Consider the following 71676-nt stretch of genomic DNA (forward strand, 5'->3'; position numbering starts at 1 on the left):
TGAGGCAAGAAGGGGCCCTGCCCTTGGTCAGTGAATTTTCTTAAAGCTCCAGACAGCAAACATTTCAGGCTTGCAGGGTGCGTGGTCCGGTCTCCATTAGAACCATTCTGCTCATATAGCTCCAAAGCTGCCATAGACAATATCCGAGTAAATGCTGCCGTACAACTCTATTTACAAAACCAGGCAGCTGCCCGCTGACCTCCAATACCATGCACACGCACACATACACCCTGAGGAACACGTGGGCACCTCTTGCCACTCAGGATTATTACGCTCAGCACTGGCATGGTATAATCCTAAACATCTGCTCTCGTGATTAACACTGTTCGGGCCCCAGGGATACACGTCTCCACATCGGACGCTGTAGGTTTGCAAAATAGCAGACCGCGGAGTCAGAAGGTGGGGAAGGTTTGTGGGATCTGCTGCTGACGTCAGGCGAGACCATGGAGAGCGTTCAGGCAGCAGGAGCCCTTAGGTAAGAAAGAAGATGAATTAATTAGCTCTGCAAATCTTTGCTCTTAGATAGCAGGAATAGATTCTTGAAGAGCAAAGCGTCATTTGCAAGTAATGTCAAGTGCCCATTTTCTAGCAGTCCTGCTGTTCCAATGAACGATTCTGGAAGCACTCACCATCACCAAGTTATCAATGGGAGCGCGTGCCGCAGCCGATGCCGGCAGCCAAGGAACGTTTTACTTCATTAAAGAGTTCTTCGCAATCGTGCGGTCTATGCGGTCTATGCGTATGATGTAAAAGGCTGGGTCAGGACATGAACAAAAACATTGGGCACTTCACGCTGGAGTTGTGAACTGTTGTATTTCTTTAATGAAAATATTTAATGGTACGTAAATAGCATTTTAAACCATTGAAGTTTCAGCTTTGTTTAAATAATTCTGATTGAAATTTTTAAAAAATATATATTTTATTGATTTTTTACAGAGAGGAAGAGAGAGGGATAGAGAGTTAGAAACATCGATGAGAGAGAAACATCGATCAGCTGCCTCTTGCACACCCCCTACTGGGGATGTGCCCGCAACCAAGGTACAATGCCCTTGACCGGAATCGAACCTGGGACCCTTGAGTCCACAGGCCGACGCTCTATCCACTGAGCCAAACTGGTTTCAGCTTGATTGAAATTTTTGATAGTCATTCTCATGTGAATGATACCTTTTGATTTTAATAGGCCATTTTGAATGTTTTTTCGAAAACATACATACAAAAGGTAATTTTTAAGTGTTTTACTAGCACTTGAACGTAAATGTCATTGAAAATATACTCAAATGTTGGACTTTGAGTAAAATTGCATTTTATTTTTTTTATCTCTTGCCCGAGCTGTTAATCGAGTAGCCACTCTCTACCTATGACAGTTGCCCACTGGGAATGTGGCCAGTTTGAGTGAGATGGACTGTAAGCGTGAAATACAGTGAATTCCAGAGACCTCGTATGACAGAAGGACCACAAACGAGGCCATCAGTCATTTGTTATATTCACTAGCTGTTGACATAGCATTTTGGACATCTTGGATTCAATAAAATACATGATTAAAATGAATTTCACCTGCTTATTTTCACTTCTTACCACGTGGCTCCTAGAAAATTATAGATGTAACTCACATCCGTGGCTCCCTTTGACAGGCTGCCTTCACTCCGTCCTGGGAATACACATTTATGAAATAGAACACACCGCATGTGAAAATCCTGTTTATAATAACAAAATTGGTGATTTTTATGGAGCAAAGGTGTGACTACTTAAGTATTATACACATCTATGTCTGTGTGGTTTTTTAACACTGGTTTGTTCTGAATGCCTCATGATTCTGATGTTATCACTTTACTGTTATTGTTGTATTTGAGGGATAACGTACCTATGGTAAAATGTCCTCGTTTTAAGAATGCAGTTGGATGAGTTTGGGTCAGGAATACAGTACACCCATTCTACCAACACCCCAACCTGGACCCATGACAACCCCATCACCCAGGCAGGTCCCTCGTGTTCCTTTGTCGTTGAACCCGCCTCCCGTACACGGAAGCCTGTGTTATCCACTCTTGGCATCTGCCTTCTTTTGCAGGTCTTTATTTCCCGGCTCCAAATGGCTCCCCTTTGAGAAACCTTCCCTGGCGTCGTCCATCGGAATTTTCGGCCCCTTCCCCGGAGAGCCCAGGGCACCTTCCTCTCACTTCTGTCACTGCATGCCTCCTGTTTGGCGGGGGTCATTCGTCATTGCATCTGTTCCTCCCTCCAGGGAGAGCTCTCTGGTGGGGGCGGGGGGGGGGGGGGATGGAAGAAGTGATGCGCTGAGGCCTGCATTTGAGTCCTGGTTCCACCACGAAGCAGTTCCATGACGTTGCCCTGATGAATTATTGTCTCTGAGTCTCAGTGTTCTTGTCTGTATAATGGGAACAATGATAGACCACTTTGCATCTTTTTCTGTGAGAATTAATTATGTCTACAGTAGAAAGACACGGAGTAAACCTTAGTCTTCCCGCACACACCCATTCCACATACCTTTGTTTGGGAGGCCCGGGACCCCCAAAAGGGGAGTTGACTACTGTCACCTGACCCCTGCGTCCAGGCCCGGCAGAGCAGACAGGCAGCTAGAACGGTGAGTGAGACCGACAGCAACGGACTGCAGGCTCGGGGCTCCCAAGTTCCCCATCCCATAGGGTGACTGGGCGGATGGGCTCCCAGTAACATGACTGAGGGTATGGGAGAGATCGCTCCTCCAGGCAGCATCCAGGCTTGGGTCAGCTGCCAGGGCGGGCCCTGAGTGGTGGCAGGACAGTCCCAGAGCAGCTGGGATCCAGGCGGGCGCTGCCAGGAGCAGGCGGAGGATGCTGGCGCGCTGCCCAACGCCGCTTCCCAAATCCCATCTTCTCCCCATTCCCACAGTGTGGCTGCCGCACTGCCAACAAGCCTGGCAGCCCCTGGCACCTCCCTTTCCAGAGCAGCCTGGGAGCCTGGGCCTTTGCCAAGCTCGAGGTGCCCTGCCTGAGCCCCGAGAGTGAAACCCCTGTCCATCTCGCCTCCAAGCTCTGTGCTCCGACACTTGGATGCCGGTTGTCCTGGAACAAAGTCCCCGGCCCCCACCCAGGCCCAGGCCCAGGCCCAGGCCCAGGCCCAGGCCTCTCCCGGCGGAGAAGGCCGAGCCCGGATCTTGAACTCACTGCTCCACTGCTGGCTCAGTCTTCGGCCTGGGCTTGTCTTTTTCCTCTCCGAGCGCCCATGTTCTTATCTCTAAAATGGAAAGCGTAAGCTCTGTCTGGCCTGCCGCCCACACCCCTGTGGCCATACAGTGAGACCATGCCCGGGAGGGCACTTTCCGCCTGGGCCCGCCTGCTGTGTGACCTCCACCGAGGGCTGCCCCTCTCTGTGCTGCAGTGTGTGTGGCAGCACTAGGGCAGAAGCTGACAGAGGGCTGCCTCCCCCCGGAAAGGGGAGAGCGTCTCCTAGCTGGAGCTGCCTGGGGTGCATGTCAGGTTTCCCTCCCAGAAAGCCAAGGCTCGCTTCTCTCCTTCTCCCCCTCCCCCATATGGCCATCCATCCTCAGAGAGGTCCAGAGCGAGTTCTTGTGTCCTGGACAAAGCCCAGAGGGCTGGTGTCCTGGGAGATAAGTCCGCAACCAGGTGCCAGCTCGGCTACCGGCCGCCAGCCTTAGCGGGCCCTCTGGTCCCTCCCACGCTAATTACTGCCACCCCTGGCAGCGCCGCCTGGCAGCTCAGTACCCCACGCCTAGCCCAGCCGGTCTCTCCTTTTCCTATCAATCCTTCCATGTCCCTCCATGTCTGTCCTTCCCCTCCCCTCCCCCCAGCATCACATCCAATAGGGATTCACCCTGAGAGTGCAAAAGTCCTGGCCCTGGACTAGGCCTGGACACCCAAGTACATGAGACACAGCCCTGCTCCAGGGAGCCTGCGGCTAGACCTGAGCCCAGCGCTCAGAGGCCCGCTGCTGCCTCTGCAGGTGTCTGGTGACGGCGCTGTTGAGTGCGCCCCGGGCTCCGGGAACAGGGCCGAGGGGCTGACAAGCACTACCTCCTGCAAACCCCACAGCACTGTGAGGTGGGGGCCATGGCAGGAATGAAATGGGCCCATTTTAGAGAGATGACCACTGAGGCTCAGAAAGGCTATGTATAGAGCCAGAGGTTAGACCCAGTCCACCCCGCTCTCAGTCCCTTGCCCTTCACCTCCTCCATGGAGCACGGCCGCAGCTGAGTGCGAGGGGCCGTAGACGGATGTCTGGGAGGATCTGAGGTCTCTAAAGGGAGGCGACTTTACAACAAGGGTGGGCCTGGCAGAGGAGTACGACGATACCAGGCAGTCGAGGAAGGAAAGGGAACAGCATGGGCAAAGGTGCAGAGGCATGGAAGTGCACGACAGGTTTAGGAACACCAAGCTCTTAGGTATGACCAGACCCACAGAATTCATGGGGCCACACAGGTAACCCCCCTTCTAACCAATAAGAGGCAGAGGCCCCAGAAGGGCTCCAACCCCTCCCCCCACCCAGTCAGGCAGCCGGACCTGAGCATGGCGCTCCAGCCCCACATTTCCATGCTGGACTTCTGCTCCCATGTCAAACTACCCTTTTGTTTTGTTTATATTTCCTCCCTCTATCTCCCCCTCCCTCCCCGCAGTCCTCTCCCAGGGCCCTGCCACCACAGGGCTCCTCCTCTCTGTCCCCGCCTTCTCCAGATGCCCAGCTCCAGCGTGATCTGTACCCACTGTAGAGGCACCTTCACCTGCCAGCCGTGAGGTCATGGGAGTCATTTTGCTGTTCCGTGCAGAGCGCTTGCTCAGGCCACAGACTGCTCCCCAACAGGTAGGATGCAGGCCTCAGAGCGGCAGCGCGACTCAGCCGGCTTCCAGGCTGCGTGAGGGCGGGCGTGCAGGGGGGTGTGCAGGGGGGCGTGCACAGGTGGCCATGCACAGGCGGGCGTGCAGGGGGGTGTGCAGGGGGGCGTGCACAGGTGGGCCATGCACAGGCGGGCGTGCAGGGGGGTGCACAGGCGGGCGTGCACAGGTGGGCCGTGCACAGGTGGGCCGTGCACAGGCGGGCGTGCACAGGTGGCCATGCACAGGCGGGCGTGCAGGGGGGTGCACAGGCGGGCGTGCACAGGTGGGCCGTGCACAGGCGGGCGTGCACAGGCGTGCGTGCACAGGTGGCCGTGCACAGGTGGGCCGTGCACAGGCGGGCGTGCACAGGCGGGCCGTGCACAGGCGGGCGTGCACAGCACCAGCAGGCGGGGCCCCAGCACTGGGAGCAGCCAGCTCAGTGCGAACATGAAGAGTCGGGGCCTTCTGATCGCTTCCCTAGACCCTGGTCCTGCGGTCACTCACATCCCACCGGTAAGCATGCAGAACATCACAGCCAGAGAACGCCACTGACGGGGGTTCTGTGGGTACGGACTAGATCTGCCAATCTGGGCTTTTACTGGGTGTCCCCCCAAAAATGTATACACACCTAACCGCTGATCGCTCAATGGCTGTTTCTTTCTTTTCAGAATTAACCCACTGGAATTCATCATTATCCAAAGTCTATATACATTTTTGGGGACGCCCGATATTTGTCAATTCATGTCAGCATGCCTTATTTGACTATATCCTCTGAATGTGAATTCTCCTTTAAAAGGGTATAACATCTCATGAGGTTCCCTCACTAATTACTGAGCCAAATACAATCTTTGACTCATGTTCATTTTATTTCAGGATGAGAGTCATGCTGGGCCCTTTTCAACATACATTAACCTTTAATACTCCCGAGATGACGACCAGTTTCTCATCTGAAAACTAGGTTGGGGGTGCAGTGAAGGGTCGGGCACCCCCGGTGGCAGGAGTGTACACGCCAGATGTCAGGCTGGCCTGGCTACGTGTTCCTGCTCCTGGCTACGTGTTCCTGCTCCTGGCTACGTGTTCCCTTTCCACGGGGTGTGGCCAGGGGGTGGGGCTTCTAGTGTCACGTCCTACCTTGTTGCTAACAGAGCTGGGGAGGAGAGAGGGGTCTCCTCTCTCCACATTCTGAGCAGAGAGGGGTCTTCCCCTCCCCGGTCACACCCAGCCCATGGGTCTCCCAGCAGAGGGCTCTAGAAAGCAAGGCGCTCTGGATCTTTTGCTGATTCCTGTCCTTCAAGCAGCATTAACTGAGCACTTACTATGTGCCAAGTGCTCTGAGAGGACAGCCCACCAGGGCTCCCTCTTCTGGTCTCTCTCGCCTTCCCGAGGCCTCAGCCCTGCGGTTACTCACGTCCCAGCTGGCCCAGGCTTCAGGTGGAGCCTACGGAACCAGAGAAGCCCTGTGCTCCCACCCCTGCCCCACCCAGCAAGCTTGGCCCTAAACCCCCCAATGGGAGCAGGATTCTCCAGACCCCAGGGCAGCTGACCAGACTTATGGTCACTCCCTGTCCTGCCGCGGGGCCCCCTTCCCCAGGGAGGAAGCGGCCCCTGTCTGCACCTGAGCTCCCGAGTCTCTAGAGTCCCCCTCCTCCCCCCGCTTCTGCCCCGCCATGTAATTCAGCACTGAGAGCACAGGGCAGAGCGTCAGTCAGAGTGAAGCTGGGGCCCTGGCCCTCCCGCTAATCACGTGCTGAGTGTCCTGGTGCCGCGGCCTCGCCTGTCTGTTCGCCCACATGGACGACGGGGTCCACAGCAGCCCCACCTCCTGCGGCTGTGAGCACTGAGCAGGACCAGGCTCAGAAGTCTTCCCACCGAGCCCCACACACGCTCAGCTCCGAATAAATGCTGCTGGCATTCCCGTGGTTATTAATTATTAATCTCTCCCATGCAAGGCTAAGTGGGGTCAGGGTTGTTAATGCCATCCAATAAGCTGGCAAATTGAGGTCCAGATGATAAGGAGATTCAAAATGTAAGTTCAAGTACAAAGCCCAGAAACAAGAAGCGGGAGCCCCCAGCCCTGATTTAAATTCCCCTCCTCCGTGCCCTGGGAAGGAAGAAGGACAGGACCGTGTAGTGAGCGGACAGGACAGAAAGATGAGAATGGCCGCGAGGCCTGGCCCCCACATCCAGGAGCCTGTGCCCCGTGTGCTGGGGCCGCCCTGGTGTCGTTCGGGGGCCGTGTAGGGGGCACTCTGCTCCTGGCACTGCAGCGTGGAGCCCCAGACACCCCTCCACCTGGGGCTCCCACTCAGGATGCTCCACCCATCCCGCCCCCACCCCCTCTGGACCACACCACCCTGCAGGGGGCAGCAGACAGTCTCCTGGGAAGCAGGTGACCCTGCAGGCCCCAGGGAGGCTCACTGCAGAGCTTTTGGGGGCTCCCACTGCGAGCCCACAGATGGAGGGATGGACGAGCAGGCCAGCGGGAGAGCTCTTCCCAGGAGACCACAGCCCCACCTCCCCCACCACACACTCTCTCTCTCCTTTCAGTCATAGTGGACATGGCAGTGACTCCGGTGAAGAACTTCCGGAGGAGGGGTGTGGAGGAGGGGGTCCGTGTCCATGGGGGGTGGGGCTTAGATGGGATCACATCCTATTATGGGCCGGACATTGCACCGGTAACAATAGGTGACCCTGTCGTGGTGCATACGCCTTACCTGACAGCAGTCCAAACGCTTTGCATGCGCTATTTCGTTTAGTCCTCACAACCACGACTAAAGGGGAGTGCTGTTATTATCCCCATTGTACAGATGAGGAAACTGAGGCACAGAGCTGTTAAATAACTTGCCCGAGCTAAGCAAGACCTCATTGAATTGTTCTCACAACAACTCGATGGTAAAAAGGGATCATTTTTATCACCGTTTTACGGAGAAACTTGCATGAGACCATGCAGTGAAGGAGTAGGGGACTATGAACTAGAATGCCTGGGTTTTAGCCACGCCCTACTCCAAGTTTGGACTCTTGATCACCACGCCCCATGGCCATCAACCCTGAGATGTAGGTGCATCGTCACCGACCCCATTTTCCAGAGGAAGGAACCGGCTCCAGGGGCAAAGGGACTGGTCCAGGGCGCAGGGCTAGTAACACGTTAATCCGGACTCGGGCCCAGCCTACCAGTCTCCTGATGTCCAGGGTACCCCACACTCCTGCCCAGGTGTCACCTCCTCCCCACCCAAGCGGGCACTGCCCAGTGAGGGGCTAGACACCCCTCCACCTCCAGGCCTCCTCCACGGGGTCCCCAGCCGGAGTAGCTCTGTGTGGAGAGGACGCGTCCTCAGGCACAGGGGCTACCAGCAGACGGCCTGGCACCCCAGTGCGGATTTCCAACCCCTGAAGGCCTGCACCGGGAGGAGGCAAGGGGGGGCTGCACCTGTGGCTTCCTGGGCGGGAGGGGGCCTGTTCAGGGAGGGTCCGAGTGGGCCAGGTCTCAGAGAAACGTCCATGTTCTCTACCCAGGGCCCAAGAGGGTCCCCTGGACTCCTTGACCTTTTTGTTGTTGTTAATTCTCACCCCAGGATATTTTTTCGTTGATTTTTAGAGAGAGTGGAAGGGATGGGGAGAGACACAGAGAGAGACACATCGATGTGAGAGAGACACATCGATTGGTTGTCTCCTACATGGGCCCCAACGGGAGGCCGGGGATCGAGCCTACAACAAAGGTACGTGCCCTTGATGGAGAACTGAACCTGGGGCTCCTCAGTCCTGGGGCCGATGCTCTAACCTGAGTAAAACCGGCCAGGGCTGGACTCCTTGTTCTGTGGGAGGCCCTCCCCCAAGCCCCCCACCCCCCAGTAAGACCTGCCCTCCGTCCCTGAGAGTCTCCGCCTGAGGATAAGCAGGAGCTTGCGGCGGCCCTGGCTCCCAGTCTCTCGTGTCCCAACTCCCCGCCTCCCGCCTGGGGGGTCTGGGTGGCACGCTCTCCCACTCTGGCCCTCTTTCTGTGGGGGAAGCAGAGCGTCGCACCCTTCAGGCCCCACACACATCCAGCCATGAGAGCACCCGCCTCATTGGAGGCAGCCGGATCCAGGACCCTCAGGACCCACCCCAGGGCCCCTCACGTGGCCTTGCCCTGGACTGGAGACTGTGAAAGGCCCCTGCGGAGAGGGCGCACAGAGCACGCAGGACCAGCAGGAGAGGGGGAGGGAGAGCAGAGGAGGTAGAGAGGGTCAGAGACCCAGCGATGGGGAGAGATCACTGACCTGACAGGGGGACAGAGGACATGGAGGAGAGAGAGACAGATGGAGGCTTATGAAGATGGAAGGAGAGAAAGAGAGAGAGAGAGAGAGAGAGAGAGAGAGAGAGAGAGAGAGAGAGATTGATTGATTCACGGAGACAGAACACAGGGAGAGGCAGAGATGCACCTACAAATCCAAATATAGACCTTGAGGAAGACAAGCAGCAAGAAAACGGGGAAACAGATACAGAAAGAGAGGCGGAGGGAAGGGAAGGGGGAGGGGAGAGACCGGGAAAGCTATGGGAGATTCCAAAAGGAAAACAGAGAGGAGAGACGGAAGAGAAGGGAAAGACAGAAGCCAGAGGACCGGCTGGAAGACAGAGAAGAGAGAGCCTGCGGAGAGAAGGTGTGGCCAGCAGGGAGCAGCCGCGGTGGGCACCCCAGCCCGCCGCCCCCACCCATCACATATGGCTCTTGATTTCTGAAGGCACGAGAACAGTAACCATTAATCTCTATAAATAATTTTATCCTCCGAGCCTCCTAAATGGGTTCTCTGTGTCTGCGAAAGCTTTTAAAAACCGTTGGCTTGGTAAACAGGCAGGCGGCAAACAAAGGCCTCTTCCTCACAGCGGGCGGGGAGGCCGGCAGACCAATTAGGCCGAGGGGGTAATTAAAAGGGAGCGTGTGCTGACCAGCCCCTGCCTGCCTGCCTCCCTCCCGGGGCCTGGAGCCAGCTCACACTGCCAATCCAGCTCAACGGTGCCGGTCCCCAGCTCTTCACCCCGCTCCCTACATGTCCTCTCTTCCCGGCTCAGTGCTTGCAGCCACACCCTGGGGCTGGGAGGGACACCCTGTGGGCACTTGAGACAGTGCCCAGCCCTGAGTCGGGCACCCCCACACGGAGGGCACCTTATTCTTCACAGAAGCCAGAGGGAAGCACAGGTATTCCTAAGGGTTCGGGAAGTCCTTCTTTGTCTCTAGCCTGAGTCCCTCATGCTTTTCCGGGCCCTCCGGCCTTTAGAACCGAGGTTTTCTCCATCACAGCTGTCTGGAAACAGACTGGGTGGCCTCTCAGATAGGGAGCGTCTATCCCTGACTCTAAACCCCAACGTGTTGTGCTGGCCACAGGCCCGCCTTCCAAAGTTTTCAGGGCTTCTCCGGACCAGCCCTGGAGAGTGACGTCCCACTGTTTTGTTTTGTTTTAATCCTCACCTGAGGATATATTTTTTATTGATTTTTAGACAGAGAGGAAGGGGGAGAGAGAGAGAGAGAGAGAGAGAGAGAGAGAGAGAGAGAGAGAGAGAGGGAGAGAGAGAGGGAAACATTGATGTGAGAGAGAAACATTGACGGGTTGCTTCACATACTCGACGACTGGGAATCGAACCAGCAACCTTTTGGTATACGGATGACGCTCCAACCAACGGAGCCACCCAGCCAGGGCTTGACATCCACTTTGTCAATCTCCTTCCTGAGTCTCACACTGGGAACTGGACTTGCCCAGAAGAGAACCATCTCGCCCCCTCTTTTGGCTGCTGTTCTGGTACTAACAGAGCCCGGAGAGCATTGGCTGCTGGGATATCCAGGCCTCCCCACGGAGCCTCACTGCTGCCTGGTGTCTGCTGTCTGACCATTGGCTAAAGCCCCCAAGTTATCGTCGCTCCTGCTGGGCCCGGTCTTGGCTCGAGGGACCCCCAAAGCAGGGGTCTCCCATGTCCTTGTTAAGCTTCCAGTCAGATTCTGGTCTTCACTCCAATCAACGGAGATCCTCTGAGATGCTGATTCTATCACCCACAATCCCTTTGGCCTCTGTGCCACCTCTGGGAGCTGAGCACACTCCGCTCCCCATGTCTCCCTTCACTCTTCAGCGTTGACCCATGTGTGGGGTGGTCTGGCTCCCTGCCCGGCCCACTGCCATCCAGCCCCCGTTCATGCTGCATGTAGTCACCTCGCCATGCCAAAGAGCCCCCCTGAAGACCCTGGCTTCAGGGGACATGGCCCCCACGTGGCCGAGAGTGGGCCAATGGTGCGGAGGCACCAGCAGCCAGCCCGCCCTGACCCCCAAGAACCGCAGTTGCTATGAACTTAGAGCCCACACTGGCTCCAGATAGCAAAGAGGGGCCGCCCCCCAGCTCCAGCTGTGACTGAGCAAGGGTCTGCCCCTCCCCCATGCCCAGAGGCCTTGGCAAGAACAACTGAGGGACAGGAGGTAACGAATGACGGATCAGCTTCGTGGTGTTGGTGTTTACCAGTTCTCGGCACGAGGCCACGGGTGGTCCAGGGACGTGGTGGTTTCCCAAACGCCACCTGCATCCACGCAGAGCAGAAGAGCCGAGCAGCCAGCCATCCTTTCCCTACGCCCTGTGCCCCAGGCTGGCAGGGCCTTCTGCAGGGGCACAGGGGTTTTCCTCGTTGCTCCCCACTTCCCTTCCTCATCGGCCTCTCTTTCCCGCCCAGGACCTTTCCTTAGACCAGCGATGGGCAACCTTTTGAGCTTGGTGTGTCAAACTTCGCCAAAAAACTGAGCACACCTCGGGTAGTGTGTCACTTTGAGGAAAAAACATTATTTCGCAAATGTTTCATCCTCAGGAGCAGCAAATGTTTCATCCTCGGCATGCGGCCGCCTCAGCGGCCGCGTGTCATCAGAAATGGCTACTCGTGTCAGTGCTGACACGCATGTCATAGGTTCGCCATCACTGCCTTAGACAGTGCTCACGCCACAGGCTTCACTCAGCCAGAGTCAAAGGTCTACTGTGCAGCTCAGTGGTTGAGCGTCGACCTATGAACTAGGAAGTCAAGGTTTGATTCCCGGCCAGGGCACATGTCTGGGTTGCTAGCTGGATCCCCAGTAGGGGGTGTGGATGAGGCAGCCAATCAATAATTCTCTCTCATCATTGATGTTTCTAACACCCTCTCTCTCTCTTTCTCTCTGAAATCTCTCTCTCTCTCTCTCTCTCTCTCTCTCTCTCTCTCTCTATATATATATATATATATATATATATATATATATATATATTTATTTATTTATTTATTTTTTCTTCTTAAGGCAGGCAGGAACAGTCTGTGCAAAGGTCCTGGGGCAGGAGTATGCTTGAAGTGTTTGAGGAGCAGCAGAGAGACCAGGGTGGTGGAAGGAAGCAAGCTGCAGGCAAGGACTTTGGAGAGGCGATGGGGCCTGGTGAGCACACGGGGGTTTAATCCCAAACAAGATGGTCAAGTTACGAACAATAACTTTTCAGGAATTAATGTCACGTGAAAACACTTGGCGCAGGGTCTGACATATAACAGCGGCTCAGTAAACCGAAATCCCTTACCTCCTGGGCAGAGACCACGTCTCCTCAGTGAGCCTGAGAGCTCCCTGGGGCTGGGCTGTGTCTCCTCCTCAGACTCGGGGGTCCCCCATGGCAGAGCATCTTCAGACTGGGGGCCCCCTCCGTGCTCAGACGCTGCAGCCAGAGCCCGCTCTCCCCACACAGCCTCCAGCATCCTGGCTGCCCTGTTTGTGTTTGCTAAGCACTTCCTCGCAGCCCCCGCCGTGCTGTTAGTTTTCCTTGCTCCTTTATTAATTGGTTTTTCTGTCCTTGGGATTATTTGATTTCCACTTAATTGCTCGATGACAGCAAGTTTGAGTTTTGTTCTTTTCTTTCCCAGCAGAGGGGCAGATGCTGGAGACGGGCCAGGCTGGCTGCGCAAGGCTGTCTGGTCTCCTCTGGGGCGGGCTTTCCTCTCCTGCCTGGCCTTTGAGGGTCCCTTCCCACCTGTCACCCCACAGCGGGCTGAGGGAGGAGGTTGCCGCAGACCTAGGCCACCGGCCAGGTGTGAGGGGAGGGGCAGGCCCACGCTCTGTGTTTGCAGCGGGGCCTGGAGCTGCGGATCTAGTTCAGCCCCTGGTCTGTGCAGCGTGTCTCCTGAGTGGCTGGGCCAGGCCTTGAACACACGCGATCCCTCACACTCAGCAGCCTGTTAACATCCCAGCTGAGGCCGCAGTGGCTCCCGGGGAACTTGCCTGGGGCCACAGAGCCAGTTGAGGGCAGGACAGGGAGCTACATCTGTCAGAGGCAAAAGGCAGACCCTCCCCGCTTTCCCGTGGGTGAGCCCTGCCTCTAGGACTCTCAGACCATCTCCCCACCTTCACCCGGGTCCCCAGGACTGACGTGCAAACACACTGAATGGGGAGAAGATACAAATTCTGAAGACCCATCAGGCCCGGGCGGCCCAGGCCCCAGGACCTTTGCACATTCTGAATGGTCTTTCAGTGGGAAAGACTATTTGACCATCTTTTCGGCAGCGAAACTGACTCCCTCTCTGGGGGGAGAAAATGTCTCCTCCCAGCCCAGCCTCCAAGGTAGCCCCACCTTCAGAACAGACCTATTGGGCCATGTTTCCTGAGCATCCCCCCTTCTACCCCAGTTTCCCATTCGGGGACCTACCTCCTTCCCTTGCTAACACCTAATCTGAAACTCTTGGGGCGGAGTTTCCCCTCCCCACACCTGCAAAGCCTTTTAAATCTGAGACTTGAAATGCTCAGACGCCAGAGCTAATAACCCACCGCCCGCACCCGCATCGCCCGCAGAAGCCGCGTCTCACTTGGACTCTCCATCCGCACGCAGCCCCATTACCCTCCCCTCTCTCTTCTCTTTTAAACACGGGCTCATTTAAACCCTCTTTGCACAGACGAGAGCCTTTCAACTTTGGCACCAGAACTTCGGTTTCTGTTTTTGATCCTCAAAATAGATTTTTCCCAGCCAGAGCCTGCCCCCTCCTCTCCCCTGCCTCCCCTCCCTGCCCTGACCCTCTGGGCTGAGCTCGAGCTTTTACAATGATTGCTCAGAGGAGAGGTGACCCGCCCACGGTCACGCGGCACAGGCGGGATGGAAATCCAGGTGCCCCGAGACCCCCATTCGGACTTCTCCCTCCTCACTCTGCAGCAGACGGTCATTGTCATCATGGAAGCCCTGCACGTGAAGAGGAAAACAGGAGGTCACCAGGCCAACAAGCGTCACCCGAGAGAAGCAGAAGGCAAACCGCTCCAACGCAGACGGGCGGGCGCAGTTAGGAGGCAGGCCCTGCGCGGGGCCGTGCGGTACCTTTTGTCCTGATGTGTGTATGCACGTGTCTGTTTGTCTGTCCCACATGAGCCCGGTGCGGGCAGCGATTCTGTCCGTGCTGCTCTACCCGGCGTTCCTAGCAGTGCCTGGCACGCGTGTGCATCAGCAGTGAGTGAGGTCTTCAGCTTCCTGGAGGCAGGAGCCAGCACCACCTGGGCCACAGTCTGGTTGGTGTTTGGAAGCGGCCAGAAGGTGTCACATCCAGACACCTGTAAACCGCCCCCCCCCCCCCCCAACTGTGCACGCGTGTGTGAGCGAGGGCAGCGGAGCCCGGCCAGGCCAAGGAGGCACTTTCCACTGGGGGGTCCCAACCATTATGATAATTACAGCCACACTGTCTCCCTATCACAGCATAGGCTTCCTTCTATCAAGAGGTGCTAGACCAGTGGTCGGCAAACTCATTAGTCAACAGAGCCAAATATCAACAGTACAACGATGGAAATTTCTTTTGAGATCCAAATTTTTTAAACTAAAACTTCTTCTAACGCCACTTCTTCAAAATAGACTCGCCCAGGCCGTGGTATTTTGTGGAAGAGCCACACTCAAGGGGCCAAAGAGCCGCATGTGGCTTGCGAGCCGCAGTTTGCCAACCACTGGTCTAGACTAACACTGAGGTGGAGGGGTGAAAGTGTGTGTGTGTGTGTGCGTGTGTGTGTGTGTGTGTGCGTGTGTGTGTGTGTGTGTGTGTGTGTGAGAGAGAGAGAGAGAGAGAGAGAGAGAGAGAGAGAGAGAGAGAGAAAGATTTTAGAAAAAGATATTCAGAGTCAACAGACAGCCAGACGGACAGAAAATGAGAGGGGTGAGAGGCAGGGCCAGAGCTGCCGGGAATATCTTGCAGCCGCTTGAACACGAACCTCGTGCTGTTGGAATTTCTGATGCTCGTATCACAGCGCCTGTGGTTTGGGTGCATGTGTCTGTCTTTTCCTCCTGCTCTCTGAGGGCAGCGGCGTCCGTTCACGTTGGCCTCCCGTGTGCCGCCCTGCCGCCTGGCGTGTGGTAGGTGCCCAGTACATCTTTGGTGAACTGACTTGGGCCCGGGGAGGTGTGTTGGGAGCTCCCGGGGAGCACTGGGGAGCTCGTCCCAGCTCTGGCCCTCCCCTGCAGGGCAGCAGTGGAAACCTTTCTTGCCCGCTCTAGACCTCACTTCGGCGTTCAGGAAATGAAGGGCTGCACTAGATCACCTCTCAGAGTGCCTCCACCTCTAACATTCTGTGGATTTATAGGGTTTTATTCCCAATGCCTCTGTCTACTTCCTGAGCAGGGGCAGCTACTTCTCTTATGAAAAGGGGAAACAAACGGGGACCCCCCCCCCCCAGAAGAGACACGGTGTGCCTGGCCTTATTGCCCGCTCTCCAGGCCTCATGTGGGGTCACCGTTCGTTTGCATAGCTCCGCCCAGACCCAGGACTACCCCAGGCCTCTTCTGCAGCTCGTCCCTCCTCAATCCCATTGTCACACCACTGCCAGAGCCATCACAGAAAAGCTCAGCTCTGATTACTCCTCCTACAGCTCCCTCAATGGCTCCCCATTGCCGGCAGGATTAGGCTCAGTCTCTCACACAGCGTATTCAAGGCCCTTCACAATATGGCACCAACCTCCCTTCCCGGCTTCAGCTCTCTTTCTGTCCTCTATTCTCCAGGCCCCGTGCAGTCCTACCTCCACGCTTTGCTCATGCTAGCGCCCCACCTTTAAATGACCTCCCTGTCCCAGTAATGACTACTCATCCTCCAGTGACCCGGTCACAGACCACCTCCCCTCTCCATTGGACCTTCCCTGCCTGACTGACGGTTGGAACACTTGACCAGCCCCGCCCACTGCCCCTTGTCTGTGTTTGTTGTGGGCATCATGCAGGGGCGTGTCAGGGGCCATCGCTGACTGATCTTTGCAGCCTTCATACGCCAGCCAGTGGCCTACACACGTGAGGTGCTCTATACATTGGTAGATGGGACACCAAAAACCCAGCCTGGAGGTGCGTGCTCCCTCCAGGCACTGCTCTAGCTCTGTGGGAGTAACTGACCTCATCCCACAACAGCCCCGTGAGGCAGGGAATATTACTATCCTTATTGACAGGTGAGGATGCCGAGGCTCAGAGACCTGCCCAAGCCACACAGCTGGTAGCAAAGCTGGGCTTAGAGCCCGGATGGTCCGCAATAGACCACGCGTTCTTAGCTGCTGCATCTACTACAGCCCTTCGCACGCCCCTGGCCTGACCAAGCTCAGCTCCTGTGCCCTCCCAACCCTGTCTCTCCTCGGTCAGGAGGCACAGGGGACCCCACTCCCCACCCAAAGGTGGGCAGGACAGAGGGGGGAGTTTGGATGGTTAATCCGGGCACAAGGCTTGCACAAGGCAGATCCTCCACATGTATTTGTTAGGAAAATGAAAGGATGACTGGGTGAGAGCCAAGGCGAATGGGGGATTGAGTCCAAGTGCAAGGGGATTAAGGAGGTGCGATGGGGTGCAGTGAGAGTCAGGTACCCTCTGTCTACCCCCTCAATCAAGTGCCAGTTGCACCAGCCACGCAGCTGGCCACAGTACAAGAAGACACCTCCCCAAAGCACCCAAAGGCAACGTGCCAGCAAGAACAACTGCCTTCTCCCTTCTATTCAGTTCCTCACAGGGGCGATGGGACCCCGAGTCGATAAGAGGGGGTTCCAGGAAAGAACAATTAAAGGCCTCCAAGGCTGTGCTTACCTGACAGCCAACATCTGGATGGAAAGTGAAAACTCACCCTTGTCAGTGGTTTTGGGTTTTTTCCTCCACACAAAACTCTGGGTCTTTAGAAACATCTGGGTGAGGAACTGGCTGATTCAGCTTTTTGTCCAGAAGTTCAGCTTCACCTATGTCCAGCCTGACTATGGTGCTGGAGAGACAGGGTCAAACTGAGGAGGCCAGGAGATGGGGAGGAACCTCTGTCCCTTGGCTCGCCCTAGTCTTCACCTCCATTCACAGATCTGCCCTCTCCGTTGAGAGGGTTGGTTCTCCCCAAGCCCCTCCCACAGCCCCCGAATTGCGTGAAGCTAAGAGACATGGACGTTTACACATATTCCGCTGGGAAGCGGTCGGCCCAGCACAGAATTAGCCCGTGTCTTCCCGCTCCTGGAATATGCAGGCAGCAACTTTGATCGAATCTGGCAACCAGATTTATGAATCAGTCGATATTTATTGCAGGGAACGATCCATCTTTATGTCCGGTCTGTGCACACAGAACCCAGAGGCCTTTAGTGCTAAACGTTGGCGAGGTCTCAGCGAGCACATCTGAGGAAGGGAGCCAGGAAGAGGGGTCTGACACCCATCCAAACTGAGATGAGATAAAACGGGAAAAGGTGTAACTGGGAGGGGGTGGGGTGGAGGGGCGGTAGCGACCATATCCACCCCATGTTTGTCCCTGTCTGCCCTTCTCATGCCTGTCTCCATCTCCCATGCCCTATGCCCGTGGTCGGCAAACTGCGGCTCGCGAGCCACATGCAGCTCTTTGGCTCGAGTATGGCTCTTCCACAAAATACCACGGCCTGGGAGAGTCTATTTTGAAGACGTGGCGTTAGAAGAAGTTTAAGTTTAAAAAATTTGGGTCTCAAAAGAAATTTCAATCGTTGTCCTGTTGATATTTGGCTCTGTTGACTAATGAGTTTGCCGACCATAGGGCCTATGCCATCTGACTAGCAAAAGTCAGCTACTTGTTATATTCTTTGAAGTCAAACATGATGAAAAATTTTGCTTGACCAATCAGAGAGCCGAGGTTATAACTCTGCTGATGACTGGCCAGGGAATAGGCGACTCAGAATTCTCTAATTTGCATACCTGCACTGATTGGCTAAACCACTGCCCCCTGTGGTAGAAAGCAAATTCCCAGTTAAGGCAGGGAATCCAGGTCACCATTCATCCAATGGCAGTGGCTCCTGTTGAGGACTAGGAAGAACCGTCTGTTACTGTTCCGGGCTTCATAACCTCATTGGAAGAACAGGCGTGAAGGGCAGAATGTAAGATGGGTGGGAAGGAAGAAAGCAGAATGGTCTCCCAAACATCACCTTCTACTGCCCCCTTCTCAGCCCTAGTTCTACCTCCTGCCCCAACCGCTTCCTTATTCCTCTGGTTCTGTCCCCCAAGGTGAGCACCCTTTGGGCACTGTGCCCACCCTCACAACTCCCTCGCCCGCTTTGAGGCTTCTTCCAGGAAATACAAGGCACTATGGGGCCTTGAGGAGGAAGAAAGGAAACGTTTGAAGCTTAGTAGTGCCTCACACATTATAGAGCAGAGTCTCTGCCAGCAGAGAAATGGGAGCTACTCTGGTCCTTCCTCGTTTCTCCAGCCTTCACAACACTGAGGACCATGGAGGCTGTGCTAGCAGTGATGGAGGAGGGGAGGAGCAATCGGTGGGTTGGGGAGACGAGAGCTGGTGCCATGTCCATCCACCTGAAGGTCTGGGCTGATGCTGGGCAGGGGAACTGCTTTCTTGCCTTACAGAGACACGACTTTCAGGCCGCAAGGGTTGGAAGGAGGCGGGCAAAGGAGGCAACTCGGAAACGAACTCCTATATTCAAAGTGCCCAGCAGTGAAAGTGGTTCAGGCAGCGACCAAGCACAGTTCAAGCTCTCAAGCACGGCTTCGATGACCATCTGTTGTAGAGTTTAAACATGTCTGGACACTGTCATGCACTGGACGGCGATTTTGGCATAATCATTGACTGCCGCTAACTCTTTATGGTGCTGTGACTCATTCATTTAACAAATGTTTATCGGTTGCCGGCTAGACCCAGCTCTGTGGCTAATGGGCTGTGCGGCGACCGCTTTTCCTCTCTGAAGCCAGCTTCCCACCCCTCGAATGAGGGTGTTAGGCCCGTGGACCTCTGAGGGCTCCTCCAGCTGTGACAGGCTGCCTCGCTCTACATGGGACCAGAAGATACTACAAAGGCCCACCCTCCTCCCCCTCACCTCCCTCCTGCTTCATCCCACATGACCCATAACTTAGCAGAGTTGTGGGGACAGAATGGACTCCTCTTGGCCTGGGATGCCATGTGAAACAAATGGCCCTGTTACCATGGGAGGCTGGGACCTGGGTGGGGGAGGCAGACGCGTGCACGGGTGATTTACTCCTGCAATAGCCCAGCCCGGGGTCTGCATGAATGTTAAACAGGGTGGCTCCAGGCAATCCCTCAGCCAGGCAGATCAGAAACTACTTAAGACGAAAGACCCAGAACAGGTGTACATCTCTTCCCAGGGATGCCTGGAACGTCCTCAGCTCCCCACTCCCACGGCACAACCTCGGGCAGGTCAGCCGCCTCTCTGGCCCCTGGGATTTGACTCAATCCTCCCTCAGGCAAAGCTGGAGGAGCACCCGGTCCATCCTGAAGGAGTGGGTACAGGCATTCTAGGGGACTTGCTGGGCCCTGAGGGAGGCTGACTTCTTGGGCTCATTAGAAAAAGAGTTCTCACCCTAGCCAGTTTTGGTCAGTGGATAGAGCATCAGCCCACGGACTGAAGGGTCTTGGGTTCGATTCTGGTCAAGGGCATGTACCTAGGTTGCAGGCTTGATCCCTGGCCCAGATCTGGGTGAGTGTGAAGGCAACCAATGGAGGCAACCAATTGATGTTTCTCTCTCTGTCTCTCCCCCTCCCTTCCATTCAGGTGAGGATTAAAATAGAGATAAAAGATTTCTCTGGCAATCAGTACCTTGCCACCAGTGGACTGCCCCAGGAGGCTGGGAGCATTCAAACTGCACTGGGAAGATCCCCTGTCGGAGATTCTCGGGATGACTTCCCCATCAGCTAGAAGATTGAGCCTGGTGACTCCTAAAGGTGGCTCCTCCTACTCTGAGGCCCCGTGACAGCAGAAGCGGCAGAATGTGGTGGCTCTGAGCTCAAGCTTTGGCACCGGCCAGACCTGTGCAGGTTCCAGCCCTGCATCTCTCTTGCGGTGTGACCTTGAGCAAGTTAACCTTCCCTGAAAGTCTATTTTTTCACCTGTGAAATGTGAGGTATAATACCATGCCGTAGGATTGAGGGGGGCCAGGGGGAGAGAATTAAAGTAAAACATTATTCAAGGGCCTGCTATATTCAGGGCGCCTTTGGAAAGCCCCAGAGCCCACGGCGGCTGATTCATCACATCCATCCACATTAAGCCGCAGAACAAGGCGCATGTGATTTAGGCCCTACCCGGGGCCAAGTTCAAGTTCCCTGACTGTCAGGAGATACACATCTCCAAGAAGTAGGGTTTTATCCAGTCTAATGAGGATGAATTTGAAGCTATGGCGGCTGAAAAGTGGCCCAACGTGGATGGCTATGCAGTCAAATACATCCCTAATCGTGGCCCCCAGACAAACGATGCACAAGCACTCCTAAAGGCTTCGTCACTGTCCCGGCCTTACTCACACCCACCAAAAAGTCCTACTTCCTGCCTGGTGTCAAGTATCTATAAAGAACTACAACACAATAATGAAAACACAAACAAGCCCATGAAGAGAGGGCAGAGGATTTGAACAGACGTTTTGCAATGAGGTAGGTGTGCTGAATGTATGCCTAGCCTATGAGCCAGCGGTACCACTTCTAGGTGTTTACCCAAAAGAAAAGAAAACACATCTATAAAAAAAGACTTGTACAAGAATAGTCACAGCAGCTTTATTCACAGTTGCCCCTAGCTGGAAACAACCCCAAATAAACCGTTCATGAACAGAAGAATGGATAAACAAATTATAACCACTACTTGGTGTTACAGGGGGGAAAAAGTACTGACATATGCAACAAAATAGATGAAGCTCAAAAACAGGATGAGGATGAGTACATACTATCTGATTCCATTTATGTGAAATTCTAGAACGGCTTTTTTACAAATGAAAATGGATTGCTTCTGCAAAGATGAGCAGTGATTGACTGGGAAGGGGTCCGAACAGACTTCCTGAGTGATAGAGACGTTCCATATCTTGATAGGGATTTGGTTTACACAGGTGTAAGCATTTGTCAAATCTCCTTGAAGAATACACTTATAATGTGTGCCTTTCACCATTTCACTGACATAAATTTAACACACACAGAGAGAGAACCACAAGCAAATATTGAATTCTACTTAATGATATGTGTGCTAAAGTGTTTGGGGTGGAGTATGCTGACGGTCTGCATCTTACTTTGAAATATCCCCAAAATAAGATGTATTAAACACTTGCCTATATATATATAGGCAAGTGTTTAATGAAGGAGATACAGCAACGTGTTGACAATTGTAGAGTCGAAATGCTGAATACAAGATTCTGAGTACTCACAGTCCTTTCCAATTCTCTATATGTTCAGAATTTCATCTGGTGTCTGGTATCTGTATCTGGGCTGGTCACAAATGGAAAAAACTCAGAATAGCCTTGAGGGGAGGGCGGGAAGAAGCCATCAGGATTTTCAAGGGAGATTAAGGGGTCATTAGGGTTCTATAGCCCTTGATGTAAAGAAAGCCAGTCTGGGCCCAACTAGTGTGGCTCAGTGGTTGAGCATCAACCTATAAACCAGGACATCAGGGTTGGATTCCTGGTTGGGCCACATGCCTGGGTCACGGGCTCGATCCCCTGCAGGGGCATGCAGGGAGCAGCCAATCAATGATTCTCTCTCTCTCTCTCTCTCTCTCTCTATATATATATATATATATATATATATATATATATATATATATACATGAAATCAATAAAGATTTTAAAAAAAGGCCAGTTTGTATGTGTCCCAGATGTTCTCTTGTCATTAGTTGCCCCCAGACAGCCAGATCACCCCCATCCAATAGGACATCTGGAGGACAGGACGGTTACATTCCATTTTCCATCTCCCAGTGGAGAGTGTCTTCCCGTCAGACCAGAGGATCCCCAGAGCAGGGACGAGGTCTACCCGTCAGACTGGAGGCTTCCTTTCAGCAGCACCTGGGTCTTGCCCAGCACACCAGGATTCTCCTTCAGCTAGAAGTTATGTCTGTTCAGTCGGCGTGGACACTATCTCAGGATAGAGACCGACACCAGCGGGCCAGAGGCCTCTCGGGATGTGTCCGCCCTGACAGGCTTGTCAGAGGCTGCCAATCGTTGCTCGGCGTTTCCCCCACGACTCCCACTTGAGCTGGCAAGCTGAGCACGCGGCAGAGAGTGAGGGAGTCGTGATTGACAGTCTCCAAATAGGAACACTCTAACTTCTCATCCCAGAAGCTGACACTCAACGTATATGGGCTTCACATTTAGCCAAGGAAAAGCAACATTCATTCACTGTGGTGATGGACACTTTACACACCCTAAAGTGAAGAAATTCTAACTTGAGGTTCCCCCAGCAACTGTAGCTGGGCAACATCACCCCCAGGCATTGGCAGGAGGTCACCTTACTCAACAGCTCATTGGGCACAGCTGCCTCGCACACCTGGGCCCACGGGAACTGAGGGTGGGGTATTCCCAGAGATCCAAAGAATGAGAGATGGTGCCGAAGCCCCAGGAATAAGGAGAAGAAAGGGAAAGAGCCAAAGTGTGTTCTCTGCTTCCCTTCTTCAGAGGACCCCATCAGACAAGCAGTATGTCTCCCCCACATCACATTTTCTCTCTCTCTCCCTCCCTCCCCTTCCTTCCCTTCTTCCCTCTCATCAATATATAGATGGACAGCTTTAACTATGATTCATGTTCACAAGGGTAAGTTCCCTAGCAACTGGTGACATATTTCCAAGGTGTTGCATGATTGGACACTAGAGTAGACACCTGGCTGAGAAATGGAACAAACTTGGTTATTATATGTATTTATCTTTCATCCTTCGAGCCAATTTCCCCAGAGCCCTTCCCCTCACCTATGACCCCTATAAGTTTGACTGACTTCCATATTTTCTTTGGAATTCAGTTTCTACTGTGATAACACAGCTTCTTTTCCTTATTCTGGGTGAGATGAAGAGAGGGCCATCAAGCCATCATGAGAACTAATCTGCCATTCAGAGTTTCTTAAAGTGTCATCTTGGGTATCAGAAGGCATGATAAAAAATTGAAATTATTTACAAATCATTTGATAAGAGTTTAATATTCAGAATATATAATAATTCCTACATTCAACAACAAAAAGATGAACAACCAATTTCAAATACGGAAAAAGGACATAAGTTGACATTTGTTACAAATAAATAAATGACCAATAAGCACATAGGAAGATGGCCAACATTATTAGTTATTAGGGAAATGCATATCAAACCCTCAATGAGGTATTGCTTTATGTCTACCAGGATGGTGATGATGATGGTGATGATGATGATGATGATAATATAACAAGTGCTACTGAGGATTTGGAGAAATTGAAATCCTTGCACATTGCTGGTGGGAATGAAAAATAGTACAGACTTTGTGGAAAATAGTATGCTAGCTAAGGAACCAAAAACTAAACATAGGATTGCCATATAGTCATGTAACCAAGAAATTCTACTCTAGGTATATTATCCAAAAGAATTGAAAACAAGGATTCAAACACATACTTGTATGCCAATGTTAATTACAGTAACATTCACAATAGCCAAAATGTGAAAACAGCCCAAAATGTCCGTCAATAGATGAATAGATAAGCAAAATGTGGTGTATATGTACAATGGGATATTATTCAGCCATAAAAAGAAATGAAGTTCTGACACATGCTACAACATGTATGAACTTTGAAAACATTGTGCTAAGTGAAACAAGCCAGACACAAAAGGACAAATATTATATAATTCCACTCAAATGAAATATCCAGAAAGGCAAAATCAAAGAGATAGAACATTGATGAGAAGTGAACAAGGGTTAGAGAAAGGAGAGAATGGTGAGTTATTGCTTAATGGTTATAGAGTTTCTGTTTGGGGTAATGAAAAAATTTTGGAAACAAAATTATAAGTGTAATTTAATAAATGTAATTTGCAAATATAAATTGTAAGTTATGTTTACAATATTGTAGATGTAATTAAAGTAGTTAAAATGGCAAATTCTTTTTTTTTACTACAATCACTATATTTTGCCACATGCACGAAAAACATTGAAGGCAGGTGCTGGTACTAGTGCTTCTGTGGGTGGGAAGGTTAAACCTTGGAACAGTGGTAAGTTGGAGAAACTGAGCCAAGACGTCTCCTTTAATCTGCATTCACTAATTCTGGAACAGTGGCCGTCTTTGGTTCCGGAAAGAAGCATATGCAAGTCTTCTTAAGAGGAAAGCACCTCTCATTTAGGCCCTTGAATCCTCACAGATTATGTGCAGCCAAACATGAACTCATCATTAAAGGTTAAAAGCATACAGGGTAATAAACCATTAGGAGTGAAAGTCAGCAAAAGCAACCAACGACAAACTTATTCTCTCAGATACTGGAATTATTTACTAGAGTGTGTAAGCTCCATGAAGGCAGAGATTTTTATATGTTTTGTTTACTGCTGAATCCCCAGCTCCTATAACAGCAACTGGAACAACAACAAAGCACTAAGTAAATATTTGATAAATAATCAAATTATTACATTTTTAAAATAAATAAACATGTATAAATGTTTAAAGAAACTTAAAAATCACAAAAATGAGCAAGCAATATTAGATCATAAAATTATCAAAAAATGTTTTTTAAAAAGAATCAAGTAGAACTAGAAATGAAGTGGATACAGAAAATTAAACACTGTTAAAGAGAGAATTTAGTAGATTGAAAGATCAATCTGAGGAAATTATTTAGAGAGAAGATATTAGAAAATAATAAGAGATGAAGAGATATGGAAGACCAAATCAAAAGATCTTACATGCATTTAATCAGAGACCCAGATGGAGAGAATATAGAGAATCAAATTAAAGAAATATATGAATAACAATGACTAAAATGTTTCTATAAGTGATAAAAAATTGCATCCAAATATACAGGAAGCAAAATAGATAGCATGCTGGACTTTTTATTTACATTTACATACACCAACTTACAGGACACCAAAACCAAGTAGATCTTAAGAGAGACTGAGAGAAAAGGCAGATTATATACAGGAGAGGTAGAGTTAGACTGACAGACAGTAGACTTTTCATAAATAAAAACAGAAACCAGAACAGAGTGCTAAGAAAAATAATCATCAATCTAGAAATGTGTACCCTGCAAAACTGTCTTTCAAGAACAAGAACAAAATATTTGCAGAAAATCAAAATATGAAAGAACGTAACTACATGAACTTAACTTCTCAAAGATCTACTTCAGGAAAAAGGAAAATGTTTACAAAAGGAAAATGATTACAGATGAGCATTAACTCTGTGAGGGAGCTCATAATTAATAGTTTATTCAAATTTGTCCATTATATTATGATGAAGTCCCCTTCAAAAATCTCATAATTCCTGACCTAAGACATGACCTAGCACATGTTTAATAATAAATCTAAGTGTGTATCCTGACCCTGTATACTAACCACTTTTGCATTGGCCTTTTATTGATATATATGTGTTTTGCTTCCAAATCTTCCCTTTTGAAGATGAACAAAATTTTAACCTTTTAAAACACTTTAAAAATAATTAATAAATCTTATGTTCATTATAATTTATGATATTATATACATACTATGACCATCCACATTAGACTCACCTTGGCCACTTTTTGAATACACTGCTATATTCCTGACAAAACAGGATCTCTGGGAATGGCATCTGCCTTTTAAGCAAGCTCCTTCAATGACTCTCCCAGGCTAAATGCTAACACGCACAGCCATAGGGTGAAAAAGGAGAGGGCACCATTAAGAGTGGAGAAGAGACATTGAGAAATGACATTCGTTCTTGAGAGAAGGCTTGGCGTTCACATATGTCACCACAGGAAATATTGAAGAATTGGTGGGGAATCTCACTTCCAAGTGAGCTCAGATGTTCTTAGTGTCATTCCTTCCCATCCCATCTCAATCCCCCTCCCCAGGACACACACACACACACACACACACACACACACACACACACACACTATATTATTCTATATAATAAAAGGCTAATATTCAAATTGTCCCCTCAGGAGTTCGACCTGGGAGTTCAACTGCTTGCTATGATGTGCGCTGACCACCAGGGGGTCGGTGCGGAACAAAGGAAGGCCCTGGCCGGCAGCCAGCAGCCAGGGGAAGGAAGGCCCCAGCCGGCAGCTGGAGGTCCCGATTGGCCCTGATCGCCAGCCAGGCCTAGGGATCCTACCTGTGCACGAATTTCGTGCACTGGGTCTCTAGTTCTGTAATATTAAGAGAAGATGAGCATTAAAGGAAGGCAAATAATTACCCAAATGAATGACAAGCATAGCCACCTGGGGGGAGGTGTGCAGATTATGTAGATCCTTGGTTTTTACTCTAAGCAACATGGAAAGCATTGGAAGGTTTTAAAGAGGCAAGATATGACCTAGCTCACATTTTTAAAGAACGCTTTTGGAGATAAGGAAGTAAGTGTATAAATCAATAGTTAGGAGGCTATCGAAACCATGAGGTGAGAGGTGATGGTGGCCTGACTCAGGATGTGGCCGTGGAGGTATAAGAAGGAGGCAGATTCTGAACACATTTTGTAAATGATGTCAATAGGATTTACAGAGAAAATGGAATTAGTATGGGGAAAAAGAAGCAAAGTGAAGAATGACACCCAGGATTGTAGCCTGAGCAAAGGACTGATGGCGTTGACATTTACAGAGATGGGGAGACCCTGGGAGGGGCAGGAAGGGAGAATATCAAAAGTCTGTTTGGGGACATGGTAAGTTTTATTTGCCTATTAGATGTCTAAGAAGAGGTGCTGAGCAGGCAACCGGATCCATGAGTCTGGAGTGAGATGTGTGTCAGATGAGGAAGCGTAGACACCTGCCCACGGCCACACAGCTAAAAGGTGGCAGAACCCAGGCCTCAGCCCAGGAGTGAATGACACCAAAACCTGGGTTCTTAACCTCTAGGCTATATGGCTTCCCCAGTAACCCAAGGTGAACCGGGCTCGATTCTTTAAGGGGAAAGGACAGAATGGAACTTTTTAGGCCACTGGCCATGGCCATGGTGACTATCATTCTCCCTGTGTCTGTGATACCACTGGGTCTGCACACCCTCTCAGCGTGTGCTTGCCTTCCAAATACATCATTTCCCAGGAATTGGGCACCTCCCGTTTCTCCATGCACATGAATCGAGTGGGAGGAAGGGAGAGTTGTTGAGAGTTTTTTCTTTCTTGCTTTTCTCCTTTCTTTTTTTTGGAAACTGTCCGGGGACTGGGAACGCGGTGTTGCTGCTGGTGGTGGCAGCAACTGCTACAATCAGAGCTATTTCAAAGCAAAGAACTAATTTACTGCATGAATGACTTTAGCTCAAAAGAAGAAATAAGGACGATCAAGAGTCCTAAGGGAACAGAATAATAGGGTAATTTACACGGGGAGATGAGGGAGATAGGAGAAACATGCAGGGTAATTCTTTTGCATAATCTTTATTTTATATTTTTGTCCTTTTTCCCTTTGCCTCTCTGGAGGCAGAGCCTCAGCTCAGAAATGCTTCTTGGTCAACCCTCAAGTTGATACCTGAAAAAAAATGAAAGGGCAAGGGAGACAGGGCCACCCAGGCTGGGGAAGAGATGGTTACGAGGTGGTTTCCTACAGCCAGCTTCTATTGGGGGACAACCTGTGGGAGACCCCCAGTGAGCCTTGAGATTGATTGCAAAAGAGCTTCAGATGCCCAACGCAGTGCTATGTACTGAGTAGCACTCAGTTGGGCCAGCCCCAAACCCAGAGCTCACGATTACCTCGATTATGCACTGACTGTCTGTGACCCCCAATTCATATGTTGAAATCCTAACCCCCAATGGGATAGTATTAGAAGATGGGCCCTTTGGGAGATAATTAAGTCATGAAGGTAGACCCCTCATGACTGGGATTAGTGCCCTTATAAAATATAACCCAGAGATCTCTCTCTCTCTCTCTCTCTCTCTCTCTCTCTCTCTCTCTCTCTCTCCCTCCCTCCTTCCACCGTGTGCAGATATAAGAAGAAGGCAGTCTACAACCCAGAAGAGGGCTCTGGCCAGGATCCAACCATGCTGGGACTCTGATATCAGACTTCCAGCCCCCAGAACGGTGAGAAATGCATGTCTGTTGTTCACAAGCCACCCAGCCCATGTTTAGTTGTTGCCGTGTCCTGAACTGACGAAGACCACCAGAGGCTTCATTTCCCAGCACAGAGGAGATCTGGGCTGGTGGGACTCTTGGAGGGCATTTAGTCCAAGACCCACAAATTCAAGTCAAGGCCTGGGTTCCAGGTCTTACTCCAGTGCACACTAGCTGTGTGACCTTGGCCAGACCCTGGAACCCTGAATTATTTTATGCATAAAATAAAGACTGCCATCGTTGTCACGGACATTTGTTGTCTTCCTCACTGACATTTGTTAGGACCCAATCAGCGGGTGCCTGGGAAAGCCCTTTGTTCACTGCAAAGCATTGTCTAAATATGAATTACTATCGATCATTATTTGTCAATGAAGGAAACTGAGGCCCAGAGGGGTTCAGTGACTCATCCAAAGTCCCATCGCAAGTGAATGGGAAACAAAGGTTTGGGCCTAAATCCACAGAGTTCTTCCCAGAGGAGAGATTGTAGGGCAGCGGTTAAGAGTACGGACTTCGGAGCAGGTTGCCTGATCTGCCATTTGTCAGCTGTGGGACTTGGGGTTAGTGAGCCAGCATTCCTGTCACACAGTTTCCCCATCAGTAAAGAGAGGAGAATACTAGCACCTCCCTCCTAGCATTGTTGTGTGAACTTATAAGCTAATATATGTGAAGCATTGAGAGCAATGCATGCAAATCATGTTTAATCAATGTCAGCTATCCTTATTATTTGGGCTAAGCCCAGGAGACTTCAAACTATGCGGCTGTCCCCCTTGTGGATCCTCTTCAAGACCAAGAAAGAAGAAATGAGAGTCGTGTGCAACAGGAGGAGTTCAAGTTAGGCTGTGGTACAACCTCAAGTCCGGTAGAGCTAAAGGATCCTCCTGCCTTGGAGTCAGGAGACCTGAGTTCTGGTCCCAGCCTGCCGCCTAAGCCAGTCTCTTCGAGGCCCAAGGATCTTGTCTATCCAATGAAGCTGACCATCCTTTCCCAACTTGTCCATACAACAGGGATTATACCAAGTGCAAAGCCTCCTACGCTGTAAAGTTCTATGAACATATTCAGGTTATTCCTGGCAGTACAGATTGATAAAGTAAGTTTTGCAGGGGGAAGAGGGGCTGGGAAAAGTATGACATTTCCTACCTGGAAAGTGTTAAAAGACCAACCTGCAGCATTTTGGGGGTTGCAGTCTTTTCTAACAGAAGGATGCTCCCCTGTGGCCAGGGGCCTCCCCCGAGCAGACGTGAGGAAGGTGGAACGGGGTAAGTCAGCTGCCTACTCCAACTCCCTGCAGCATCCTTGCAGGTGAAACCAAGCTCCACGGGACATAAATCTCTCTACTTCTTTCTAGGTCCCATATTGAACACCCCCTCCTTCGGGAAGGCTGCCTGGAGTTCGCGCATCTTCCCGAGGACACTTTCAAATTCTTTGCATGAATGGTTAATTCTCAATGACCTGGAGTAACGGGACACAGGGGCGTGGAAGGAAGCCACAGAGAGCCCTCGGTCACAAATACACACAAAACTGTAGTCAACCCTCCATAACCTGTTATCAGATCTCTGTGGTTGAAGGGACATGGGACTTAGAGATGCTCACTTCCCAGAAGAGGTTTGAAAACTGGGCAGAGGTTGATAAGTTTGATTTCAGAAATAAGTTAACGTTGGGGTCACAAGACTAGGAATGTGGATGGAGAAGGGGAGGTGGGCTGTTCCGGATGAGGCATAGGGAGGGGCTTATCGGACCCTCCAACAGAATCACAGACATTCTCACGAGTCACCTCTGCTAGGCCCCTCTGGGAGAGGTAAGCACGTGCCAGTCTCAACAATAATTTAGCCACAGGTAATGCATGACTAGCCCGGTAATGGTGACAATGGTTTTATTGTTACACCTCCCCCATTATATTACAATTTATTTGTTACCTTTACAACTGCCCTACCAGATTGGGAGCTCTTTGAGGGAAGGAGTTATCTTTCATTTACTTCACACCCCTTGTGGCCATAGGTGCTCAACGAAATTGTGTTGAGCGAATATTTGTTGACTTAGAGATTAGAATGGGTCCTTCATTGTTAATGACATTTCTGGATAGCTGTCAACTGTACCTCTTTGCCTTTTCCAAGAATTAGGGGGCAACCTGAGCCTCACCCCACACGTTCACCTCTGCCCTAGGGCCTGGTTGGAGATCTAGAAACCCTTAGCAGATGGGAAAGGCAGGTGGAGTCCAAACTCAATGACTGATCCAGAGCTATGTTCCAAATACTGACAGAGACCATGGCTTACTGAATCGAGATTTGGAGGGGATGGAGAAGGAAAACCCGAGGAATAATTCAAAACATCCTGCTCCCTAAATCCTAAAATAAGCATCACCCATCTGACCTAGACTCTTGGCTCAGCCTTCTCCGAGGCAGAAACATGGAAAATGGCCTTTGGCCACACTTTGCTTCCTTGGTCATGATATTCGACCTCGGCCACAGTTTTATATACCCTGACCTTCTCCACCCCAGACCTCTTTGTCCACTCACCATAATAAAGTGGCCACAAAAAACCCCATAAAGCTCCAGTTATTGCCACAAACATAAGAGCAGGAGTTATTCTCTGTTACCTGTACATAAATGTTCCTGCTTAATGTGTAAACGCACCTATTCTATGATTGAATGGGCTCTAGGTTTATGGCTGTGGCTGCTGCGTTGCTGTAGCCCGTGGTTTTATGGCCCTAATTCCATAATAAGCCTTCGTTTTAATTTTTCTCCTTCCACCCTGCAGCCAGAGTCGCCTGGAGGTGGGGGAAGGGAGAGGGTTCCTGCCCAATCGCTCGAGGCCACCTGTCACAGCAAAATCCTCACTAGAGCCAAGCCAGCCCACCTGCTCCTCCATCAAAGAAGAAGGTCACCTACCCTGTGGCTGAGCAGCCCAGATGCCCTCCGTGTCGGAGGCCTGAGCTTTGAAAGTATCAAGTTCATCCGAAAATGTGCCAGGGCAGTGCCAGCTGTTCGTGGCCCCAGGAGATGCCCAAGCGAGGGCAAAGGGAAGGCAGAGGTCAGATAAACAGGTCAGGAGAAGGAGGCCTGCCAGCTGGAGGGCCTGACCCCAGCACAGCATCATTAAAATAAAAATAAAAATAAAAAAAAGCAAAGGAAGGAGGGTGGCTAACAGGACAGGCACTGCCTCTGTCCGTGGTGCTGAGGCGTGCTTGTAACCTTTGTCCTGGTTGTTTCTCCCAACCCCAGACTCCGGTGACTCCTGTCCAACGTCCCTTTGCTTTTAATTCCCTTATTGGTGACATTTAAGCCATTTTTACACTACCGCAGAGTAAACAGACTCTGCCGCATGTCTCACAGTTGATGCAATCGGTTTCAAGTACTGTTGACGATTCTATCACATTTCCAACAAAGTGTTTCCCTTTAGACCCTTCGGGGTCTCCTCCCCCAACACCTCATTGCTACTCACATAATCGCTACACACGAGCAGAGGTGAGAAGTGGAGAGATGATGGCATCAGCAGGGGCCACTGGGTGAGTAAACCCGGTGACAGCAGGACACTGCCTCACCAGCAGATCAAACCACCCTTGTGGAGCAGAGGGAGTTGTTTGAACATTTCCTTTTTTAAAATCCTCACCCAGGGATATGTTTCCATTGATTGATTGAGAGAGAGAGAGAGAGAGAGAGAGAGAGAGAGAGAGAGAGAGGAGAGAAACATTGATCAGCTGCCTCCCATACATGCCCAGACTTGGGATTGAACCCACAACCGAGGTGTGTGCCCTAACTGGGAATTGAACCAGCAACCCTTTTGGTGTATGGGACGATACTCCAACCAACTGAGCCAGCCAGCCAGAGCTGAACATTTCCAATTTTTCAAAGCCACTAGTGTGATGAAAAAAACAAAACAAAACAAAAACCTCTCCCAAGAGGCATATTGAAGATCTGGTGGGCATGGACAAGGAGGCAGAAGCCCGAGCCCAGCTCCACTCTGCAGAGAAGGGAGAAGAATGGACTCACTCTGGGAGGAAATCTGCGACAACCAAGTCAGGGCTGCAGATGGGGAAGAAGGGCAATCTGAAAGGACTCGCTGAGATTCTTTTAGGCCAATTCTGGTCTTATCCCTGGACCTGCCGCCATTCATTTGGGAATGGAAGAATTATGGAGTCTGGACTGGAAATTATGATCTCCCACTTGCTAGCTGTTGAGTGTGGGCCAGATATTTCATCTCTCTGGGCCTCTGCTTCCACATCTGTGAAATGTCTGATAACAAAAATCCCTTTTAACAGGAATCTCATGAGGGTTCAATGAAATAATAAATGTAAAACACTCACGGTATGACGAGGACTCAATGAACGGCAGAAGGGGTGTGTGCCTCGCCCTTTTCAGATATACCATGAGACTGTGAACACGTCCTCAGAAATCCAAAAAGGCAAAGGCCCCTTGAGATTCAGGTTACTACAGCGCAAACCCTTACCTGCTCTAAAGCCAAGACTAAAGATAAAGGTGGGCTCTTTGAGGCCAACTCTCATGTTGTTAAAATTTTGGTGGGAAACCTTAAGGTCATGGATATCAGTCATTGATGAAAGGCCATAGCCACACCATGGCCACACCACCCTCATCCCATGGGAGGAGAGGAAAGGGTCATAGGAGGATATAACCTGCTCCTCTTCTTCTCCATTTCCCCAGGGTTCCTCTTCCTGGCCCCTTCTTCCATATAAACAGGGACCTTTGGGGGAAATGGGCACCCGTGCAAGTCCTAACCAATGCAACCAGGGCTGAGCATCACTCTTCAGTGAGAGGGTTGGGGTTGATGTCCCCTAAGCTCCTTCAGCCCTGACCTTGTTATGTACACACTCTGGCTTGCACACGCTGCTTGTACTCTGGCTAGGTCATTCTTAGACCTGATTATAGCATTGGCCACATGTATGTACAAAACTTGACGACAGGCAAATGGGAAAAGTATGACTAGTCAGGCCAGGTGGATGATTCCCATTGGCCCCAAGGTCTTCATTCTTTTTTTTTTTTTTTTAATCCTCACCTGAGGATTTTTTTTTTCCATTGATTTTCAGAAAAGTGGAAGGGAGGGAGGAGACGGGGATTAGAGAGAGAGAGAAACATCGATGTGAGAGAGACATATCGATTGGTTGCCTCCCACACACACCCCAACCAGGGCTGGGATTGAACCCGCAACCAAGGTGCGTGCCTTTGACCAGGAATGGAACCCGAGACCCCTGGGTCTATGGGCCGACACTCTAACCACTGAGAAAAACCAGCCAGGGAGGCCTCAAGGACCTCAGAACAATGGGCAGATCCTGCCTCCAAGGGGAAGCTGGTTGAGAAGACTCGCAAGGATAAAAATCTATAATAATAAAAGTGTAATGTGCTAATTAGACTGGATGTCCTTCCGGACGAAGCCGGGGCTGCGAGGGAAGCCAGGGCTCTGGGTGCCAGAGGGAAGCCGGTGCCAGAGGGAAGTAGGCCCCAAGGAAGGCCTACTCTTGCACGAATTTCCTGCATCGGGCCTCTAGTAAAAACATAAAAAAGAATATCAGGGGCTAGAAAAGACTTGAGAGATGTTATAAATGGTTAATTGACTGAACCATTTACAGATGGAAAAACTGAGACCCAGAGGGAGACCCCTCTGAAGTCCTACAGTGACCAGCTTTTTCTCATAACTCAACAAAGAATACACAGTCCAACAGCTTCATTTTGGTAGAGGGAGACATGCTATTTATATGTTTGTCTCCAATTTGAGCTTTTCTGTCCCCAGTGGCAAGGAACAAGACGAGATAATCCTTTTCTCAAGGTTTCCTTGTACAATCTCTGCCAAACAGATTTCGAAAGTAAGAGTTCCTGTCCTGAGCATGAGATTCTCTCTCTCTCTCTCTCTCTCTCTCTCTCTCTCTCTCACACACACACACACACACACACACACACACACACACACCCTTTATTACTGGGCTTTCTGCGAGTGACTCGCCTCTTTCCAAGAGAAAGGCCACTCGAGGGAGGTCCCACGCCTTCTTCCCCCCAGTATCCAGTTGAATCCTCTTCTGGAGTAATCTTTCTACATTTGAACTTTATATTTCCCCCTTTCGGTCCCTCGAAGGCCTTCAGACTATCTCCCCCTGCCCCCCATGAAGTCAAGGACACTATATTCCCCACCAACTGAAGAATTCCTTCCCTAAGAGAGGCAGCTGTGATGCTTGCCCAGCCAGGCAGCCATCCCCATAGGGAGCTGTGTCTCCCTCCCTGGGTTCATAGTCCCTCAGGACAAGGACGGGTCTCCCCAGAAGGCAGAGCTCTGCCTCTGCCTCTCACGGCTCAGCACTGAGGAGGCGGCGTGAGCTCAGAGGAGTGGGGTAATAGCTCAGAAAATGATTCTCAGGCCAGGAGTCCTTTCAGGAAGCCGACACCTTCCTAAAAGCGTGAAGAAAGTGCAACACCCTGGAGCCTGAAATCTCTCGCTTACATTTCTACAGGTTCGCATCCTGCCTCCCATCCCCCTCCTCCCAGCCCCAGAGGCATCTCCGTTATTCAGTGTATCCAATGCAGGCAAGCATCTGGGAACTTAGGGGCTCGGCTGCTAATCGGGGTCTGTGGCTAGGAGGGAGGGGGCGGGAAAGAGAAGGTGCTCAGGCGTCCTTGCCTGCTGCACCGGGGACTGGGCTGCCTCTTCACCCCCTTCCCCGTGGCCGTTCCACGTCTGCAGAGCTAGAACCACGGCCCAAGGACTCAGTGTCTGCGGAAGGGAAGGTCAGTGAGGTCCCCGGAGGCAAAAAGATGCCATTCTAATTCATTGATGACAAAGGTCAGCCTAGTGACCCCGATGTCCCTCCAAGCCATTCATGGTTCTCAACGCTGGGTTGGGGGAGCCCCCAAACGCTCACCTCTTAAGTACAGAAAGACAGCCCTAAAAAGGACTTCGGAAATCATGTGGTCTAATCATCTCATTTTACAGATGCCTGGAGAAATTTGCATGGCAATTTAGCATTGACATCCACGTCTCTGAAACTCACAACTCCCAACTCCGGGGCAGGGGAGAGGGAGAGAGGCGCCGTGGGAAAGTGGAGGGCCCTGGAGTCAGATGGGCCGGCGTTTGCCTCCTGACCCCGCCACGCTGGGTTCTTGGGCAATCACTTAACCTCTCTGAGCCCGTTTCCTCTGTGTTTAAAACGGGGCGATGGAGGGTACTGCGGGACTCTAATGAGACAGTGTGTGTGGAAGGGCTTCGTGCATCACAGATGATCAAAGAAGTGAGCTCGGTCTCCCAGCCTGGGCTTCCTCAGCGCCAGCAGGCCACCCCAGCTCCTCCTTGGCCCTGCCAGCAAACATGTCCCCCCACCAGCCCGCAGGGCCTCCACCATCACTTTTCCTGCACACATTTGGGGAGCTGTGTGCCCCCAACTCCCTTTCCCCAGAGTAAGGGGGGCGGAGGCGCTGGTGATGCCGGTTCGAGTCCCTTCTGAGACCTCTGCCTCGCTGCTTCCTTCGTTTCTGTCTTTCCACCCGTATCTTCCGCAGCCAGAGTCTTCCTACCTCCCAGCGAGGCAGGGAGCAGGACAAGGGTTGGGGGGGAAGCTGGCAAGGTCGGGCGAGCTGGTCTCTTTGTTCCCAGAAAATGAGTGCAATTTCCATTCCTTTCCACAGGAAGCGGGGTCCATGAGCAGCAGCGGCCAAGGTGTTGCCGTGGTGAGTAATGGCCCCAGCGATGGCTCTGCCCTCGGCTTGTACCTCGTGCCCCAACCATGAACTTGGGGCCAACGAGTTGGGGGGAGGGGTGACAGCTTCAACCCAGCCCTGGCCTCCCCTCACCAGCTCCTCCGCCCTCTGCATTCTTTCTCTTCTGGGGGGGGGGGGGGGGGCGGGGAGTCCTCCAAACCGTTCTCAGAAGCTGCCGGAGTTCACTTGGTTCACTGCCCCCGGGGGAGAGGAAGGCCCAGAGAGGGGAAGGGCCTCGCCTGCAGACACACAGCTTCTCCAACCCCGTGGCCTCTGAACCACAGAGGCTGGAGGACTGTCTGGCACTCCCCAGGGCCCTGCCACTCGCCCTCATGCTTATCTACAAAGGAAAGAATTAAAACCCAGCCAGGCCTGGATGTGAATATCAGCTTCCCGGCTGCGTGGCCTTAGGAAAATTTCCTTCCCTCCCTGTTCCCATCTGTGACAGGTGATAATGACAGTGCCTCTGGGGTCGTTCGAGGACTCAGTGGCTCAGTGTGTCATGTGGAGAGCACAGTGCCTGGGACCTGGCAGGTCCCTCTCATGCCTATTCACAGCCCCTGTGCATGGTTCTGCTCGAAGTCTCTTCCCCCAACAGTGCCGGGGAGGAGAGGGGTGAAGAGGGGGGGCAAGAACATCCAGGGGGAAGCTCACAGCCGCTGTGTCCTCCTGCCCTGTGACGAAGGGCCTCTGGACAAAATTAAAGCCCAAATTGGGGGACGTGTGTTCTCCAAGGGGCCCAGGGCTCCCTCGCCTGGGTTCCCACAACCAGGTCAGAGAAGCTCCTCCCGCGTCACGTCCCGGCCTTGAGTCTGAGCGCATTCGATCCAGACAGAGACGGGGTGGGCTGCGAAATACCGGTAAGTGCCGCTGTCCACCACCAGAGGCCCTGGGAGGGGCCCCCGAGCTCTGTGCCTGCACGAGTGGCCTGCGTGGGCCTGGCTGAGGTGGGGGTGCCTTTGCAGAGCCGGGGAAGGACTTGGTCCAGAAGAGCCGTGGAGTCCCCTGAGGGGCTGGAGGAGCCTCCTTGGGTCCCTCCCCCTGACCACATGCACAGACCGTGCGCACCTGCTGGAGGCGTGTCATCAGCTGCCTCCTGTCACGCGTGTTGACTAGCACTGCCTGCAAGTGAGCAGGCGGGGGAGCAGGCCCGCTCCTGGCTCAGGGCCAGCGCTCTCAGCGTGTGCCGCGTGTTCTCGGACGGCTGTCCCACCCAGGGAGGGGCATTCAGACTCCCAGCGCTCATCTCTGAGCCTCTTGGCCCGCAGCAAACCTACAAAAGCTCTGAGAGGTAAGGTGGCCTCCCAGCGTCCCCCGGGCTGGAGGTGGGGGTGTAGGGCTCAGAGCCGTGTCCTCCTGAGGGCAGCTCTTGGGCTCGCATGTGGCACACTGTGAACAGGTCAAGTCAGCTTGAGCCCTTTCAACACCCGTAGGAGGTAGGTCCCCATTATGCCCATTTTTTTAGGCAAGGAAACTGAGGCACAGAGGAGTTAAGCGACGAGTTCAAGGACACACAGGCCTAAATGTGAATCCTGACTAGTCTGGTTTCAGAACCCAACCTCTTAACTGCTATATACTGCTGCTTCACACACACATACACACACACACACACACATACACACACACACACACACACACACACACACACGGAGAGAGGTAGCAGGCCCGGGCCCTGGAGTGGACCCCCTTCTGGAATAAAAGCAGAAATACCTTTCCCCCATGATCCCCCTCCCCTGCCCTTCTCAGCCCCTTGCATGGAAAAAAACGCCCCCCTCCCATGCCTCTCCCTTGCCCCAACCCCATCTCCCTAAGATCGCATCGCCCTGGCCCCCGGGCCCTCGGTTGTGTTGCAAAGATGCCCTGGCAGTTGGGAGGCAAGAACAGAATGAAATATATGTAAGATCTTATTAGTAAAGGACATCTGAGCTTCTAATTAAAATTTGCCTAATGACCCAACTTCTCCATCATTTTCGCTCTCAGAGACATTAATTTAATGTGACAGGTACTTAGGCAAGGGGAAAATTAATTTTTCCCTTAAAAAATTAAAGGGGAAAAAGAGTGGCCTGCTCGCTTATTTATTGATTTATCTTTAAAATGTTTACTTTTCAACCTGCCTCCCACTCTTTCCCAATAAAACCTGAAGCTGGAGAGTAATTTGATGAAGGGAAGGGGGTTGGAAGGAAAGTGCCGTGAGAGTGGGTCCCCTGGTGGCACCCACGTGCCGGAGGGGGCTAGCTGATACTCTGGGGCAGGGCTGTTAGGGTCCTCCACCCGGGATCCCCAATTGCTCACTGAGGGCTGACTGTTGGGGCTGGGAATCCGGGAAAACGTGTCATACAGGCGGTTTGATGGCAGAGCCACTGGTGTCTGTGCCTTCACAGAGCACACGGTGGGCACCTCTCCTCCGACCCCAGGTTGCAGCCCTGCCTTCTGCCTGGGCATCTCTCCCCAAGCAGCAGGCTGCAGCCTGGGGCACTGGTGGGCGCAGGGCGCAGGTGGGAGATGCCCAGGGAGGCAGCCGTGGTCTCCTGCCTCCTGACCACCTGGGCCTCTCAGGACAGGGCAGGGCTTTGAGCCAGGAGGGGGCATCCTGGCAGGGAAACTGGGCACGGGCTGGATGGCATTCCAACCCCGGCTGTAGAGTCTGCACAAACCCATTGGGGGTTGGTCTGAAGAATGTAGAAACATCTCCCTGCCCTCTTACTCATTTATTTTTGCCCAACAGTCTCCTCTTCAGACTCTGGAATGCTCTCTGCCTCTTCCCAGGGGGCCCTACCCCCATCCTCCTTCACATGCCCATGCACCTCAGGAGCTCTGCGCCCCACTCCAGTCCCCTCGCCCTTCAGGCTTCATCCTTCAGGGAGCAGGGGAGCGGCTGGAGGAGGGGAGAGGTGAGGCAAGTGGAGGGAGGGGCCTCTTTTTTAAAGACTGGAAGTCCTGTTACTAACTTCTTCTCCCTCCTCCTCCTCCTCTTCCTCCTCCTTCCTCTCTCTCTCCACCCCTCCCCACCCCCACCTCTCTTTCTCTGACACTCTCTTTCTCCCTTTCCCCCTCCAGCAATAGGACTACTGCTGAGAATCTGGTAGGTTTGGCTTCCTGGGAAGCCGAGGAAGGCTTTTCTAGCAATTAACTGAGACCTCTGACCAGAGAGATGGTTAAACACCTGGAGAACAATAACTCGCTCCGCTGGGTCCGTAGGGGAGGAGGGAGGGGGGGAGGGAATGGAGCAGGGAGAGGAGGGCAGTGGGCAGAACTTTTCTCCATCTCCAGGCCAAGGGGCCAAGGCCAACCGCAGGAAGGGCTGCTGGGAGGAGAGGGTGGTGGATGCTGCTGGGGCTACCATACTGGCCACTTCCCCAGAGCCCCAAGCCCGGCTCAGCCCCCCCCCCCCACCCCACCCCTCAGGCTCGAGCTTCACCCCCTCCCTTCTCTGTGATCTTGAGCATGAAACAGCAGTCCTCTGAGCCTCGCTGGCCGGGTCTAATAAATGGCAATAAAGACACCCACTGCAGACGTGCGAGCTAGTGGACGGAAACTTGCTTTGGACAGTGACAGAGGACCCCCTCCCCCACATCTGCCCACCGCCCCTCTCCGCCCGCTGGCTGGAGAGAGCTGCAATTCCACTAATGCAAGCAGGGGAGAAAAAGTGCTTTTAAAGATGCCTGTTCATCTTGCTTTGCATACATTTGCATATTGAGTTCAAGAGGCTCGCCCTAATTCTGAGGATGGAAAATAAAATAAATTAACGAATGCGAGATTAACAAATGTGGCTCCTGCAGCAATTGTCTCCCTGGCTGTTCTGGGCTTGACACCAGGAGACAAAGCATGTTCTCCAGGCAATCAGCTTTTAATCATCTCTGGGCAGGAGCCGCAGCCAGAGGGACCCTGCCCCTGCCACTCGGACCCAGACGCCTCTCCTGCTGGGGGATCTGGAGGCCCGGGGCTTGGAGATTGGGGGCCGGGCCAGACCCTGGGGCACGCCGAGGGACCCCCAGTTTGCTCCATCGTGAACTTGCAGTGCAGGATGTGGCCGAGGAGAGAGTGGGCCCGGGGAACACAGCACCAGGTCTGAGTCCCAGCTCTGCCACATCCAGCTCTGTGGCCTTGGGAAAGTCACCTAGCCTCTCTGTTCTTTGGTGCCTTGGGGAGCCAACCGGGAATAATCGTAACCCCTGCCCCACGGGTTAGTGTGAGACTGAATGAGTCAGTGTGTGCTCAGTACGTACGGCTGTGCCCAGCCCAAGGCAGGTGCTTGGTAAGTGCTCACTGATGCGACTATTTTGTTGTTGCTGTTAAATATATTTTTACTAGAGGCCTGATGCACGAAATTCGTGCACTCAGGGGGGTCCCTCAGCCCAGCCTGCGCCCTCTTGCACTCGGGGAGCCCTTGGGGGACATCCGACTGCCGGGGAGACGGGGGAGGCTCCCGTCACTGCCACTGCGCTCGCCAGCCGTGAGCCCGGCTCAGGGCTTCGGGCTGAGCAGCGCTCCCTCTGTGGGAGTGCACTGACCACCAGGGGGCAGCTCCTGCATTGATCATCTGCCCCTGGTGGTCGGTGCATGTCATAGCGACTGGTTGTTCCACTTTTCATTTGATCTGCATATTAGCCTTTTATTGTATAGGATTGATTTCAGAGAGAAAGGGAGAGAGAGAGAGAGAAACATCAATGATGAGAGAGAATCATTGATCGGCTGCCTCCTGCACGCCCCCACACTGGGGATTGAGCCCACAACCTGGGCATGTGCCCTGACCTGGAATCGAACCGGTGACCTCTTGGTTCCTGGGTCGATGCTCAACTGCTGAGCCACGCCTGGCTGGGCTGATAGGACTGTTTTTAGCATTACCACCACCATCATCCCTTTTCTGTGGTAGAAATGCATACAGGCCCAGGAAGCAAAGGCCTAGGTCAGTGGTCAGCAAACTGCGGCTCGCGAGCCACACACGGCTCTTTGGCCCCTTGAGTGTGGCTCTTCCACAAAATACCACGGCCTGGGCGAGGCTATTTTGAAGAAGTGGCGTTAGAAGAAGTTTGAGTTTAAAAAATTTGGCTCTCAAAAGAAATTTCAATTGTGGCTCTGTTGACTAATGAGTTTGCCGACCACTGGCCCAGGTGTTTGTTCTCATCCTGCCCCTCACCCACTGGGTGGCTTTGGGAACATCCCCAGCCCTTCCGGCCTTTGTACCCCAAAGGTACTGGCCCAGGCTCCCTTCAAGCTGGGACACTCAGATGAGGCGGAGAAGACCCGGCAGGCGCCCAGGCTGCCTGAGACAGATGTGGGGGCAGGTAGATTGGCTTCTGCAAAGCACAAGCCTCTCCCTGGCGTTCCGGAGTTCCTACCCGTGGGAGGGCCCTGGGGCCGTCCCTGAGCAGCCCTGGGGCTGGGACCCTGCCCTGCACCTGACAGGAGCTCCATCTTTCTGCTTCACCCTTCCCACGCGGCCCCCTCCCGGCCCCCCGGCCGCCCTCTCCCCCACCCGGCCCCACCTGAGAACCCCTCACCACCGCCAGAGAAGGCACCGAGCTGCATCTTACACTTCACCAGGCTGTACCAGCATCTGCCTTCACCCAATTTATCACCTTCTCCCTCACGGCTGGGTGGGTGGTATCAGAACCCCATTTTCTAGATGGGAAGACTGAGGCCCAGAATGAGCATCTTGTAAGAAGTCCCCTTACTTGACAGGTGGACCGGGAGCCAAGGGACCCTCTGTTCCGGGATCCGCTCCCACGGGCTCCAGGACGGAGAAAGAAGTGCAGAGAACCAGGTCAGCCCCGCGTCCTGCCTGGCACCCCGAGGCAGGAGTCTCCCTGCTCAGCGAGCTGGTGCTGTCACCCGGCTGAGAATCCATGCTGCTGCCTGCCAGGGGGCTTCTGAACCCCACTGGTGAATGGTGTCCAACGGGGGTCCCCACTGAGTGCCACTACCACCACCATGAACCCTGACTCCCCGACAGAGGACTTCTCCACCTGCCCTCCCGCCAGCACCTGAACCTTGGGTTCTCAAGGCTGCTAAGCTGGGCCGGGGGTCAGAAATCAGAGGCCAAGGGTCAGGTGCTCCCAGTTCCCAGGAGGAATTCTCCCCGCAACCAAATAGGCGGGAGCCAGGTGCCGGGCTGGGGACAGGGTCAGGAGGGAACGTGGCGAAGGTTTCAACCGCCAGGCCAGCCTCCAGGCTTCTGCTGGGACCCTCCAGGCCCCGTGGCCACGGCAGCCCAGCTCCGCGGCCGCCGTCCACACCCAGGACCGCCCGCCTCCGCTGCCGTCTCCGTCTCTCCCTCGCCGAGGCCCCTGCTCCGCCAGAGGCCCATTAAGTTGATGAAGAGGCCATTCCCGAAGGCAGGAACCATATTTCAGTCCCCAGAGGCCCCTTTGCCCTCCTCCACTCCCTCCCCGTGCTCTCTGGTGGGCCTCCCTCCTCCTCCTCTGCCAAGCCCCTCCCCTGCCAGCCCTGGCCCGGTCACTCGCCCTCGGGTCCCCCAGATTCTAGGGTACAGAGAGTTGGCCTACTGGGTCAGGGCCGCAGGACGGTGGGACACATGGTTGGAGAGGGAGGAGGGAATCTTTCTGCATCAATCACGAAATTTCATCCTCTCAGGGCCCTTCCAGGGGGAGTATTCCCCCACTTTTCATAGAGGAGAAAACAAAAGCTCAGAGAGGTTCGTAACCTGCCCAAGGTCACCGGGCTAAGAGACAAGACTCAGCTGCTCTGATGGAAGCCCTGCACTTCTGCATTCTGCATGCTTCCTCCATCCCACCCCACCCCTACCCCCCCACACCCCACCACCACCCCTACCCCCACACCCCACCACCACCACCCCTACCCCTACACCCCACCACCACCCCTACCCCTACCCCCACACCCCACCACCACCCCTACCCCCCACACCCCACCACCACCACCCCTACCCACACACCCCACCACCACCACCCTACCCCCACACCCCACCACCACCACCCCTACCCCTACACCCCACCACCACCCCTACCCCCCACACCCCACCCCTACCCCCACACCCCATCCCTACCCCCCACACCCCACCCCTACCCTTACCCCCACACCCCACCCCTACCCCCACATCCCACCACCACCACCCCTACCCCCACACCCCACCACCACCCCTACCCCCACACTCCACCCCACCCCTACCCCTACCCCCCACACCCCACCCCTACCCCTACCCCCCACACCCCACCACCACCCCTACCCTCACCCCCCTCACACACAGCCCCACCACCACCCCTACCCCCACATCCCACCACCACCACCCCTACCCCCACATCCCACCACCACCCCTACCCCCCACACCCCACCACCACCCCTACCCCCTCACACACACCCCCACTACCCCTACCCCCACATCCCACCCCTACCCCTACCCCCCACACCCCACCACCACCCCTACTCCTACCCCCCCACACACCCCACCACCACCCCTACCCCTACCCCCCACACCCCACCACCACCCCTACCCCTACCCCCCCTCACACCCCACCACCACCACCCCTACCCCCCCACACCTCACCACCACCACCCCTACCCCTACCCCTCCACACACCCCACCACCACCCCTACCCCCACATCCCACCACCACCACCCCTACCCCCCTCACACCCCACCACCACCACCCCTACCCCCCCACACCCCACCACCACCAACCCTACCCCTACCCCCCTCAGACCCCACCACCACCACCCTACCCCCACATCCCACCACCACCACCCCTACCACCCTCACACCCCACCATCACCACCCATACCCCCCCACACCCCACCACCACCATCACAGAGTCTGGCTCCCCCCACCCACCTCCTTACTGACCACCCAGTCCAGCATTCCCAAATGTCAACCCACAAACTAACTGCATCAGAAACTCTGAGAAGCGGAGCCCTCTCCCAGAGATGCTAGAGACCTGCATGTAACAGCCTCCTTCAGTAGTTCAGACCTCTAATGGGTTTAGAAACCACTTTATTTACACTGATTCTTCATTTCACCGATCGGAAAACTGGGAGGGTATGTGACCAGCCCAATGTCACACAGCAAAAGGCTGAAGTGAGACCTAAGTCCCAGCTCACTCTCCACTTGAAGGGCCATTAGCAGAGAGCATCCAGGCCCCAGGCCCTGGTGCCACCCCCTGCCTCATGTCTACCCCCACTTCCCACCAAGGAGCCGAGTGAGAAGGGGGGCAGGGCACTGCTCAGGAAAGCAGTGGCCTGAGGTCCATCCCCGGCTCCTCCTGGAGCTGGTGTGGATGTGCTCATTCTTCCATGTGTGACGTGGTCTCTGAGCTGGGCCCTGTCTGCCTCGGGGAGGGGAGAAGACTCCAGGGAGAGTGAAAACCTAACAATCACACGGAGTCACTCTGGCAGGAGCCTTTGATCGCATTGGAAACCAGTCACCAGATCAGAGGATGATCCACCCCCAAAACTTGGGGTTCGTGCTAATGATCTCTGCCAGTGGGCTCTTCGGGCTGAGATCTCATGGCTACACCAGGACACTGGTCAGAGGGACCCTGGACTACAGGCAAACCGCCCCCCCCACACACACACCTTTTTTTTTTTTTTAGAGTATGTTCTTATTGATTTTTTTTTAAGAGAAAGGAAGGGAGAGAGAAACATCGATTGGCTGCCTCCTGCATGCCCCCTACTGGGGATCAAGCCCACAATGTAGGTATAGGGCCTGACTGGAAATCTAGCCAGCCATCTCTTGGTGCATGGGACGACTCTCAGCCCACTGAGCTACACCAGCTAGGGTGCAGGGAAGCCCTTGACTTTGACAAATCCTTACACCTTCCTCGTGCCTGTTACCCCCAGAGGATGGAGGAAACCAGGCAGGGCCAGAGACAACAGCAGGAAGGCCGACCTGCCCCTGGGCTTGCTGGCGCATTCTCCTTTTTAGCCCTGAAGGTCTCACATCCCAGGAAAATCCTCAGTGTCAGACAAACCAGACAACTGGGCACTCCAGACAGTAAGTGACCTGCTCAGGGCCACACCGCAGCCCCTCTGAGCCTCCTGCCTCCTCCCCCCGGCACTCGCTTCCCTTTGTAAGGTGAGGAATAGACAGTGGCATCCAGGTCTTCGAAATACTAACGACGATAAATAACAACAATAATATCCTGGTTCTTCCATTCTAAGATGCCATTAATTTTATGTTAAAGTTAACAGCTTTTCCAGGGCAAAAGTGGAGTCACATTACATTACATGTAAAATGCATCATGTTGGCAAATTAAAATGTTGGAAGGGAGGATAATGGGCATGCTCCAAGTGAGGAAATACGGTAGTGGTAATAACCCTAATAGGAGGACAGCCCAACCCATGTAGCCCTCATCCATTGACAAAGCCCCACGCAGTACGGCAGGCGTCACTGTTCTGGCTACCGCAGGAAAGGGGAAACTGAGGCGTGGGGAGGGCTTCCCCAGCGCAATCTGGAAGGTCTGCTCACGGACTCACGGGCCTCACTCCTGGAGGCTCCCAGGAGCAGACCTGTCAGCAGGTGGAGGAGGGCGGAGTCGGGGGAGGCTCCCGTACCCTTCTGGGGACTAACAGCATTAGCTCCCGCCGTATAACACCAATGACCTCGTAATTTATAGAGCAGTTTTCATGACTTCCCTTCTCCCAAGGCTTGTTCAATAAATTACCGTTTTATGAATTCCAGTGTGGAATTCAGAGCTCCGCCTGGCTCCCACGGCCTTAGGGAGCGGACAGTAGGGGCTAGGGGAAGGGGAGGGGGCGCTCCCAAGCCCCACATGCCAGCGGCTGGATAGCTTGCCCATGTGAAGTTTTGAGGAACCCCAGCCTGGGATCAAGTCCTGGTTCCTCCCAGGTCCTGGGCCTCGCTTCCATGCCTGTAAATGTGGAAGGGATCAGATCTGCTCTGTGGATTGTGTTCGAAGTGAGTGACACGGTGGGAGTGCCTGGTGCACTGTAGTTATACCGAGGGCTATTTTCCTGCCTGGCTTGTAACCACTCAGGTAGTCAGTCTCCCTCTCCTCCAGGGAGCCCCCCAGGATTGCTCTTTCTCTGCTCTTAATACCCTCCTTAGCAATATAAGATAGAGCCATACTTACTGATATGGAAAATCTCCAGCATATATTATGAAGTTAAAAGGGCAAGATGTAAGCCAATTTGTAGAGTAGGATTCCAATTTAATACAATACATTTTTACATGTATGAGTAGAGAGATATGGATATATCTGTATATACATATAAAAATCAGTAAGTAGATTCCCCAAACTGCTAACAATTTCTTACCTCTGCGTGATAGGACTTAATGTGGAGGGAACAATTTTAATTTATTTTTGTATGATTTTATGTAGTGGCACTGGGGTTGACTTTAACCTTGGAGTCGGTATTTTTTTAAAAAATATTTTATTGATTTTTTTACAGAGAAGATGGTAGAGGGAGAGAGAGTTAGAAGCATCGATGAGAGAGAAACACCGATCAGCTGCCTCCCGCACACCCCCTACTGGGGATGTGGCCACAACCAACGTACATGCCCCGACTGGAATCGAACCCGGGACCCCTCAGTCCGCAGGCCGAGGCTCTATCCACCGAGCCACCGAGCCAAACTGGTCACAGCTGGAGTCGGTATTTTTAACGTATCTTTTCGAGTTAAAAAGAAAAAGAAAAGATGACCTCTCCTCCCCCCCAAATACAAAATCTCCTTCTCAGCATCTCAGCAGGTGCGGAGGTCAGGGGGCCATTCTGAAACCAGCAATTTGGAGGGGAACTTTTCCCACTCCAGTGAACCAGGCTCTGGGCCCTGTTCCTTCCCTCCTATCCCCTCGAGTCTGCCCCCCGCCCCGCCCCCCCACATCCCACCAGAGGCCCAACCCCACCCTCCCCTTCATGTGCCCGGTGCGTTTGCCTGTCCGAGGACCTGCCTGTGCACCCCTGAGTCTCTCAAAGGGAGACTGAGGACCAGCTGGGAACTGGAGCTGCTTCCTTCACCATCTTGAAGATGCACCTGTACCCACTGCGGTCACCATAGCAACACAGCCTCACCAGGGGGCACTGCCCAGGAAACAGGTTGCCTGGAAACGGGGCTGAGGATGGGCAGGGTCTAACCAGAGGGAATCCCCCGCACCATCTTTCTGAGGAGGGGGCAAGGAGAGGGAAAGCCAGTGGGAGTGGGGAGCCGCCCTGGCCTCAGTTTCCCTATTTGTAAGGAGACAACGGCAGGTGGTCATAGGGCCTCTCCAGGTGGCCCATTGCTGCCCTATCTGGAGGTTAAGAATTTGGGCTCCAGAGCAGACAGCCTCCAGGTGGTAAATACGCCCCAAGTGTTTGCGTCTCACTGTGCCTCAGTTTCCTCACCTGTATAAAAGAGGGGTAATAGATGTACCCACCTCTCCCGGTTATTGTGAGGAATGAGTATAATTCTGCTTGTAGGCTATAAACTCATAATACATGTCACTTATTGTTATTAAAATGCCTGGCACATAGTAAACACTCAATAGGCATGCTTATTATTCATTCCCCCTCATCCCAACAGGTTCCAGACAACCCCCACCACCATTGTTTGCTGAGCACTTGCCAGGCCCTCCCAGCACTGGGCGGATGGAGGAACTGGGGTGCAGAGGGGCGTGGCCAAGCCCACCAGCCCCCCAGGCAGTGACACACGCGCTCACACCTGCCACCCTCCCCTGGAGGGGCTTCTCCCAGCACAGCGCAGGGGCCCTTTGCGGGGCCTGGCCCTTGGCCAGTACTGACCGGCGGGCGTGGGGGGATGAGGGCACAACTGGATGGATGCCGCCTTGGTCCCGCGGGTCTCTATGTCCCGGGTTTGTGTGCGGTGAGATGATGCAGCGTATGGAGGGACATAGTAGGTTTGTCACCAAAATAGAGAGCTTAGCCCGTGCCGGGCATCGCACGTGTCATCTCCTGCACCCTCCGCTGATTGACAGATGGGTGTGACCCTCAATGTGACATCACCGTCACCGATGGGGGCACCGAGGCCCAGGGCGCACCGCCAGTGCGTGGCCTGGCGGGGTCCAGGTTCCAATTCCCCATCCCCATTGGACTCCCTCCCCCCGTCCCCCCCTTCCCCACCCCCCCACCCCGTCCAGGTCAGAGTCTGCGAGGACGAAGCACAACCCCCGCTCCCCCCCTCACCAAGACAGAAGCCGGGCGGGGGCGGGGTGGGATGGGATCGGTGGGAGGCGAGCTGTCAGCTCCCATCTGCGCGGGCCTGACGCCTGCTTCAAGCTTCCGCTCCCATTCCGGCGGTGATGGAAGGCACCGGAGGGGAACCGCGTCTTCCCGGAGTACGATCATTATGGGCTGGAGAGGGACTCGGTGTCTGTTCTGCAGCAGGGGTGGTGCCAGGCCCCCTCCTACACGGACCTCAGTGCAAGGCCCGCCTCCCCCAGGCCGCCCTCCCAAGTCCCAGGACACCCCTGCGGAGGCCGGGGGTGCGCTGGCCTCCGGCTCCAGCCGGACCTCTCGGCTGCCCGAGGCGGTGAGCTGCCTGTGAGCTCTCTCCGGCCACTGAGCGGTTCCTCTGTGCTGTCACTGTCTGAGCAGGACGTCCTTTCTCAGGTTCAGCCTGTGGCGGGAAGGGCTAATGCGCTAGGTTAGGAGTCAGGGGACCCCTAGGTGCAGAGCGAGTGCCCAGCTGAAGCCTGCGGGGCCCAGGGGAGTCAGAGGACCCAGGGTCCAGTCCCGGCTCAGCCTCAGCTGCTGCCACACTGTGTCCCCACCCCGGGTCACAGGGGGAGCCAGGCAGGGACTCTGGAGGCGGCCTGTCATGGTTTAAATCTGCAAACCACTCTCCCTGTGGCTCAGGCCCTGTCCTGTGTGCCATGCGCACCATAAAACCATGAAGGAGGAGAATAATCCCACCTACTCCACTCTGCTCTGGGACCCAGGTCTCCAGCGGCTCCTGCTTATGATGCCATGGTGCAGTCAAGAGCACCTCCCTCCTTCCCCATCAGAGGGGGGCCCCCCAGGCCCACAGTGGCTCCCCAGCCACACACAAGAGCCCGTTTTCCACCGGGATGCTCCTCCTCCTCCCTCCTCAGAGCCCCCAGAGCCCCTACTTAACTAGGCTCAGACCCCAGCTCCCCCCACACCCTGGAGGTCAGGCTGGCTTGGAGCCCCTCAGCTCTGCACCCCACCCTCATGGAGATGTCCCATCTAGGTACACAGAGCTGAGGAGGGGGGCACAGGGATCCCCCACACCCCGCTGAAGCTCTGAAAGTCACCCAGCAATCAGAGCCCCTGATTCAATCCCAGCGACCGCAGGCCTGCCAGGTGAGCGGGGAAACAGGCCTCGCTCCCCTCCCACGGAGCCACTAATCGCTCCAATCAGAGTGACAGCTCCCGCAGCTCGGCTCCCGCCAGCGGCCTCCCTTCCGCAGTCAGGACCAAACGGGACTTCTCCTCTGAGTCTCGGGAAGAGCACTGGAGGGGGGTGGGTTAGAGTGGGGGGAGCAGAGTCAGGGGACCTGAAAGGAGGGGGCCAGGTGTTTTCCTGTGTCTCTTGCAAACCTCCTGAAGGAGGGGCTCAGGCTCCCACACAGCAAGCCTGTGTGGGTGTCTCAGATCGGTAACAACGGCCCGGTTTCTAAAGATGCTTTCTTCACGCGTTCTGTGAGCTTAAGAAGCCATCCACTGCCCCTAAGAATAAGAACCCCACTCTAAAGGGCGGCTGGAAGGTGGGTGGGGAGAGGGCGGGGGCATCGGGGCAGCTCTGGCCCCTCCAGAGAGCCCAGGCCGGGAGGATGCAGGCCCCGCCCCTTGCTTCTTAGAAGGAGCTTGGTGAGTCGGCTTCTGAAGTCACCGGGGTTCCCCCACCCTCTTCTATTGAAGGCAGCTTTGGAAAGCATTCACGCAGTCAGTCTGGAATGGCTGTTGGCAGGCTGAGCGAATGGAGAAGGCAGGATGGAGAAGGCAGAAGGCAGGGCCCCACAGCGCCTTTGGGAGCCAGGTCTCCAGAGACGGAGGCTCCGGGGGATGTGCAAGTCTGTTTAAAGACCAGTCTCCCGGCTTCAAAGAAAAGGGGCTTAAAAAGGCTCAGGCACAACACGCAGACATCAAAGGCCTCCCGCCCACGGCCAACCAGGTGTGCTCAGTGCAGATGAAGCTGAAATGTGCAGATTCGATGTCCCCTAAAATGCACCTGTCCGCCCGGAAGAAGATTAGAGAGAAGAGGGCGCTCCCTGTCCTGCCACCCCTGCCCTCCGCCAGGCACCCTCACCCCGTGTCCCGTCCATCGACATGCCCCACCGAACACTCTGGACACCTGGATGCCTGAGCTGGAACATCAGTGCTCCCTCCGCCTGGCAACAGTGCCTGAAAGTCAGCAACAAAACCAGCGAGTAGTTACTGAGCGCCTACCCTGAGCCTGGCATGTGCAGCAGGGGGTGGGGGGTGGGAATGAAACAGCCAATAAGATGCAGTCCTGACCCTGGGGGAGCCCCGACCCAGACTCAGAGCTGTCATGCAACCGGATGCCACTGTGTTGAGTGAACCTGTAAGAGTCCGTGGAAGCAGAGAGGAGGAGGGAGTCATTCTGCCGGGAGTAGGGGTGGGGTGGGGAGGCTTCCCAGAAGGAAGAGGAGACGTTTGGCTCAGGCATCCGGCAGGGAGAGAAGTTAGAGGCTCTGGGAGGGATGTAGCGGAGGGTCTCCGGGATCAAGACAGGGGCCGCCTGGTTGTCCAGCAGTGGTTCTCCTGCATCACCGGGAGGGCTGGTTAGAACCCAAATCGCCAGCCCCCTCTCCCCGCCCCCAGAGTTTTCGATTCAGTGGGTCTAGGGTGGGGACAAGGTGATGCAGATGATACTTACTGGTCCAAGGACTATGTCTTTAAGAACCACAGTTGTAAAGGACTGTGGCAAATTGGATTGTTAGTCCCAATTCTTCCATTCCTCCTGGTAACAGAATGCCATGTCTGCTCCCTTTGCCACGTGACTTGCCTCCTCCTGTTTAAGGAAGGGGCGTGGACTTCCCTGAGCCCTTGGGCTGGGCCACGTGGCGTGTTTTGGTCAATAAAGTGTGAATGGACTTGACATGAGCAGGGACGTTCAGTTCGCTTAATGTGTGGCTCAGCTGGGTGTCCTGTGCCTCTGCCATCTGTCGTGAGAACATGCTTTGGGTAGCTGCCTGTCCCAGAGCAGGAGTCACCCGTCACACACCAGCACCCAGCCCACAGCTCGAGACAGAGCTGGCCCCGCCCACCTGGAGACCCTCGAGGGAGAGAAGTGTTTATGGTTTAAGCCCTGGGGAACCGGGGAGTGTTTGTTACGCAGCAGCATCACAGCAGAAACCTGGCTTTGAATACAAGGGCTTTGAATGACATGCTAAGACATGTCGAAGGGATACAGGTAGGAGAATAAAAGCTCAGTCGCTCTCACTGGGCAAGACTGGAGGTGGGGAGGCCAGGGGGGGAGGCTGTTGCTGTGTTCCAGATGAGATGCAGGGTGAGAGTCCCGGGGCGCAGAGGGGAGAAAGCGGGGCGCGGACTGGAGAGGTACAGGCTCGCGCTGCTTACCGTGGGGACATGTTCTGAGAAACGCGTCGTCCGGGGCTTTCGTCCCGGTGCGAACATCATGGGGTGCACTTACCCTAACCTAGAGGGTCTCGCCCACGACACAGCGAGGCTCTCTGCCCCAGCCGGCTGCCCCCGGGCCTTGCTGCTACTGCACAAAGCAGCACGAGATGAACCCAAACCCAAGAGAAAATGCCATCAGAGACCCGGTAAATGCAAGACACACGAGGCTGCTGCCGGCATAACACAACTTCCACAGCGAACTGTTTTTAGACGAGTAGGACGAGTACACTCTAAAACAATGATAAAAAAGGACAGTCTAGTAAATACATAAACCAGTAACACAGTCATTTATGGTCAGGTGCTATTCGCCGCAGCTGGTGGTACGGGCCGTGCTTTTGTGTGACAGGTAAGTGTTTTACACCAGCGTCACGCACACATGGAGTCATGTGTTGCACTGGGACGTCATGATAACAACGGCCCCTCTGGGCAATAGGAAGTTCCAGCTCCGTTATATGTCATCTCAGGGACCACCATCACGTACCGGGTGCGCGACTGATTGACACGTGACTGCACAAACGTGTTAGGGCCCGCAGGACCTGCTGACTAGCTGGCTGAGGCGGGCAGGAGACGGAAGTTCACCATAATGGCCAGTTCTGCACACTGGAGGAGAGGGCCGTGCCCAGAGACACCCCAGGTGGCCCATCACACCCCACAACCCCCACCAACCACCCTAAGCGGGGTACGCACCTGGGCAAGCCGGGGGGCGGGGGGTCAGAGCAGCAGCTGAGAGCTGCAGGGGGGGCCTGCCTGGCTGAGTTGCTGAAGCCGCTGCGATTTATGTTCTTTCTCTCCGATCCATTTGGTTCCAAGTCAGCTGTGGACGAGCTTCGCCCACAACCGCTGATCTTTTAATTTAATTGTGCGGCGCTGGGGTGTTCATTCCCCCTAGCAAATACATCAAGATTGTCACATTGTAAATAAACAGCCTCCGTCCCCCACTCAACACCCACCCGCCGCCGCCACCCCTCCCACGTGGGCCGGCACAGCTGCAGCAGCTGGAAGGGAGGGAGGCCTGCGGGGGGCCGGGATCCCCGAGGAAAGGGAAGCTCCCCTGGAGGGAAGAGAGAGACAGACAGGCCAGAGACCTGCCTTCCAGCCAAGCCCCACACAGCACGGAGCCTCGGAATGGCCGAGGGACACGCTGGGCCCACGGGGCCGCCTGGCCTCTCTCAGCCTCAGTCTGCTTACCCGCAGCATGCGTTTCGTGCTGAGGCGAAATACACTGTAGCTACAACAAGGCCCCATCCACTCTGAAGGGGCCGACCGTGTAGCAGTGCTTTCGTACGCAGTCACAGGGCGGCAGTCAGAGCTCAGGCCTCGCCTGATCCTGGCTCCATCGCTCACCTGTGGTCTTGGGCAGGCGCCGTAACCTCTCTGTGCCGAGGCTGCCTTCTCCGGGAAAGGGAAGGCACCCGACTCTTCCAAGTGGCGAGAAATCAACGCGGCACACGTAACGCATGTGGAGCGGAGCTGGTGCGTGTGGAGGGACTAATACGTGTTGGCTCTTAATGCTATATTGAGGAGGAAATTGATGCGAGAGGCACCGGCTCCCTCCAGCTCCCTCGGCCTCCGGTTCCCCGGCTGTGTGTCGTGAAGAGTAACACGCAGACTAGACGGGAGGCCCAGGAGGCCACGGCAGGAATTATTTTTTGGTTGAGTTTTCTCACTGTTGAAAACAAGACCTCACTGTGGAATATGCGCCCCCCTCCACACACACACACACACACACACACACACACACGCACGCACACACGCACGCACACACACACTCGGTGAGGAAAGTGAAGTCTTATGGCAGGTGCCCCCCTCTGCGAGGGAGTGAGTAAGGAAAGGGAGCCCCACCAGCACATTCCCACGGGGCAAGAAAGGGTGCAAGTCCCTCCTCTAGGGCTGAGGCGCCAACAGAAAGAAAGGAACAGATATTCACTCACTCCAGAAATATTCATAATTCACCCCCTCCTGCTTTAAGATTTGGAAACTGAAAAGGTCCCCCCTCCCTTGCAGTATCCCCTCCAGGGGGGTGTGGTGGGGAAACCCTGGCTCTGGAATCCCTTTGGACCTCGTCTTGTCACTTCCAAGTCTGTGACCTGGGGGAGCCATTCAACAGCCCCTCCTCAGCCCAGGCCCTCCGCCGGGAGGAGGGAGGAGAGCACCGCCCGCAGGGTGGTCCTGGGCAGGCGATGAGAGCACAAGCCTTCGACAGGTCAGTCATGTTTGTTTTTAGTGTCTGTTATTTTCGGGCTTTTTTGTTGTTGTATGTTAATATATATCTTTATTGATTTCAGAGAGGGAGAAGGAGGGAGAGATAGAAACATCAATGATGAGAGAGAATCATTGATCAGCTGCCTCCTGCACGCCCCCTACTGGAGATCGAGCCCGCAACCCAGCATGTGCCCTTGACCGGAATCGAACCCAGGACCCTTCAGTCCCCAGGCCAACGCTCTATCCACTGAGCCAAACCAGCTAGGGCAATGCTTTTAGTTTAGTTTTGTGTTTTTTTAATCTGTGTGGTGGAGGCCACTGGTTGCATCGCCTTCTTCCCTTAGCAATGGAACCGCTACGTTTTAGCTGGGCACATGGCCCTCCAGAATCAACCAGGCTGGGCCTCCCTTGCAGCTGGATTCGGCCAGCGCTGTGAGAAGTGGCGTGTGCACCGCTGGGTCTGCTCTTGAGAAGGCGCTGACTGGCCCTCCCGACCCACTGCTGCCTCTCCTCCCTCCCCCCTGGCTGGAGGGCAAACCCCTGCTAAGGAGGGAGACACCCTAAGGAGAGGGGGACAGTCAGATAGACGGGGTCCCCAACTCCAAGGAGCCCCCATATTAAGTTGGACTGCTCTGGTCAGCCTAGAACCCCGAGGGAGAAATGAACTTTGACCTTGCTTAAGAAACCATCACCTCTGGTCTGTGGGACCGCAAGGACACTGCATCCCGGTTGAAATAGTGACACCGCTTTCCCCAAGTCACCACAGCCCCCACTGCAGCTCGCTTCCGAAGAGCAAACAAGAACCTGAGGCCAGTGGTCTCGGCGCGCGATAAAGCGATGTGCACAGGGGCCGCCTGGAGGGTCCGGATGGAGCGACGGACATGGAGAAGGAAGAGACTAGGTGGGTGACGAGGGCGATGGAGACGGGCAAGTCTGTGATGATTCCGAGACCTCTTGTGTGGAAGATGAAAGGAGTGAGGACTCAGCCGCTTACTCAGCACGTCCGGGGAGATGAGACCACGGGCAGGAAAGTGACGCGCTCAGCTGGGCCATGGAGCTCAGGCGTGTGCACGACCCCCAGGCAGAGGTGCCCAAAAGGCAGGGGAGATTCAGAGGCTTGAAGGTGGGGACTTCGAGGCCACTTCTCTACGGAGCTGAAGCCCAGGCCCAGGCCCAGGGGTAAGCAGAAGATTTAGAGAGGAAATGACAAACACCCAAATCAATACGTAAGCCCACAGTGAAGTACAATGAAGGGGAAGAATAAGGCACTATTGCTGAGCGAACAGAGACGCTGTGTGAGGAGGGTCAGGGAAAACCTCCGTGAGGTCATCGCGGTTAAGACAGACCTAGACTGCGTGGACAGGGTGCAGGTGAATGGTAGGTGGGCAACGGGGCAGACAGGGAGACTGGCAGAGGAAGCAGCACGTGCAAAGGCCCTGTGGTTGTGGAGACTTTGTGTGATGGGCAGCAGGGGCGATGGAAATGTGTCATTCTTTTTGGCTGTCCAACCCCCCTCCTAGGAGTCCCCTTCCTATGTTTGAGGAGTCCCCTACTTTTTTGGCAAGACCAGCTTCCCACCACAGTCACTAAAAATGTCAATCACATTCCCAGTCTCCCTTGCAGCTAAGATGCCCTGACCGGGAATCGGACTGTGACCTCCTGGTTCATAGGTCGACGCTCAACCACTGAGCCACGCCGGCCGGGCCTGCTGTGTCGTTTCGAGCCCGACTTTATCCGGAGGTGGATCTTTATGCGGAGCTCCTCCTGGCCAGAAAGAAATCCGCTTTCTCCTCCCCCGAATGCATCATCACATCATTGTTATCCGACGCCCTGCACTTGCCACAGAGCCCTCCTCTCAGACCCAGGCGCCTGCTCTCTGACTCAGAATTCCGCTTGATTGGACAGAACTCCGCTCAGCTTCCCAGAACTGCGCTCTTGGCTTTTTAAATGTATTTACCAGATTCCAGTATTGCTCTGCAGAGACCGCCTTCATGCTCCACGGCCCTGGCTGCTTCCACAGAAACCCACCCGGCTACCCAGAATCCTGCCTTTCTCCTCAGAGCCTCGCTGGGCTGTGGCGAGCCCTCGGCGATGGTGTAGAAACCCGACTTCACAGAATCCCGCGTCGGTACCAAGAAGCCTGCTATGCCCGGCACCGCCCTGCCCATCAGGGAGAACAGGGCAGGCACCGGCTCTGGGGCCCGGGACCCTGCTGCCCGCGTGACCACACGTGCCAATCTCTTCAGTCTATTCAACCACTGTGGCTGCACAGAGCCCTCCCGGGAGGATCAGAACTGGTTTCTATAGAGATTCCCCAGAATTGGTACGTGGACATCTAGTGGGCTGCACGAAACGCCTCTCTCTTGGGTAGGAGCCCATCCTGATGCACGTTCTTCAGCGAAGCTCATGTCACACCAGTGGTCGCTCTAAGGACGTTGCACCTGTGCAAGCCCTCGTGAGGTGACTGACAGGAAGAACAGCTGGGGATCCTCCCGATGTCGCTCTTGCTTTAGGGGAGGTGGGAGGACTTGTGCTCCCCCAAATCAAGGTTGAGGCCTCCTTCGGTTCTTCCTCCCCCTGCCAGGGGGCTGGAGCTTGAACTCTGCAGAGCAAGGGACAGGCAGAGACTCGGTCAAGGCCTTGCGGGGGGGGCGGGGGGGGGAGAGAAGCACCCACCTTGCTTCTCCTTGTGCCGGCCCTGGCCGCCTGGGCACAAATCTGCTTGGACAGAAATAATCAGCCGAATTAATTTAGCTTTAAATAGCAGCAACGAGAATGTTTCCACAAAATTTTCTCCGAGGAGAGCTAAGCAGAATTAATGATGGCACAATATCAGGGAGAAATGTTATTTATTAAGGCCTAATCATTCCAGGGACGGGGAAGTCATCATCACATAATAAAGGAGAAATCAGCCGGCCAGGCCGAGGGCAGCCCTGCTCAGCCCAGGAGCCCAGGAGGGGCCCTGGGAGGCGGGGACCAGGGGAGCCCCGGGGAGACGCTCCTGCAGAGTGGGCAGCTCCGTGGGATCTCGCTGGTCCAGGGGCGGAGCCAGCTCCCGGGCCCGGCCACGCTCCTCCCGGCCCTGTCCTCACCGGCCCATTTGTTTCTTTGCTCAGCACCCCTGAAGGGGAACGGGCTTGACAGCTGTCAGGACACCGTCCAGGAAGGGAGGGCTCCCAAAGAGGATCTGGCCCAGCCGGCTGGCTCAGTGGTTGAGCTTTGATCTAAGTATGAACCAGGAAGTTACGGTTTGATTCCCGGTCAGGACACATGCCCGGGTTGCGGACTCGATCCCCAGTGGGGGCCGTGCAGGCGGCAGCTTATCAATGATTCTCTCTCATCATTGATGTTTCTATCTCTCTCTGCCTTTCCCTTCCTCTCTGAAATCAATAAGCATTATATATATATATATATATGCCCAGCAACCAGAATGGCGGAATGACCAGAACAACTGGTAGCTATGACACGCACTGACATGCAGCAGCCAACCAGCCTGCTCCGGGCCCTGATCGGCCACCCTGCCCAGCCGGCCCGGCCCTCAATCGGCCCCCCAATACTCCAATCAGAGGCAGGGCCAGCCGGTCAACTGCCAACAGCCCCTCCCGCTCACCGGCCAGGCCTGATGGGCCCCCATTGGGGCAGGCCGGCCGGACCCCACCCATGAACGAATGTGTGCACCAGGCCTCTAGTATATATATATGAAGGTTCTGTCTAGCCCCACCTACTACCTGCCGCCCCCACCTTAAAGGTTCCTACCTTCTTGTGCTCTTTCAACTAGTGTTTAAGAGCCCAGCACTGTTGTAGCTTCTGGGGATACGGTGGGAAGGTGGGCAAAGAAGTAAATGAGCCAGGTGATGCCCGGCAGTAGCAGTGCTGTGGACACAGCGACATGATAAGGAGGGACAGGAGAGGGTGGCTGGTAGAGGGGCATGGTCCGGGAAGGGCGCTGAAGGAAGGGGATCATTTGAGCTGAGACCTCAGGAACAGGAATGTTCCTGGGAAGCTCTGGGGCAGGGCAAGGACGTCAGGCGGGTGTCCCGGCCCCGGCAAAGGCCTGGGAGAGGCGGGGAGCTGGGCTTTCTGAAGGCCGAGTAGCTGGGGCCTAGCAGGCAGAGGGGGAGAGTGGCAGAGGCTGCATTTTTTTTTTAATTATTATTATTAGAGAAATAATTCTGTTACAAAGAGTACAGGAATGGGTCAAAGTCAGAGAGTTCCCAAGGGGCAGATGAGATTCAGGGGAGGAAGGGTGAGGGGCCACTTACTCGATGGCCCTGCCCACCCTGAGATCTTCCTCCCGTTACACTGTGGCCCCTGCTGTGATGGCACTGTGTGTCACCGTGAGGTGGGTTAGTTCCTACTTACAGACCTCATGGTGGTGACAGGCTACCACAGAGCAAATAGCAACAGCACAACGATTGACATTTCTTTTGAGAGCCAAATTTTTTAAACTTAAACTTCTTCTAACGCCACTTCTTCAAAATAGACTCGCCCAGGCCGTGGTATTTTGTGGAAGAGCCACACTCAAGGGGCCAAAGAGCCGCATGTGGCTTGCGAGCTGCAGTTTGCCGACCACTGGGCTACCAGACAAGGCAAGACATGAGGTGAGAGGAGGAGACTGGATTCATTGTGCCTGGAATAAGCCCTGGGGATTTCTGTGTCCGAAGTCTCCCCCAGGTCTCTTGTCCTTGCTCACATTATCTCACCTGTCCTCCACCAGTGAGGAACCTTCGGGTCATGTTGCCCATATCCAATCAGTCGCCAACGCCCATAAATCTCCTTCCTGGGTGAACGTCTGCCGTTCTTGCCTGCCCAGCACCCCTCCTCCCTCCTCTTCCGATAAGGGCGCCATGATTTCCCTGGGGCGTGACCTCTCCCCAGCTCCCAGTCCATGCAGACCAAGTGCTCGAGGTTGACCCCTGCCCCAGCTGCCTGGGGAAGCAAGCACGCGACCTAGACCCAATCAAAGAAGTCCACACTCGTGGCCAGAGTGATTGTTTGAGGATGGACATTTGGCCTCATCTAGGCCAACAGAGTCAGGTCCTGGACTTGTGTAGAACCTGCTGTGGGTTGTGCTGGGCGTCTTGGCTGTTAAAGGTAAGCTGGGTATGTGGATGGGCGACTTGCCGCCGTGAGGGGTCAGGTGGAAAGTGCCTGGAGGGTCTGCCTGAGGAGGAAGCACATGTTCTCCCCACTTTGGAGTGGTGACCCTTCACCCCAGAAGCGGGTGCACAGATCCCGTGCGCCTGCTCACTCCGCCAGCCAGACCAATAGAAACAACCGCGCATGCTGCCCGAGCCGGGCCTGTGTGCTCCGCACGGCTGCGTTCTTCGAGTGCGTTATTAGCTCCGATTATCTCTGCGGAGCCCTGGGTGTAAGCATGAAATTGGTATCAACTCCATTTTACGGATGAGAAAACCGAGCCTCGTAAAGATTAGAGAACTGGCCCGGTTAGTAAGTGGTGGGGCCAGGATCCCAACCTCTGCTGTCTGCAGCAGGGCCCGGCCGCACAGCATCTGTTTAGGTTAAAGGGAGATCCTTAAAAGCCCCCTCAAAACCCTGCATGGGGAGGCGGGGGTCAAAGGCATCAAACCTAGACCACCCTGCCTCTCCCTCAGCTCACCCCTCAGTGCCTGGTCACCAGCCTCGTGCTGGGGAGCCCCCCTCTCTCTGGCTGCAGACATGATAAATGGCTCCAATTATCCCCTCCAAGCTCCGATGTAATGTACTGTTTTATTAATGGCAACTAGCAGAGGACTGCAAAGAGCCCACTGCGCGCCAGCGGCCTGGCTCCATCCTGAAGCTTGCTGGCTCGCTGGGTGCAGGCATGAGAGGGTGACAGGGGAGAGGCACCGCCCCATCACCAATTCCCCGTCAGGGAAATGACGGGGCGTCCCTCCCCACTCAGGCCCCAGGCTGCACGAACACATCTTTGCCTGGCGAGCTCCACCCATCGCTAATGCTTTGTTGCTTCCTTGACTGACAAATTAGAGGTTTGAACAAAATGCAGGTGTGGGGGGGAAGGGGATGGCAGCTGCCCACCCTGCAATTAGGAGGGGGAGGAGGGAAAGGGGGAGTCAGGGGGGTTCAGCCAGCCCACAGACATCCCTTCATGTTGCCCAGCTCCGGCTGAGCATCTGAGAGCGGGTACAACCCTCTGTTAACTGCAGGTGGGTTTGCCACTCAGAGTCTGCCCTCTGGTCATCCCACTGGTCCAAGGCTGAAACGTCCCACCCAGCTGGCAGACCTGTCGCCTCAGACCACCTTCGACGCAGGCTGGGCATGTTTCACTGGTCCCATTGGACGGACGGAAAACTGAGGTCTGGAGAGAGGTAGGGCTTTATCCAGGTCACAGTGGGAGAGTCGGCACGCACACCCGAGGCTCCGATTGCTCTGGAATCCTCCCCCTACACGAAGCTACGCTAAGTGGCGTGACCAGCCTGCAGTGGAGAGGGAGTGGGCATCCTCTTCCCACCGCCCAGGGAGGCTCTGGGCCATCGGGCACAGGGCAGAGCCTGGCAAATTCTATGGTGTGTGTGTGTGTGTGTGTGTGTGTGTGTGTGTGTGCGCGCGCGCGCGCGCGCGCGTAATGGATGCTCACCCAATACTGTGGGATCCGCCTCTTCCCAATGTTAAGGTCAACAATACGTGCTGTGGAGAGAATGGGCGACCAGGCGCCGCTCCCAAAGTGTTTGCAGAAGTTATCAGACCATCCTGATACCCTGAGAAGATTCGGTAAGGGAGGCAGGTAACGAGGCCTGGGAGCCCCAGAGCGGTGCGGTTTGTTGGTCCCCGCCCGTGCATGGGGTTCACGGAACGTCTGAGGCGCTCGCCCCAGGAGGGATTTCTCAGCAAACCCCACAGACACTCTCCCCCCAGGGCTGACGCTATGGCTGGCCTGGCCTCCGCTGGTTCTTGTTCAGTACCCCAGCAGAAGCCATCCTGGAACTGGGACCCCACAATGTATCACTCTCCGGTCCCAGAGGGTACACCACACCCATGGGACACACAGCAAGGTTGTGGGGAGACAAACTGCAGAAGTGGGGGTCTGCCTTTACTAGGGTCCCAGTCTGGGTGTCCTGGGTTTTCCGGGTTCACTCTGCTGGCTAATTAAAAGGTAAGAGTTGGGAGTTAGGGTGCGGGAGCGGAGAAGAGGGGTCACTCGGTGGCCGGCGATCTAGGTTACCCAGGGCTTTCTGAAAGGGAGACCTTCCTGGGTGGGGGCAGCCTAGTTCCTTAGCTGGTCGTTTTGCTAGTAGACGTGTCACACAGCTGGCGACCTGTGTTCAAGATGATGTCATGGAAGTGGATCCTCCGCCATCGAAAGCTTAACGCCAGGCACTTACTCTCCAGGTACCCAAGCCGGCCCTCGGAGGACGGGCCAAAAACTTCCAGGAGGAGACGATGTCCAAGAGGGACTAAAAGAAGAGGGGGAATGAGCCGAGCACAGGGCGGGGGGCGGGGGGAGGGAGATGTAATTCCAGGCAAAGGGAACAGAGGGAACATTGGGGACAGAACCCTGGAGGGGAGGAATAGATGGGGCTCAGACCGCCAGGAGAAGGAGACGTTGGGCAGAAAGCCCCAAACGAAACTGAGTTGGAAGGAGCCAGAGCCCACAGAGCCAGGCTAGAAGCTGTGCTCCCCCCTCGCCAGGACCTACTGGCTTTCAGGAGGGACGAGAGCTAGGCACTGTGGGAAGAGCATCCTGGCTCCGGCGTGGAGAAGGGGTGGAGGCCAGCAGGACTGCAGCGGGGAGAGAAGCGAGAGGCTGTTACCACCCACGGTCCAGAGTAGGGGATGTGGGACTTGTGTGGCCTGGATTAGGGAAGAGGGCAATGGAGATTCAAAATCTATGAAGGAACTAGCCATTGACTTACAGAGGTCGGGTGCGGAAGGACACATCCTGGCTTCTTACACAGGTGATTGGTGGGTGTCCTGTGGGGTTTAAGAATGTTTTTAATGTGTAAAGTCAGATAAAGCTGCCTTCCCAGGGCCCCAAGCTGGACCGGATGGGATGGTGGTCATGGGAAGTGATGACCAAGAAGGAAACTGTTTTCCTTATGACGATAAAAACCTCCAAGGCCTGGCTGGAGAACAGGACCTCCTGGTGGAGGGGGTGAAGTGGGGGACTGGACCTGTGATATCACACCACACCCCAACACAATGTTTCCTAGAATGACTGGACCATTTGCATTCCCACAAGTCTATTTCGTCCTACCCTCGAACCTGAAGCAGCTGGCCTGCCAAGGTCCTGCTACCCTTTTAACTCTCTCCCCCACTCCCCACCCTTCCTTTAAAAAAAAAGTATTTGTTAACAAAGAATAAAATTGGCTTTTGTTTGATTACAGGTCTATGAATTTCTTTAAAGTATATTTTTATTGATTTCAGAGATGAAGGGAGAGAGAGCTAGAAATGTCCATGATGAGAGAGAATCATTGATCGGCTGCCTCCTGCACGCCCCACGCTGGGGATCAAGCCACAACCCAGGCATGTGCCCTGACCGGGAATCAAACCATTACCTCCTGGTTCGTAGGTCGATGCTCAACCACTGAGCCACACCAGCCAGGCAACAAGTCTATGGATTTTAACACGTATACATTCACGTGCCCACCGCAACAGAACAATTGCGTCACTCCAGAGAGTCCCTCCTGTGCCCCTGGGCTGTTAAACATCCCCCTCGCCTATCCCTTGGGAGGCACTAATCCCTTCTCCATCTTTATAGTTTTGCCTCTTCCAGAATCTATATATATAAAAAGGCCTGTGGTCGTGACACCATAACGGTGGAACGACCAAAGACTGGTCACCAGGAAGCTGCGTGTGCGGTGAGGCGCACGCGGGTGGGCAGGAACTTGAGGCGCACATGGGCAGGCAGGGACTTGACTCTGGATCCCGTGTCCCACCCAGCGCAGCGGGTCTGGGTCTCACGCGATATCACATGCTGGGCCTCTAGTGTTATATATGTGGAGTCACACAGTATGTGATCTGTGAGACTGGCTTTTTTTCACTCAGCATAATGCCTTTGAGACTCAGCTGGTGTTATGTGTATCAATAGTTCATTCGCTTTTATTGCTGAAAAGTATCTCATTATATGGATGTACCACAACCATCCATTGAAGGGTGGTTGGATTGTTTCCAGTTTAGGGTGATTATGAATAAAGTTGCTATAAACGTTCACCTGCAGGTTTTTGTATGAACATCAGCCTTCATTCCTCTGGGATATATGCCTATGAGTAGGATTGCTAGGTCATATGATGTGTAAGTTTAATAAGAAACCCACACAATGTTTCCTAGAATGACTGGACCATTTGCATTCCCACAAGCAAAGTATGAGTTTCATTTTCCTCACATCTTCACCAAGGCTTGTTCGTTTGTTTGTATGTTAGCCATTCTTCTAGGTGTGTAATGGCATCTCATTGGGGCTTTCGTTTGCATTTTTCTAGTATCTATGATGCTGAACATCTTTTCATGTGCTTGCTTGTCACTAATACATTCTCTTTGATGCATTTTTATTGGGTTGTTTTATTATTATTGAGTTTTGAGAGGTCTTTATAAATTGTGCATACAAGTCCTTTATCAGATATGTGGCTTGCAAATATTTTCTCCTCGTCTATATTTTGTCTTAGCAGTGCCTTTCATTTAGTAAGGGTTTTTCATTTTGATGAACTCCGATTTATCAAATTTTAATTTTTTGGATAATGCTTCTGGTGTCATATCTAAAAATTATTGGCCTAGCTCCAAATCACTACGTTTTTTTCCTATGCTTTCTTCTAAAGGTTTTATACTTTCATGTTTTACACTTAGATCTATGATCCGTTTTGATTGAATTTTTGTATCAAGTACAAGGGGGAGGATAAGGCTCACTTTTGTGAATATGGATGACCAATTGTTCCAATACCATTTATTGGAGAAAAAAATACATATTCGTTCTCCATTGAATTGCCTTTGCACCTTTGTCAAAATCAAATAATCTTATTTCTATAGGTCTGTTTCTGAAGTTCTATGCTGTTCCTTTGATCTGTGGGGTTTTTCTTTGCATATGAGTCTTTTTCCATTACTGCACTGCCTTGATTAATGTAGTATATTGTATACTGTAGTATAGTAAGTCTTAAAATTAGGTACTGTGAGTCCTCCAACTATATTCTTCTTTTCAAAATTGTTTAGACTAGTCTAGTTCCCATGCTTTTACATACACATTTTGGAATCAAGTCACCTATATCTGCAAAAAATTCCTGCTGGATTTTCATTGGAATTGTCTTAAATCTATAGACCTGTTTAGAGAAAATGGACTTCTTTATTGTGATGAATCTTCCAATTAATCCACAATGTATGTCTCTCCATTCACTTAGGCCTTCTTTGATAGCTTTCACCAGCATTCCATTGTTTTTAGCATATAGAACCTCTATGTGTTTTGTTAAAGGTATATATATTTCAATATTTTTTTAACTTATTGAGCTTCCAATCAAGATGGTGGCGTAGGTAAATGCAGTACTCACCACTTTCCACAACCACATCAAAATTTACAACTAAAATACAGAACCACCATCATTCAGAACGCCCTGAAATCTGGCTGAATGGAGGTCCTACAACTAGGGAATCAACGAAGAAGCACATTGAGACGGGTGTTGGGGGTGGAGACGCAGGGCAGAATCCCAGAACCAGCTGGCCCCACACGCAGGTGAGGTGGTTTAAAGTCAGGAGGCACATCTTGTCTGTGGAGGTTTCTCTGGGGAGTGAGGGGCCCCTGCCTCACACCAGGCCCCCAGCCCAGGGTTCCAGTGCTGGGAAAAGAAGTCCCACAACTTCTGGCTGTAAAAACCAGCGAGGTTTATGGCTGAGTGACACAGAGGCAACTGGAGTCCCAGGTGTTCCTCTTAAAAGGCCGGCGCGCGGACTTCCTGGGACTCGCCCCCTCTGAGCTCCAGCGCTGGGGCAGCAGCTGGAAAGCCACCTAGGACAGTCAGGGAGGAACTAATTTGTCTGGAATCGGGGCAAGAGCTGGAGGAGCAGCTTTCTCCGACAGAAGTGCTGGCAGAGGCCAGTGCCCCTTTGCTGAGCACTCCCTGCCACAGAGCTGACAGGCTGCACCATATCTGAAGCTCCATCAAGCCAGCTCACACTTTCCGCCCCACCCCGGTGATTCCGAGACCCCATCCCTCCCTACTTGCAGGCTTCTCCAAGCCATTTCCAGTGTCTTTTCCTTACAACTGGCCTCTCTTCCCTCATGCTTTGGACTTTCCTAAAATCTCTCAAACAAGCAGCAGCTGGCCTCAGCGTGCCCTGTACCTCTCAATAAGTGGCCCCCGGCCTGGCACTAGCAGCAGCCCACCCTGGTTCACAGCTTGGCCTCTCCTGGGCACCTCCAAGCTCAACGCAAGTAGCAGCCATCTGCAGATTGCTTTGTAGCTCACGCTGGGTGGCCCGAGCAGGGCACAGGCAGAGGCTGATTGGCACCTCCTGGGAGGCTCCAGAGCCGGTGCACAAAGTGATCAACTTCAACCACCTGGAGTACAACCCTACCACCCCCACGAGGGACACATTCAAGGGGCAGACTCAGTGAGCACCAGAGCCCTACTGAAGCAAGTCCTTCTCCATAGGGTCGGCTCCTGCACAGCAGCTCTGCAGTTGTAGTTGCAAATGATAATAATTTTTAAATTTGGTTTCCAATGTTTGTTGCTGGTATATAGAAATACGATTAATTTTTCTGTGTTGATTTTATGTCCTGTGGCCTTGCTAAACCGCCAGTTAATTGTAGGAGTTTTTATTTGTGTAGAGTCCTTAGGATTTCCTACATACAAACATCTGGTCTGTGAATAGGGACAGTTCTATTTATTACTTTTCAATCTGTATGGCTTTAATTATTTTTCTTTCCTGATTGCATTGGCTAGAAGACAGTAGAGAAAGGCTCTGGGAGGGGAATAATGGTTAATAATCTCTAATGCTCTCTACTGTGTGCTAAACCCAACGGGAAGCACTTCATAGACATCATCTCATATTACCCTCACAACATTTCTGAGGAAGACAATCTTGTCCTGATGAGGAGACTGAGGCTCAGAGAGGTTAACTAACTTCTCAGAGGTCACACAGTAAATGAGTGGCAGAGCCAGAATCACCCCAGGCAGCGTGGGGCCAAAGCCAGGAGCATAACTATTCCCCAGTGGTGCCCCTGGTTCCAAACTAACCCAGTAGAAAGCTTCATGGGCTGTGTCCGCCAAAGAGCCCAGACCTTGACCCCAGAGATGAGAAGGGTACCTCAGGTCACCCCATCAGACCAGGACCATGAGGGCTTCAGCTACAAGTTTTCCGCTGCTTTAAAGGAAGAAAGAGCCACTATGGAATCCTGAGAAAGATGCCTCAGGCTATAGGGCACCTTCTGTCACCTGGTCCCTCATCAAAAACTCTGGAGCAAGGGTCACTGGGAGCTCATGACCTTGCCCTCCAGGTCAGCATTGTGGACAACATCCTAGGTCGCTGATGGATGTGGCCCACCAGGAGCTTAAGCAGTGACCTCACAATCAGAGGCAGGGTCCCCAAACCCCAAAGTTCACCACCCCAGGCCTCCCAGGCCTCCAGGCCCCTCAGCACCCACCCCCACTCTTCCCCCTCCCCCGAGTCCTCTCAGCCTCACTCTCCATCTCTCCAGCCCAGGACCTGGCCTCCTGCGAGATCTTGTTATTCGTGTTTGGCATCTCCTCCCTTGTTCATTCCCCTTTCTCCTTCCCCCTTTTCAGCACTTCCTCCTCCTTTACGCCCCCTCTTCTCTCCCTAGTCCTTTTCCCTTGTCCATTCCAGATAGATTCATTCATTCGTTCGTTCGTTCGTTCGTTCATTTTACAGTCACCAAGAGCCAAGTGCCTGCACTGGGTTAAACACAAAAGATACCAAACTGATAAGGACACTGCCTGCCCTGGATGGGCTCACCATTCTAACAGGAGGAACACATGAGAATGCAACAGGACGTGTCCCCTAAAACACCCGGCCCCTGTGCTGGTTTGAAGAAGCTTCTCCCTCCCAACTTTCCTGACCTCAAGCAAACGGTTCCCTGTGCAAGCAGCTTCTCAGCCCCCGCGAACCCTGCCGGTGCCCTGGTGCACCGCCGCCCTCGGCTGGTCTCTGTGCCGGGCTCTGGGCAGCCCTGCCTGGGGTTCACACGGCAGCCAGTCCATCGCTCTGCTTCTCTGGACCCTCCTGGGCCTTGGGCAGAATCAGAAAGGTCTTTGCAAACTGAGCCAGGCTCTTCTGGCCCAAGTGGGAGGCTCGCGCCGTGTTCCACGGGAGCTGCCTGACATCTCTATCTCGCTGGCTGGCCAGGCCCCCTCGTGCTTCTTTGGCTGAGCTCCTTCTCCTTCTCCCTGGTTCTCCCAGGCTCAGGAAGCAAGCGTATCTCTTGCCTGTCATCTTTCTGCACAGTTGGAATCGACAGGTCCTCGGGCAGAGGGACTGGCCCGTCGTCTGACAGCAAACTAGTTCTAGATAAATGAGTATTGGTTTTGCTCTGTTTGTTTTTCATTTGTAGCCATCCTTTGATTTTTTCCTGCAAAATTGGTTAAGCAATGATAGCACGGTCTGCTTCTGCAGCTGCATTGATTGGGCAGCTGCTGGAGTCTGGGTCTTTGGCTGGGTGATCTGTTGTCTTTAGTTTTACCCCCCGAACCCCAACTCCACTGCCTCTTCCAGATGTGTGGGGGAAGTCGGGAAGGAGGAAGCTAACATATACAGAGCATCTATTAATGCCAGGCACTGTGTGGGTGATTTATGCCAATTGCCTCATTCTAGCTTCAAAAAACAAAACAAGCCCATGTGGTACACATCATTCTTCCTATTTTGCAGATGAAAAAACTGGGGCTTAGAGAGGTTCAGAAACCTGTCCAGGATTGCACAGCCGGAAGTCAGGAGAGCCAGGTGGGGGACCCACTACTTCCCTTGCCCGGCATGTGTGCTTTATCACGGGCCAGGTGGTCCTCCTTGGGCCTCAGGCTGCCCCTCTGTGGCATGGAGAGAGCCCCAAGGGCACTCTGAGGCCAGGGATAATGGTGTGAGATATTCCCGCCGAGGGGGAAGCTCTGAGCTCACAGAGAAAGGTCAAAGGCAAAGGGGAAGGGTGCCATCGAGGGGAGAGGGAACACAGGGAGGTCGGAGCAAGGCACTGTGGAGGGGGCCAGTGGACACGTGGAGTGGGGGGTTCCACGTGTGCCCGCTGGGCGGGCAGGCTCCAGGGCCAGCCACGCCTGGTCTTTGCAGCAGCGACGGGAGGTCTGATCTGTTTCCTCCTCGAAGGAGTCGTCCAGGTGCTGGGCACTGCAGAGCCCACCTTTAGGGCTGGCCTGAGAAGTCACGTCGGGGACGTTCCTGTTGCTGGAGAAGCCCTCGGTGACACCTGGGGCTGGGACTTGGCTTGCCTGCAGCTCAGTGCGTGGATGGCACAGGCGGGTCCTGTGGCTGGCAGAGCCCTCTGCGACTGGAGACTGGCTTAGCCGCACCCGGCCACTGGGTGGGAGAGGGAGAGTGGAGTGGGGCTCCTGTGGGCGCAGCAATGAGGTGAGGGGGAAGGTCACTGTTTGGAGGCAGGAGACCTGGGCTGAGCCCTCTGACTCACACACCTCTTCGCCTGGTGACCTCTGGTGAGTCACTCCACCTCTCAGAGCCTTAAAAATCACAAAGGCTGATATTCGAGGGCTGACCACCTTCCAGACACTGATCTAAGCAATTTCCATACGTTGCTAACTCGTTTAATCTTCAAGATAGCCCTAGGAAGCATATTATCCTCACTTTATGTCCAGTGAAATCAAGGGACGTGTGAACATCAAACAAGGCAGAGACAATAAAGCACTTCTTACTGTGTATGTAGGGGAGGGCTGTGTGTGTGTGTGTGTGTGTGTGTGTGTGTGTGTGTGTAGGGGGAGGACTGTGTGTGTGTAGGGGGAGGACTGTGTGTGTGTAGGGTGAGGACTGTTTGTATGTGTGTGTGTGTGTGTGTGTAGGGGAGGACTGTGTGTGTGTATGTGTTTGTATGTGTGTGTGTATGTATGGGGAGGAGTGTGTGTGTGTAGGGGGAGGACTGTGTGTGTGTGTGTGTGTGTGTGTGTGTGTGTGTGTAGGGGGAGGACTGTGTGTGTGTAGGGGGAGGACTGTGTGTGTGTGTGTGTGTGTGTGTAGGGGGAGGACTGTGTGTATGTGTGTGTATGTGTGTGTGTAGGGGAGGACTCTGTGTGTGTGTGTGTGTGTGTGTGTGTGTGTAGGGGAGGAGTGTGTGTGTGTGTGTAGGGGGAGGGCTATGTGTGTGTGTGTGTGTGTAGGGGAGGGCTGTGTGTGTGTGTGTGTGTGTGTGCGGTGTGAAGGGGGAGGAGTGTGTGTGTGTGTGTGTGTGTGTGTGTGTGGTGTGTAAGGAAGGACTGCGGTTGTGCGGAAGGGAGAACTATCATTGCAGACTCGGCTCTACTGGAGCCCATCAGGAGGAGCAGCCTCCTTGGCCTGACCGTCATCCTTTCACTCAGTCCACCCGTATCTGAGGGTGGATCTAGTGCTGGGACCCGGCAGAGCCAGGGTGGGCCATGCCTGCCTCTGTGGGCCTCCATGTGAGCGGTGCGAACAGACTGTGTCTAATAAATGCATCGTCTATGGTGAAAACCATGTGGGAGATAGAAGAAAGTAAAGGAGGCAGGGCCGGGGGTGCCACAGGGGGGGCCGGGAGGCCGCGGGAAGAGGTGACGCTGAGCAGGGCCTGAGGGCAGGGGGCCGAGGACCGCAGGACAAGGCTCTGCAGTGGGCACCAGCTCAGCGGGCCCACGTGGCCGCAGGACAGCGAGACAGAGGAGACCAAGCCAGCAGGCAGGCCGCGGTGCCTGAGGACCACGGAGGACCGGCCTGTTGCAGGTGCTGGGCCTTGGGGGATTCTGAGCAAGGAGGTGACATCATCCAATGCCAGCAGGAGATGACTATGTACCTGCCAGAGTGGCCTTTCCAAGACCCCCATTTAAAAACTCCTAGTCCCCACCCCGCCCTTCTCTGAACCCCTTTAGAGGCCAGCCTCTGGGTGTGGCCCTGCCCCGGGGCCTCCCGGTCATGCCTCCCCAAGGCCACCTCCAGGCTTGTGGACCCCTCCTTCCCCATTGTCCCTAAACCTGTATCCCGTAACCCGCTCACTCTGCCTGGACACGCCCTGCACCTGAGGGCAGCGTCTCCCACAGGGACCCTGTCCCGGCTCCCGGCTCCAGAGCAGGTGGCGCCCGGCACTTGGCGCCCGGCCTGTGCTGATGGCCGTAGGAGCAGCTATCACAGGACAGTCACCTGCCCCCTCACAAGTGCCCACCAGCACAGCGAGGTCCTGGGCGTGGGCCTGGGCACTGCCCATCAGTGTGTCCCTGTCCCTAGCGCTCAGCCTGAAGGGCCTGTGTGAGCCGTGCCTGGGGAACGCTGACACATTCGTCATAGTAACTGAGTTAATAATATCCAAGCAGGGCTGCCCTCTCCCCCGGTGCCTGGGACAGGGAGGGGGGCCTGAGGAGTGAACCCCCTTTCTTCCCCCGGCAGAGGCAGCACAGGCAGGCTCTGAGGGGCCGGAGCCTGCTGTGGGACCACCGTCCAGAGGCAGCCGCGCAGACTTATAAAAGGCCCAGTTACATTTACGGCCGTGTTCTTAGTGAGCGCCAGGAGCGGAGAGATGAATCACTCCCTGCTCCCTCCCACGGCCTGGGAGCTGGAGGCCACAAGCCCGCCTGACCTTAACTCTCAGGAAGCTTAAAAGTCACAAGTGCTCAGGCCAGCCCTGCACCCCCAGGGACAGCAGAGAGGAGTGCAGCGTCTCAGGGGGAGCCCCGCCTGACGTCCCACTGGGGTTCAGGCCAGGGCAAGGGAGTGAGGGGGGCACACCTCCCTGAGCCGCCCCGGAGTATGGTCCTCAGTTCTGATCTGCACTGAATGCTGTGTGACCTTGGGAAGGTCAGACGACGGCTCTGGGCCTCTGGGTGACACACTTCATCGTGGTGGACAGACTCCAGGTGTTTCTGGGAACGTTCCCCAAAAATATGATGTCTCCCCTCCCTTCACTCCTCCCGTTGTAAAGAGGGGAGAGCAGAACCCGGAGGGACCCTGCCCAGCAGACTCCAGGGTCAGAAGTGGGGGGGTTCTCAGAGCGGACATGGCCTCGATGGGGAGGCCAGCGGCAGCACTTTGAACCATGCTCTCATGGCACCTTCCTCCCAACCCCGACCCAGGCCACGGTGCCCATCACCCTCCTGGAGCCGACAGGGACCCTTCGCAAAGGTCCTGGCCCTGCATTCACGTCCCTGGGCAGCATGCGGGAGGGGCGGGGGCGGCCCCACTCACTTCACAGGGGGCACGACTGGGGCAAAGACCACCTGCCGGGACTGGAACCTGGATGGGGCCTGCCTCCCACCGAGGTCTCTTTCGCCTTCTTTTTTTGCATGTGCGATTGATTTCAGTGAGATTTATCGGGGGCTTTAAACCTTTTTATATTATGAAATATAACACAAATACCGAAAAGCGAATAATCCGTAACTGCGGAGCTTAATGAGTTCTATAAAGTGAACACCCGGGAACCACTCCGGCCCCGGGAAATAATGGTGCCAGAATCCACCCACCCCCACACCTGCTCCTCCCGCCCCCGCCCAGGGAAACCATGCCCCAGCCTCTATGGGAGGCCTTTGTTGGGACTGTCTCCCTCCTCCTTCCTCCCAGCCAGGGCCTGAGACTGGGGGCACCTCTTTCTGCTTGCCTTGGAGTTTTAGGGTTTCCCTTCCTGGGGGGCGGGTGGAGGGGGGACACTGAGGTTCTCCCAACTCATCCCACCCCCACCAGAGAGCCTTTTGTCCAGTTCTGAGCATTTCCCTTTAAAAAAGAAATAAATAACACTCCAGAAGCCAAGCAGTTTCTTCCTTCCTGCTATTCTGCCCACAGCAGACCCAGCCTCCCAGGCCTGCAGCCTGAGCCTGGGGACCGGTGCCTGTGAGAAGGGAGGGGGTGCAGCCAGCACTCCCTGCGCCCCACTGTGTGCCCGGCACGGCAGAGGCACTTGGCA

This window comes from Cnephaeus nilssonii (genome assembly GCF_951640355.1).
Source record: "Cnephaeus nilssonii genome assembly, chromosome: 19".
Taxonomy (NCBI): Eukaryota; Metazoa; Chordata; class Mammalia; order Chiroptera; family Vespertilionidae; genus Cnephaeus; species Cnephaeus nilssonii.